Source organism: Neodiprion lecontei, chromosome 1, assembly GCF_021901455.1.
Source record: "Neodiprion lecontei isolate iyNeoLeco1 chromosome 1, iyNeoLeco1.1, whole genome shotgun sequence".
NCBI lineage: Eukaryota > Metazoa > Arthropoda > Insecta > Hymenoptera > Diprionidae > Neodiprion > Neodiprion lecontei.
In genome coordinates this window covers 19310131-19382219 of record NC_060260.1, presented here as the reverse complement: position 1 = coordinate 19382219, position 72089 = coordinate 19310131, and the positions used below count along the sequence as shown (strand labels likewise).

The 72089-nt window shown below is 36.9% G+C and overlaps 2 protein-coding genes across 4 annotated transcripts; one reads left to right on the top strand and one right to left on the bottom strand.

Annotated features, from left to right (window-relative positions):
- Positions 1 to 40112: 40112 nt before the first annotated feature.
- LOC124296590 (odorant receptor 4-like) lies at positions 40113 to 61238 on the bottom strand. The gene is made up of 3 exons (XM_046746624.1): positions 61116 to 61238; positions 56635 to 56790; positions 40113 to 40196 (listed from the first exon to the last, which is right to left on the bottom strand). The coding sequence occupies exons 1-3, from the start codon at positions 61236 to 61238 to the stop codon at positions 40113 to 40115; spliced, it is 363 nt and encodes a 120-aa protein (XP_046602580.1).
- On the top strand, positions 44516 to 52068 carry LOC124293646. 3 transcript variants are annotated; one of them, XM_046735301.1, is made up of 6 exons: positions 44516 to 45131; positions 46627 to 46698; positions 49389 to 49605; positions 49787 to 50607; positions 51295 to 51451; positions 51665 to 52068. In XM_046735301.1, the coding sequence occupies exons 3-6, from the start codon at positions 49404 to 49406 to the stop codon at positions 51793 to 51795; spliced, it is 1311 nt and encodes a 436-aa protein (XP_046591257.1). In that variant the 5' UTR covers positions 44516 to 45131; positions 46627 to 46698; positions 49389 to 49403; the 3' UTR covers positions 51796 to 52068. The 3 variants fall into 3 exon arrangements, with proteins under 3 accessions (XP_046591257.1, XP_046591263.1, XP_046591274.1); XM_046735307.1 differs by lacking the exon at positions 46627 to 46698 and having other exon boundaries at positions 44517 to 45131; XM_046735318.1 differs by lacking the exons at positions 46627 to 46698; positions 49389 to 49605 and having other exon boundaries at positions 44519 to 45131.
- Positions 61239 to 72089: the final 10851 nt, after the last annotated feature.

Sequence of the window (72089 nt, the reverse complement as noted above, 5' to 3'; positions counted from 1 at the left end):
TGTAAAAAATGAACTTTGTATATACAAGTTAATCCCTAAAATAAAGAGTTCTTGATAATATTCGAAGTGTGTTTTTCATCACTTTTGACAAGGTATTTATTATTGTCATTATTAGTTATCAAAATCTCCTCCTTTCATGTAAAACAGAAAAATCATCTTGGGAGGTGGTCAACTTTGGAGGGGTGTTTCACCTCTTTAAAATGAGTTTGGGCCGATAAAAAAAAAATACGTATGTCATCGATTTTTACCCTCTATAACATACCAGAGTTTCATCGAAATCGGAGGGGGACACCTGAAAACGTTTCCTTGTAAGACAGAATATTATTTACGTGATAGCATGGTAGTCGGAAGGACTTAAATAATAGTTCGGTTTACCTACGGCAAGACTGAATATTATTCGCGCGATAGCGTGGTCGTCAGAGGGACGGTATTCGACAATGCGGAATCGTCGCTGACAGTTTGTTTCAATATTGATAATTATTCGTTTAGTTAGTACTAAGACAGAATATTATTTACATGATAGCATAGTAGTCAGAAGGACTTGGATAGTAGTTCGGCTTACGTATGGCAAGACTGAATATTATTTGCGTGGTAGTCAAATGAAAGGGAATTCTACGCAAACATACCGTCACCTGTATCAAGACATCCAGTCGCAATGACAGAGACTCTCTACAGGTTCAAGTGCCCTACCTATGGGTCAGAGGATTGTGAGACGATCACCGTATCTGAGCTATGAGGTCAGACGCAATGCTGTTTTTCACTCAGACGCGGCTCCCTAATACCTAAGGACTTTTATTGAAAACAAATAAAATGTTTAATACGTTGAATGCCCTCCTTTGATGGGGAGTGGTGTTTGAGGAGTCCTGGAAGGACGACTCCACGTCTCCTGATCGTGGGTCGTGTCGTATCTGGCTCCTCGTAGACGTGGGATGCTCCGTCAATATATGCACGGATAGGTCCTCGCGTTGGACGATTCGTTGATCTACCTTGGTGTATGATACAATAGATGATAGATCTCGAGCCACATTTGCGCTCGTATTTTATACTTTCTTATTGTCTAGTTTCGCAGTTTTCGGGGATAGAGATTGGCCGTGTCCCATGAAGAAGGGGCACGGTAAATCGTGTGATTTGGTTAGTTTACCGGTATGTGGTAGGTTTATCGAGTGTGCAGTGAAATTTGGGCTTGTCACCACCAAGCACAATATTTGGGGGCACGCGTTGAACTTCAGGTGCCGGTACGGTAGCCAGGCGTCCCGTCACAATATACATATATATATATATATATCCTATATTCCCTATATATATTGTAACGTGGCATTTTTGATGCCCGTTACAAGGGGCTCCTTGAACCCTGGGCGGAACCAAAAATTTAGGAATTTCCGAAATTGAGTCGCGAAGTTTTTGGAAAAGAGCGCCAGGACTAGAGTCACGCATCCGAAACTACGAGAGGGGACACTTTAGCGACCAGCGTAAGACATTTCAGTTTTTTTTTGTTTTTTTATTTTTCGAGCTACAACGGCATCAGGCAAGAAGTCGACACCGAATTCGAGGAAAGTGCGAAATGGCGGACTAGCGACAATTGCGAAGGAAGGATGTCGAGGCTGCGGAGGGGGAGCCGACGCAGATCCCCGCATCGCGGGAATCCAAGGTGGACGCGATTCCCGCTGGCGGCCGGCGCGCCGCAGCCTCTTCCCCTTCACCCCGCCAACAATTGACCAGCGAACTTGCGACGGACCGACTAGCGACGAGGGAGCACCACGCTCACCGCCAAGACGTCATGGAGCTGCGCGGAGGACGAGATTGCGAGCTAGCTTCAAGTTCTGCGCAGCGATGCTATCGAAGGTGCGCGTCGAGTTGCGCGATCGACGAAATCGATGACGGATCGATTATTGCGTATTCTTGGGGGTATGACGTCACGTGTGGGATGGCGTATCGAGATCCGTGTTGCGGCAGGTGGTAGGTTTTTGAAACCACTCTAGTTCTGGCGGTCGTGATTAGTAGTCGCGTGTTGGGGAAGTTTCGCGAAGCAATGGAGTCGCCCAAAAATCGCGAAGGGAATGGAAAGGGGTTGCAAGGATGTAGAAGGTAAGCGCTGCTTCTATCCCCGCGATTGAATTTCGAGCATAATTGTGAAAAGGCTTGCCGAGTAACGGATAGCCGTTTTGGATTTGCGTTGTAGAAAAGTACTCGAAATTCTTTTGCCGATTCTATTGCTTGATGACCGTAGCCTGAGTACGCGGGTTAGAGTAAAGTAAATTTTGAGTTTCTGAAAAAGTTGAGTAGAGTCACGGGTTTTAGTTGAATCTTTCTCGTTAGTGAAACCAAGTATAGCCGAATTTCGCCGTACCGGGTCGAGCCGCGTTATCGTTCTTTTTTTTGTGTCACCTCTCGAGTAGGTCGGGAAGTACCGAATTGGAGTGCTCGGATTAGCGGGTAACGTTTTGGGGAATTTTGAAAAGAATTAAGTTCGGATGCGTTGCGATTGCGTATAGTTTAGGTTACGTTTAGTTGCGCCTGCATTGAGTTCCGTACCCGTTAGTTAAGATAATGTAGGTTGAGTTGAGTTACTTTGAGCTTGTGTATAGTTGAAGTTAAATGTAGTGATGCTTGCGCTTAGTTAAGTTTACGTCTAGTTAAGATAGTGTTTAGTCGAGGTTAGGCGATGTATAGTCGAAATTGCCGTTGCGTTGCGCAGCAGTCGAGACGAGAAGTTTGAGCATGGTGTTTTAAGTTGCGAGACCTGACGGCGCACCGTCGAATAATTAGTTTTAGTTTCGTTTCGAGCAATCATCGCCATGGAGAACAAATGGCGAATTTGCGAATTGAGAATTGCGTATGAGGATGTTGCGATCGTCGAGTGACGTTTTGAGAATTGCATATGAGGATGTTGCGAACGTCGAGTGACGTTTTGAGAATTGCGTATGAGGATTTTGTGATCGTCGAGTGACGTTTTAGTTAGGGAGCCGCGAGCTCATTAGAGTAAGAAATAGAGTAGGTTAGGTGTAATTTTCTGTTTAGTTTTAGACTCGCGATGAGCGATTTTTGAATTATATTTTTTTTTGTTTTGTATCACCGCTATTATGAAATATAAGATTTTATTTTACTTTTGTTAAATAGCGTGTGTATTTCGAGTGTCTCTCTCTCTCTCCAAAAATTACCCCTCCCCTCTCCGCGGTACTGAGCTATCGAGCATATGCCCGAGGAATAGCGTATTAATGATTTCGAGGCGTGTTAATCACGCCAGGCGCCCAACAAAAACTTTGCGATATTGTTTTAGATCCAGGGTACATCGTGGACGCCAAATTATTGTGCACGCGGTAAGTTCTCGGTCATTTTCTCCGAGTGACCGAGGAGCAGGAAAAATCCACGTCACAATATATATATAGGAAAATATCAGCGAAAATGGGTGAGATGAAATTGCACTTTTGCAAATTGCATCTTTTCCCCTCGAAAAAACCGAGAATAACAACGAGTTCTATATTCACGCCCAATCATCTTGAGTCTTTCGTCTAATTCTTTCGATCAGTCGAATTTTTAAGTTCGAGATTATCTCTCTATCTAATAAAAAAGTCCTGAACAAAGAAAAAGAAGCCTGAAGCCTTTAATAGCAACAGGTAAAAAAGATTGTAATAACAATAGTATACGCATGAAGTTGGCGGTGGGGTGAGATGCCGAAAACAAAACAAAAAGCGTCTAGCAAACAAAACTTCCTTTGACAGCTGTCATCGGCTGTTTATAACAGTCTTTGACAAATATTTTTATAGGTATCTGGTTCTGACACGCAAAAAATAAACCTGCAATCGAGAATTATCAGATGATTACCGACGGGAATTGTCTTTTTCGCGCGTTGGCGTATTGTGTATACGGCACTCAAGATCGACACGCAGAGATGAGACTGAGTACCGTTTCAAATATAGTTGATAATTGATCTACATTTGCGGGTTTTATTACAGGTAATGAGTCAAACGGTGCCGTAATTAGGTCACTTGGTGATTACAAATCACATATGAGTAAAATGAAATTTACGGGGGAGAAGCAGAATTAGCTGCAGCTGCGGACATGTTTAAGATATGTTTAATCGTGTATCGCGGAGAACAAATTCATCCACACCAAATCGGATCCCAAGATGAAAGACAATTCTCGCTACTCGGGAAACTCGCAAATAAACAAATCTACTCTGAGCTCAGACGAGCAAAGGAGAAGATCAAAATTTTTCATCAATAAATGAGATTCGAAGTCAACTTCGAACTGAGTTTAAAGTGAAAAATGTAAAATAAATTTGTTTGAAAAAAAAAGGATTGATATCAATTATTTGTACTCATAAACCAGACACAGTAGACTCTATATCTCTATATGTAGATATACGTAAATAAATCTGAAAATAATAACTATAGCAAAATAAATCGCCAAATGCAATTGGGGATGCATGGCATCGGGAGTTTTGTACATGTGAGTGGATTCTTTTACGAAAACAATCTGAGCAGACCTGCATAGGGAGCCAATACCAATGTCGGGTTGATCGGAAGCAACCGATCAACAGTTGCGGACCTGTCATCAAATCAGCATAAATGAATTCACTTGTCTAATAGACAATGTCTAAGGAAATAATGAGGCGCGTGGCGCGCAGGGGCGAAGCCCTTAGTGTATAGGAAAAAAAACCTTAACATAGAATTATGGAAAATAAACAGGGTGATTATATATTTATTGGCAGAATTAATGATTACAGAACAAAATTAAAAATTACATAATGTCAATATTCTTACGTAATAAAGAAAATGTCACCATCCCATTAATTTTTTTAGAGCTAGATTACGTACTTTATCGAGGACGATTAAATCGCTCGACGTACACTCAGGTTGTGTCTCGAACCATGTGTACGCTGCTATAATACCCGTTAGGGCACCCTGTGCTGTATCTGGTAGAAATTCTTGCTCAAATTGCATCCCTCCCAATATCTTCGCGCCCTTAAAATATTGATTACTATAACAATTCTCGATTTCGTCCCAATTCTCGTTTTTGTCTGAATGCTCGTTTTCGTCCCAATTCTCGTTTTCGTCCCAATTCTCCTTTTCGTCCCAATTCTCGTTTTCGTTCCAATTCTCGTTTTCGTCCCACTTCTCGTTTTCGTCCCACTTCTCGTTTTTATCCGAATGCTCGTTTTCGTCCAAATGCTCGTTTTCGTCCCAATTCTCGTTTTCGTCCAAATTCTTATCGTGGCGAGAATCCTCGTCATTCCTGCTAGTAACAAACGCCACGATCTGATCATCGTTGAGTACTTCCGATGTTTCGTTATCATCGTCTTTGCGTTACCATTCTGCGATGTCAAGATTTGATAGATTGACATCTGGAATCAAGTTAACAGTTGCCTGCAGAGATTCATTTGTAACATCAACAATATCTTGTCCCATAGGTGTTACGAGACAAATTAAGTTATTCCACGCTTTTTGAAGACTCGATGACGTCACTTCTTCCCACGCAGCTGCGACCATCTCGCAGCAGTCTTTGAGAGACAACTGTTTTATAAATTGTACCATCGGTATATTATCGCTAAGCAGAAGGCGTCGAACGAGAGATGGTTTATATATTCTTTTGGCTGTCTCTATCACGCCCTGATCCATAGGCTGTATTATGGAAGTTACGTTTGGAGGAAAATACATAATTGCAAAGTCTTTATCAACAGCGTTTAGCTCATCAGCAGCGGGGTGCGATGGAGCGTTATCGAGTAGGAGCAACACTTTTCCACGTTGATCTGAATTTTCTTGTTTTTCTTTCACTGATGGAATGTAAGATTCGTTGTACCTGTAAAAGTAATCAAAGATCCGTGCGTTAAATTACTTTCAAAAATCAGTGTGTGAACATTTTTCTAATATATTTTTTAATCATTATTTGATGTGTTTAGAATTTTTTTTTTTTTAGTATAAAGGACAAAAACCTTGATTTTTATTTCAGGAAAAATATAAAAAAACGTAAAAGATGAAGTGATTGAGCAACGTAAAGACTTTTTTAAATATCTTCTAAAATAGAAATCAAAGTTTTTGCACTTTATTCAACAAAATGCAGAACCATGGGGCACGGATTAAAACATTTCGAGCACAAAAAAATTATTATTGAAAATAATGTTTAAATTTTGGAGCAGTATTTAAGGACGTTGCCTACCGAGCTCGCGCGGGAACTTTGGCTTCCCGCGCGACTCGAGCCAGGCGGCCAAGGGGAAGAGTGGGCGGGACTTAAGTCTATGCCCCTCGCGTGCTATGGCCCCCCCACTCTGCACTCCGTTGGGACCAGGCCGCTTGCACTTGAACGTTCTGAAGTTCTGACGTGCGAGGAATATAACTGGAAGCCCGTATGAGTTTCGCGTGGCTGATGAGATTAGGATACGTTTATCCAAGGAGAGGTTCGCACGTATATATGTATTATTTCAAATATTTATTGCTTATGCAAATAATAATAAGTTACAGAAATCATTGAATAATCTTCGAGTTTTTAAGAGATCTATTGCATAACTCGTTGCAGTAAAGTGAAAAATATTACAAGAGAAATTACCCGAAACAGCAGTTAGCTAATTCATGACTAAATACTAGGATGGGCGATTTCAAGCAAAAGATCGATTCTTAGAATCGATTCGAATTAATTTTGGAAAAATCGATTCATCCAAAAAATCGGATACAAAAGATTGATTTTCAGAAGATTGATCGTTATTTTTACTTTTTAGTTTAACTGGAAACCGGTAGCTATATTGGAGATTCAAAATCGTGTCACAGAAACGTAGTACTTATTCAACAGTTTTGATATTTAACAATAGTTTGCTTTGTGTCGTATTTGTTTATCACAGCAATAGTTCTCATATACATATTACACAAATCCAGCCGAATAGGTGGGAAGCTTTTTTTATTAATTGTGATATTAGATTTATTCAGCGCTAGAAATTGGTCGATTCTTTTGTATTCTCAAACCTATATTATTCATAAAATACAGAACACCAAAATAGACTTGCAAAACTTTTTTTAATTGAAGAACCTAATCCGATCCTTGCAGTCTTGGAATCGATTCTAGAAAAAATCGATTAGTAAAGTATCAATACAAAAGATCTATTTTCTCGACCCAAAAGTTCGATTCTTGAGTGAGTCGATCTAGAATCGCGCATCCCTACTAAATACATTGCTATCAATGACCCAGGTCTCACCACGTGGGGGTCGTTGCGATGAAGAGACCAACCCTATGCCGTTCCAACCTCTCAACCATTCCAGGAAAAATTAGAAGTGTTACATACATCAATAGATATTCAAAAGAAAATTATTAAATCAAAAAAATTGAGTTACACATGCAGGAGTATATTAGAAATTGATAGATAAGGCGTATTGAAAAATCAGCAAAATCTATGGTACAAAACATAATCAAAAGTAATGGCGCGTCAATAAATAAAATATATAAATTCGATCGCGTGGAATACCATACTGTTGGGATTTTTTATTATTCAGGATAATAAAGGTGCACTTCTATTGTTTTTAATTAGATAAACACAAATAACAGTATTTTTATTGATTAAATGAAATAATTTGTATAGTGGTTAGAGGAGAGGTTTTGGTTATGATGATGTTCGTTACACGGCATTGAGAGTACTGCCTCTCAAGAGCCTACAAAAGAAAAATAAACAAAAACATGAAAAAAAAAAGGGAAAGGTCGCAACAGTGGACCATACCTCATGCCACTGGTGGCACCACTTCCTTAACTACAACAGACCCCTGCCTTCTCTTAATACCCAATATTCCAACACATACTTTTCGCTTTCTGTTATGACGTTTCTTTGGAATAACAAGTAATTATTATAGAAATAAAACGAATCTTTAAAATAAACTGTTTCAATGAATATTATGGAATGAAAGATGCAAACACTCAGCAAGCGAATATGAAAGATCATTATTCAGAAATTCATTAATTTCTGAACTTGAAAACATAATGTGAAAGCACGTTGTATCCGTGCCAAATTTCGAATAGGCTTTAACTGAAAAATGAAAATTTAACAAGCAGGATAGATATGCGAGGCTTGATTCGTAATACAACAAATAAAAAAATGGCCTACACACAAAGAAAACAATCCTTGAATCAAGAATTAAAATATTCTTGAATCAAGTGCTGAGTATTCTTCATTCAAGAATATGTGATATTTTTATTAAGAAAATAGCATACTCTTAATCTAACAAATAAAATATTCTTGAATCAAGAATAGTTTTCTGTGTGAGAGATTATTGTGAAATAGTTATGTATAAATGAAAGGAAAAATATACAAATATGTAAAAAAGTCTGTATAGTTACTCGTTAGTATTGTCGGTTGTCATTTTCTTTTTCTTACGGATGGAAACATCAGTCGTTGAGCTTTTTGATTTGACCGCAGAATTTCTAGCTTCAATTATTTGAGGAGGGTCGCGAATCGGAAGTTGTTGAGCACGTCTGGAGTCTACTATTGCTGGCAAAAGGCAGAAATGAAAAGAGTCAGCTAATTTATTTTCCATTTGTAATTTCCAAAAATTGTCGTCGCGAATAATTACGAAGTAGCACCACTTCGTTTTCGTAATGTGGAAAAGACCGGAACATAACTGATAAAGCTGAATCAGTGCTGGAATTAAGTCTCAGGTTTCATGGAGCTGAATAATTGGCTCATTTCGAAACGTGAATGTAGCGTACCGGACGTTGCTGGTATTAAAACTTTACTGTTGAAAATAAATGATAAGTACTAGTTGGGTGGACATGCCACCAAAGCGCGCATCTCTCAGACACCAAAGAATAACTCTACAGTAATCACGTGACACACGCCGACTTCGATGTACGTGTGCGCGTTTCTAATCTTAAGGTTTAGTTGTATACTCTATGTCGTCCTTCTTCCGGTTCGTTGTAGTCACACGAGTAGGCTTGTGTATTGTTAGAGAGAAAAATAATCCGCAGTAATAAATGTAATCACGAATATATTTTTGAATAAAACCACTTATAACAACAGTTACGCTGCGCTGCAACAATGTCTTCGATAGCACGTCATGTTTTCAATTCATTAGTGTATTGTGCATTGACCTTGGCCAGGAGATGTCAAATATCACAATCAAATAGTCAGTTAGGTAGATTAGTGTGCGGTAAAAGTCATCGGTAAGTTTGTAATCGTGAGTGAACGAAAGATGGAAAATGATTTTTGGAAGAATAGGTTGACACAACATACATTGAGAAAGGGACGGTAAATAATAATTCGAAGAGATTGTTAGGAAAATACGGTGTTCTGAATTAATAAATCGTGCATGTTAGTTAGTCAGTCTGAAAATGAAAACTATCAAGTCTACGTAAGCAAACTTGATGCCATTCTATTTACTTCAACCTCTCCCGCTGATAAGCCGCGAAATTTTTCCAACCTTGACCCTTTTTCTTACTTTTCCATAACACTTTCCTTATCTCAGTCATAGCGAATGACCGATGAACACTTATCGAGGAGTTTTAGATACTTTACTAATATTTATTGACGAAGAACATACCGAATAACGCTCACGGCTCGCAGTGTGAATTACGGGTTTGCACGTGTTAAATGCAGACTGCTGCTACGGCTGTTAGTTCGTACGACGGGCGGGCTAAGCCAGAGATGTGGTTAGCAAGCAATCGCTTTTCGCGGCGAAAATCCGCTGTTTCATGCTTCAGCTCGTGCAAGTTTTCTCGCAACTCTTGAGTTCGATTTTATTGCTCTTAGTCCTAAATTAAAAGTGAAGGATGTATCTGTGCCGTGTATTTCGTAGTATTGTGAAAAAAAAAATTATTTCTTGTTTTATTACAACGGGAAATTTGCTCACTTTCAGTGCTGTTTTTTAGGATTCTGAAAAAAAAATTTGAAATTCGGAAAAATACAGGGCACAGATTACTCCTTCGCCTTCAAAATGCTTCTAATAGAAGTTCGATATCTTTATAAATGACGGAGAAAACTTGCATCGCGTGAAAGTCTGCAAGCAGCAGTTCCGCCGGGAGTAGGCAACGTCCAAGGTGCCGCTGACCTGGCATGTCCTATATATATTTCGTGACGTCAGAAGCGGGGAAATCGCCCGCACAAATCCTGATAAAACGGGGGTATGAATCTGACTGGGAAAATTTTTAAAAGATAGCTTGAATAAAATTGTACGTCTGTATCTCAGTCACTACTATCGCAGATCATTGATAACGTCTAATAAAAATAATGATGAACTCAATAAAATCACGTCGCGTCAAACATGGCCGATCGGGCTAGCGACTTGTTGAATATTCACCGTTTGTACGATATCAGAATTTCTTTCACTTTTGCCAGGGAGATACCGACATAAAAAAACACACACGTAATCCGGGAAAACCTATAGCACCAGTCAGTTTTCTGTAAATATGTCACGATTTGTGCGGGCGATTTTCAGGTGACAGGAGCCCGTTCTGATGCAAGAGAAGTCTGTAATATAGTTCAACGTTGAACCTCCAGAAGCGCTGTAGTCGACCGAAGCGGTACCAGATGGTAAAACGACATGGTAATACGCACACGCCCTATGTTTCTGCTAAAGCAACAATCTGCAGTGCCGACGAGAGCATAGGCTTTTAGGTGGATACGAAAAAATGTACAATTCACTCAGAATAACCGCTAGATTTTGAAACTCGTGCATATCATAAGGCATCGTTTGGAAATTGTAACATCAGTTCACAATCGCGGTAACTATTCGTAATCGCACGTAGCCCGACTGTATGTGAACGAGGCATTCCATGCAAAACCGACCAACCCGTGACCCCGACCAACTTCGATTCTATCGAAAATTTTACACTTTCTTGTACCTGCCAAAAGCAGTCTTTCTGAAATATTTTAGATGTTTGTCTCAACCCATCCAAACACCTTAAATTTATCAAAATCTCGCACAATTTTTTTTTTAAATGCTCATGGCTTTTCCAAAACCCGATATTGAAATAAAATACTGTTTCTTTTCTCGTTTCGAGTCGTAGTTCCGCAAAAAAAATTATTCTATTTCATTTTATTGAAGGGTTTTGGGGCATTCTACATCGAGTACGCACCACTTAAATCTGCCTTTTTTCATCGATTTGATAGAAAATCATTAACAAAAACGAAAATACCTATCCCTTAATTCCTGTTCGTCGAAAAGGCAGATATAAATGGAGAATAATTGACATAGAATGCCCCATATACGCTCCGGATATCCTCATCTAATAGTAGCATCGATGTCCGCAAAATTGTCATACTTACAGATTATTGACCGAAAGATTAGATGCGGCAGTAAAATAAATACCGAAATTGCAGGAAACACGCAAGTATAGGCGTGAGGGTTTAGGGTTGAGATAAAAAATTGTGCTCTTGAACAGACCATTATTTATTTATTTACAGCAAATTTGGGGGGGGGGGGGTGGGCCGGTTGATAATCGTCCGAGCCTGTTTTAAAGATTACCCTAACACATACGCGAAATTGTTTCTGAACCGGATGTGTTTAACAATACTAGAAATACATCCCGCAAAAAATCTATGTCATTGTACATACATACAATTACTGCATACAACGGTTCAAGATTCGTGGCAAATATTTCACAGGGCCGATCCTTGTTAAAATTCTGATGAAGATTTGCTTGCCAATTTTTTCTGTTTTTAATTCTCAACAAATAAGGATTTCATACTTTATTTACTTCGTTTCATTTGTCAATTACGCCTAGTTCTGAATGATGCTACGAAAATTTTTTTTTACATCAGACGAACTACCTGAAAGTTACTCATTAGGTGGAAATCGTTATAAAACTACATACCGTGACTTCTCGTAGATGGTATACGCTACGGATAAGCTAGCGAGTTTTGGGTTGGTTTCTGCATCGTATACGGCCTACGAAAAGTCGGGGTATGTGTTACTGCTGTACATCAAAGTCCAGCACAATCCTATAATATTTCACAGAAATTTGGAACTCTCGAAGGAATCAACTTCTTCGGATTCCAAGTACTATCCCTCACACGCCACTGTCCCCACTAGCCGCGTGGCCGTCGCTTCTGCGTTTCCTCGCGTACCGTCCACATCCACTTTTCGCGGCGAACGAAGTAAACGCGAGTGTTTTGGTAATTTGCCGTGTCACAAGTTCTAATCACGTGCAAATTTTCACGCGGCCAGTGTGTATACATATATTTGTTACAAACAAAAATAATCTTGTGAGTGCAACAATGGATAAGTTACGTCCCACGGCTGAACCGAAAAAAGGTTTAATTTGACGCGCCGACGAACGAATCGTTTGTTGCGATGGTAAGTGTTTTATACTGCAAATTTCTGTTATGCAATTATAGATATCATTTACAAGAATCCTGCCAAATTTGCACTTGCTATGCAGGGTGATTCGTAATTCACAGCAAATACTTGACAGGGCGAATCCTTGTCAAAATTAGAGTCGAAAATTCCTAAGAAATTTTTCGGGAAAACGCCTTTTTTCATTCAAAGAAAAGGAAATTTAATTTTTTCGGATTTCTGTTTCGATCAACCTTTTAATTTCTTGGATCATCGTCAGAATTGATATCGAAATTCCCCGGTTAATTTGTAAATAATTTTGTACGAAAATTTTTTTCTCACAGCTGTCTCGCAGGGGTCACTGGAAGTGTAAATTCAAAATGGCGACCAAATCAGGCTTATGCGTATATTCGAAAAATGGTTTTTTAGGTTAAAATGGTTTTTCATGAATAACTCGGCCGGTTTTGATTTTACAGAAAAACCGTAGCAACAAAAGTTGTATAAATTTTGATTCCCTACAAGTTTAGTTCTTACAGTTTTTCTTCTAGGATCAAGATTTTTGGAATTAAACCTGAAAAAGGCGACAAATTCGACATATTTCCATTATCTCGTTTATTTTCAACTTAATGGCATAAATGAATAGCAACAAACTTGTTGAGAATGAAATTCTGAACAACTTCGGTTGCCATCTTTTTTTCCAAAAATCGATATTTTAGGAATTCAACCCGAAAAGGAAGGATTCTCCGTCAACTCGGCCACTTTTTTTTCGACCATCTCAGATCCGCCCCATAATTGGTTACATCAAAGTACTACTAGAAGGTACTCTGCGTGAATTTTTTCAGATTTTTCAATTCATTATTTGAGAAATTGCCGTTTTTTTTTCAAATGAATATACACTACCGTTCATAAGTATGGAAAAACTCGCCCCAGAGTGTTCTCACCGTACCCATGATGCTCATTGTATTTCTACGAAAATGTGTACCGTTGAGGAGTGAGGAGGGACTTCCAGCATTTTCACAGTATAGAAAAAAAATGTAGAAAACAAATCGTCTTGTTTACGTTTGCTTCGAAAGAGTGGCGTTCGAAAGATCGTCGTTTTGTTGACATTTGTTTCGATCGTCGTTTTGTTATACATTTTTCAAAATATTGAGTAACCAAATTGTATACGTGTTTCAAATTTTCTTTTCTCTGTTCTCTTCATATATAATCATTTTGATTTTTCGTTAGGAGTGTGCAGAACATAAGAATTGCTGAATGCTTCGTTGCGAATACCACAATTTTATCGGAGCCTAGATTCGAATGCTCGGAGAGTTCAATTATTATAATCGTACGGTAATTTTCTTTTCCGATAATTGAAGAAATTTACCCGTGTTAACATATACCCTAAGTACGATGCAAATATGCGAGAAATTTCAAATCCTAAGGAAAATAAATATTACGACTGTTACTATTTCATCATGTAAACTATAAAAAGTCAGTTGGGACGAAATTTAGGTTCTTGAGTCAGAAATATCATTCTGACAAAATGTGACCGCGTATTTTCCAAAACAATGAAAGCTTTTTCGAAGTGATATGTGAGCATAAAAAGTCAAAACCTATTTCTACGATTTTTTTTTCCGGAAGCACCGAGTCATTCAATTTTGTTGCAAAATGAGCACGCAGCAAACTTGAAGAATCAATATCTCATCTCCTGTTCTACTTGACGTAGAAAAATTATTCACAGCACATTCGCGAGCAGAGAGGATAAGCTTTCGTAGAAAACTTTTGTTTATCCGGAAACATTGAACATTGTAATTGTTATTAACGAACGAATTGTTTAATGGTACCATTTTTTGGCGAGGCTTCTACCACATTTTATACATTCTGTAAAAAATCTTTCCGATTACAAATAATCCGTCGGGTTTGACGAGGAATTTTCCATTCATATTCATTCCGAATGACCATAAATTAGATATCTGCTATCGGTAGTAAAATATTGAACACGGTGAAATTGAGAGTGATTCGTAAAAAATGAATATCTTAATTTCAAAAGAATTATCTCAACTTTTCGGATTATTCAAGATGATCAAAATTTTTAATCACACTATTCCATTTCGTCAGCTTCGACCATTCAGTTTTAACATTTTTGGGTATAGTGAGATGGCGCCGACACATGGCTGTAAGAGAACAGAAGAGGACCCATGTATTTGTATGTGTCCTTATAAGATAAGGAGGGGAAGGCACGAATTCTCTGCCAAAGTATATTTTTATCGACAAGTACTAATCATGTTATGGATTCTGCATTGAAAATGCGAAACAACCAAATGAACACGCTTATATTTTACAGGATAATCCGTCGTAACCGTTGGACGGACGCAATGTCACATGCCGCGAGGATATCTTCATGGAGTGGTGAACTATGTTCAAATTACATTACTTCGCAATGGATGTTAGAAACTCCCATCAACCGGGAGAAGGAACTGTTTCGCACAACCCTCAGCTTCACAGTTACCTCGAATCTCAGATACTATTCCCTTGCATTTAATATTTCAGAGGGTATAAAAGTAATCCTCAACGTCGATGTCAACGATTGTTTTATAAATCCATAGTAACATGAATAAAGTGTTCCAATATTATATATAATCATTTTTTTAAACCCTTTTCACTAGTAAAATAGCTTCGAACATAAAATTATTTCATTATTGTCAGTAGAGTTGTGTGTAACAAGCGATGTACAATTTCAGAATGATTCCGATGCAGTAATACCCCGAAGTTACGCTATGGGTCGTTCCGGCATTGACGGCGTACGTCGAAAAAAACGTAAGTCGTGGTGCACGTTTTATACAACTGTATAATGTACATATATATATATATTTATAAATACTCACCAGAGATAATCATGTATGTACCTCATAGAAAACCTCTGAAGAAGAATGAGAAATACTCTTTATTTTGGAAATACAAAATGTTCGAGCACAGTCGTCTGCCGACACAAAGATTTTTTTTTCTCGCGCACAGTCACTATCCGTAGACTGAGCGAATAATCGAATACAATGTAATGCACGGACGGAAAATAAACATGACCATTCAAGTTTGCGACAAGGAGAAGCGGAGTTGGGCGGGGGGGGGGGGGGGGGACGACCGATGGCGCAACTTCATAAAACGAGACCACAACGATTCGTACCCGTTTTGTTTCAATCGTATTTTTCGAACATGTTTCCAAATATTTACAAATGGTGAATGGTGATATTTATGAAATCATTTTGACAATACTTCGTGCTGTATAAAATTAATATTGCGCGATATGTTTTAATGTATATGGGACATTCTTTTGCAACCAAACACCTTTGTGACCGACACATTTTTGATTCAGCTGAAATTTTTTTTGACGAGTTCTATACCGAAAAAATAGGGATACGTATTCGAGGATTTTTTATTTCACATATTTCGTAAAATAGAGGGGATCGAAAATTTGATAATTTGGTGTTTTTTGGCTTGGAAGACTCACTTTCAAAAATTCATAAGGCCGGTTCTATTTGAGCTGGAAAGTTCGTTTTTTCCATTTCAAAGCTAATGAAATGAATTTTATTACAACAATTCTTTCATTAACGATTATTCCGAAGTTTATACTGTTATAAACAATTAATATGTTTCGATCGATTTTTAAAAATTGCCTCAACCTCGTAGCGAGTTCTTAGCACAACCATCGTATTCTACGTCAAATTTTTTATCCATAACGTATTTTGAATTGATGGAGAATACGATGGTCATGCTGAGAACTCGCTACGAGGTGAAGGCAATTGCTAAAAATCGATTTAAACATATTAATTATTTATAATAATATGAATTTCGGTTGATCGTAAATGAAACAATTGTTGCATTAAAATTCATTTTATTAGCTTTGGGTTGAAAAAACGAACTTTTCAGCTCAAACAGAACCGGCGTTATGAATTTTTGAAAATGAGTTCTCCGTGCCAGAAAACACCAAATTATCAAATTTTCGATCCCCTCTATGTTACGAAATATGTAAAATAAAAAAATCCTCGAATACGCATCCCTATGTTTTCGATATAGAACCCGTGAAAAAATTTTAAGCTACATCAAAATTGTGTCGGTCGATTTTTATCTATATCTCTCCGATTCGTCAAAGAATGTCCCACATTGAAGGGTGTTTCACGGAACAATAAATTGAATTTGCTATATTCACCGTAAAACCATCAAAATAATCAGTTCGGTCGTGATGCAATCGCTACACACATGACGTCATCATTTGCATGCAAAATTCGGGTCAATCCTGTTGGTATGGTTACCGACTCAGATTCAGGCCTCTTACCGACCGCGTTTTGTCTAATATTGTGTTGCGCTACACCCCGGTGGAGAGTACCACCTTCGAATGGTTTGAAACCGAGGAAACTTACGCAGAGGGCGCTTCGATCGATTACAACTTTTAGATCCAGGTCAGCGGCACCTTAAGGGGTTAGGTGGGTTTCAAAAGCTCAAAATAGGTACATTTTTATGAATTTTTTTTGACTTAATCAACAGAATATTTCATTTCATCAATTTAACGCATAAAAGATACATATTTTATAAGTAGTTTGTGAAATTTTCATTGAAAAATATTGAAAATTAAGGCGTGGACACGTCGTCTGCTATGACCCCTCAAAAAAAAGTTCTCTCGGCGTAGTCAGGATAACTCATGACAGATTCATCTGAAATGCAAAAACCAAAAATTTTCTGTTAGTAGATGTTTAAAACTCGTACTTGGACGAAGGAAAAAAAAAAAAAAAAAAAAATTACATTTTTGGCGGCATTGAAAACAAAAAACCCTTATTTTGAGTAAAATTTGCACCCTTCATGGCCTTGAAAAATTACTTGGTATAGAAAAAAAAAAATTCCTTCGTTCAAGTACGAGATAATGTTATTTTGAAGAAGTGTGCAAAATTTGAAAGAGATCGGTTCATAAGTTTTCGAGAAATCGTGACTACCGATTTCAAAAATGTAGTTTCGAGAAAAACGCGATTGAAGATTTACATTCAAATAACATGTAAATAATCGTACTTACACCGTATAATGATGCAAACCCATGTTTTTTCCACGTGCCATCACCTGACACGGTAACATCTGTCGTATCTTCAACATTATTTTCATCACACGTTAATTTTTTTTCTTGATTTGCAGCAGACAACAAAATTGATTCGGCAACAGTTATGACGCACTCATGTATTTTATCAACATAAAAATTGTACGTTGATGCATTCAAGAATGAGGAACTTATATCCATCAAACCACAGAATTTTTTACATCCGGCAAGTCCTAAGCCTAGTATTCGCATCACAAAAATAAACGAATAATAGCTAAGCAGCTGCCTCGATATATCTGCCTCCATATACCTGCGTCACGCTCGAGGCTATATCTCTTAGAATATGACTCGGATCGTTTTAAAATTTTAAAGGAATATTCTCAACATATTCAATTATAAGATAAGCAAAAAAAAAAATATTCGATTTTTTGAAATTTTGAAACCCACCTAACCCCTTAAATTGTACGAGTGGTGTCAATGCCGAAATCACGTGCAGCACATTACGCTACATCTAGCGGTAATCTTCGAAAACGCATGACCACGCCGTAACCAATATTCGCCACAGGGGGGTGGTCTATTTGCGGTGGGGGTCAACCAACCAATCAAAGGGAAGAAGAATCACCTCACGACAACTGCGAGATCGGCGAGCCGAACTCCGACCTCCTTCTATTCTACGCTTGACCTGCTGAGCGACAGTTGTCTTTATTCGTGTTCTCCCGATTATTCTCCCGTTTTGAGCTACTGATCCTTTTTCCTCTCGTTCTATCGTTACTTTATCTACCGTTTCTCCACACCCTCTATCGTTGCACTACCGTTAACTTCTACGTATAAATTCAAGTTCTTTCCTTCCTTCTTATTTTCTTTTGATTATTCTAAGTTTTATTTTAAATTAACCTCAGTGTTGTGTGCCTGAGATCATCCGTTAAGGTAATGCTTCTGCCTTTGTATTGTATCATTACGAAGTTGCTCATAATTTCTATTCTTTCTTATGGTATTCATGGATTTTGTGTGAATCATGGTCCACGGCTCAGAGTTGCAGTAAGCCGCCGTGTGACTGCATGATTTCGGTCGTTAATATTGTAATTATCGTTTCTTGGTTGCATCGTACGATGCCAGTTTTGTGTGAATCATGGTCCACGGCTTAGAGTTACAGTAAGCCGCCGTGCGACTGTATGATTTCAGTAATTAATTATTTTCGTGTCTGAGCGACCTCGTAACTGCCGAATAATTATTTCTTTTGTATTTATGACTTTTCTGATTATTTGTGAATTCCTATTAGCCTGCTTCTGTATTTTCTATCGTATTTTGAGCCCTATTGGCTTTACGTTTCATTCCATACTTTTTTGTAATAGTAGTGTGCCTTATATTTTATTTCTGTTATTGCTTATTATATTTTTATTTATTTTTGTGCTTATTGTATCGTATATCGAGTTCCTTGGAGTACAACCGAGCGAATCAGTAGAATCAGCCTCTAAATATTACCGCACCTTTTTTTCTATTGCTATTGGCAATTTTATATTATTTTTGCTTGTTATTCTTTTCTCTGTATCTTGTTAAGTTAAGCTCTGCGAATTTTCCTTGATTCTTTTGTACTGCGGTGTATTTAGTGTATTTCTTTATTTTGTGAACTCTCCGAAATTCTCACTCTCTCATAATTTTGTATTATGTATTCTCTCGAAAGTTAGGTTTAGGAGTTTATTGTTTAATTCCTCAGGTCCGTAATCATTACAAATTATCGATTCTATCGTTTATGAATAATTCTACCGAAAGTTATCTAGTCGATCCTTTACGCTACAGATTTTGTAAATTGTTAATGAATGTCAATCTCTCGTACTGGTTATAATCTATGGTAAATTCGTCGTGTTATCTACCGAGCTTTCGTTACCTTGTTTTCTACCGATTGCAGTAAAGTTATCTCGTTTCTAATTGACAGAATAATAATTTTCGTAGCGTTATTTGCACCTTGGGTAAGATCACGTCGCCCAGTGACGTGTAGTTTTAAGTAAATTCTTGCATTGTATCGCATCTTCCGACCTACGTTCATTTTTCTCTGTTAACTGCCGTCTCTCGTTTCAAAGCTACCGTTTAATTCTATTCTACCGAAATTATTGTGAACAACGATTGCTATTTTATTAACTACCGATGTCGATACCATTTCATTTGCCTGTCTCAACCATGTAACCTTCTCGACAAGATATGATCGATTGACCTGTTCATTTTCCTTCTGACTTGAGTTTATTTTTTATTTCATTATTTGCTTTAATTCTGTAATTATTGTTAGCTGCCTTGAATACCGCCACTCTACCAGTTCGTAACTGTGAGTACCTGAGCCTAGCCAGCCATACAATGGGTTCTCTATTAATTTTTCGTACGGTTTCGTGTTATTTTTATTGATTCGTATTATTGTTTGAAAATCGACGCTAACGCGTCTGGCGCCCAACATAATTTATTTCGTTATAGTTTAATATTTTGAATAAGTGGAGAATTGCGCCAAAGTGTCAACGGTAAGTCCTCCTCCGAGGGTAACAGAATTTAGCGTTACACTACATAAAATAATTCTACATTTGCAATGGAAATAATCATCTATGATTTATTCCAGAGGATATGGAGAAGTGTTGTGGAGAATGTTTTTATACAAAACATTTTTTTGAGAAATATTTTTCCACAAATTATGTTTTTCACAACCCACATTGAGAGCAATCATCGATACTAAAAATTATACGTTCAATCGTCATTTTCGTACATTTTTATTCAATTCAACTTTATTTGATCTAAATTGATCGAACTAATTTGCGTTAAATTTATGTGTGTGTTGAATATGTGTTGTGTCAAACAGGTTATGCGTTGCTTGTGTGAAATATACTGTAGAAAAATTTCATTACACAAATATTTTATGGAAAAATATTCTATCGAGCTTTTCTCTTCTGGAATCGTTCATGAAGGATTATTTCTGATGCGAATCTTAAATCTTTTCTGTAGAAAAAAGTTCCGTAGAAGTGTATTACTGTAAGCTAGTTTAAAGAACACATTTTTTAGGAAAATTCCACTGTAGAATGGATTTCCGTAAAACAGAACCGCATTCATCGAAGGGATGCAATTCTCTGATCAAAAGACTCTATAAACGGTCAACTTGACTATGTCGTGCCCCGTCGCCGAATCTAGTGCTTTAGCCACATCCTGCACGACAACTTTTCTGAATTGTTTAATTTTTTTGACCAGGGGCGCCCGGCATTTCAACAATTTGGAGCAAAGTTACTGGTTTTACAGCACCTTTGTTGACAGCGTCTTAAAACTTTCGCATCCGTACGACGTCTGAACAGAAAACGTATCGCCTGTTCACGAGCCGCTACCGCAGCAACGTTGTTACACGCACCCACAGCAGACCTGGTTAGTTTCCTGATTTACTGGTACATCATTCGCTTGCTGAACTGATAAGAGAAGACCGACTGAACAAACCTAGATTATTTAGGAATAATTTATTGAGTGTAACTTTTTGGACGGACAAAAATCTAGCAGGAACATGATTTACCGTGAATTCAAATGATCAGTATTTACTGATTATTTAGATCATCAATTGATGATTTCAAGAAATGTGTCATTCAATACCGCTGAAATAAGTTCAAAGTATTCCGTATTTCATCAAACTCGTATTTATTCCACACCCTTTGTGTACAAAATCTCATGCGACTGCATAGCGACTCGGAAGTCAGTTGTTATAAACAACGCGCTTCCAACTACAAAATTGGGTCATATTGTTATCAGCCTCGCTTGCGTATACAAGTAACAATAAACTCTTGAAAACCGGCACTTTTCAGAGCCAATAACTTCATTGTTAAACGATGGAGTATTCTAATCGTGAAATGTATGTTATGGTGCTGATGATGGGAGCGTGCAACAACGTTGTGGGGGCAGCAGCTCGTGAGTACCTACGCAGTTTGTTTTCCAGTAAGACGACATCCGGATGCGAAAACTTTCAGGCGATTGGAACAGAGTCTGTTAGAAACTGGCACCTTTGTCCCCAACCGATCAAACGCAGGACGTCCGAGATCAAGACGGACGGTTCAGTTCGAGGAACGAATTCTGAAGGATGTGGTAAGGACGCCCGATAAAAGTACACGCGGTTTGGCAGCGGAGTACGAAACGGACAACTCGACCGTCCGCCGAGTTTTACCACACCCAGAAGGTGCAAGCGATGCACGGGCTCGACCGTGCCGCGAGACGAATGTTTTGCACACGGGTTTTGCAACAAACCGAAGCGGACTCGTTGTTCGTATTCAATATTTTGTTTACGGACGAGTCAAATTTTGATCGCGATGGAGTATTCAACTGCCACAACATCCATCATTGGGCCGAAGAAAACCCACACGATATTCGGAAGTCGAGAAACCAGGATCGTTGGAGCCTCAACGTGCGGGATGGCATGATCGACGACGAGTTGGTGAGCTTACTCGATAATGCTTGAATACAGATATTACAAATTTCTATCGTCTCGTTGGCTTGATTTTAGAAAATTCAGTGAAAATCCGTTTTACTGATGTTGAGACAAACAACCTCGGTAAATCAGTAAAATCAAGACATATGTATGATTCATATTAAATATTAGTCAAAACTAATCAATGATTCGACGAGCATTATGGATTTATTATGCAACAATTTACTAGAGGGTAATTCTTGCTACAGATCAGTTTCTGCGTTTTACCAGCAAGGCAAGACGGTGAAACGTATCGGCAGTTTCTTGAAGATCGGATTCCAGATCTTCTCAAAGACCGTCCCCTTGAACGCCGAGCGGTAATGTTGTTTCAGCATGACGGCGCTCCGGCACATTTCAGTGCCCGCCCGCACTCGTCAATTTCTGAACGAACGATTTCCGGATAGGTGGATGGACCGTGGGGGTCCGATCGCTTGGCCGCCGAGATCACTCGATCTGAATCCTCTAGATTATTGCCTTTGGGGTCTGATCAAAGAATTCGTCTACAAAGATCCACCGAATACTTTGGAAGCCCTGAAGGTAAAAATCGTAGCGGCAACGGCGACGGTGACGCTGGAAATCGTTCACGCAGCAATTGGCCAGCTGGTCCAACGTTGCAGGCTTTGCCTGCGAGAAAACGGCGGACACTTTGAACAATTTCTGCACCGGTGAGGAGTCATCAAAATCGGCACTTTTTAGAGCCGAATACAAAACGGCACTTTTCAGTGCCACAAAATAATTTTGCAAAGACCGATTGGTCATCATCAGTAACGAAGACGAACGAGAATGCCATCCGATGTTTCTCATTTCGTAACTGTAATATCATCGATTCATCGAACTTAATAGAACTTACGTTTCCAGAATTAAGGTGCAGCGTTTTTTCGTGATTAGGAGTGGGAAAAAAATGAGATTTGTTCATCGAATATCGTGTTTGATTGTCACATCGAGTTACGTTTCTTTTCCCATTCATAATTTATCATCAAAGACGTACTCTGCAGTTGAAAAAAATGTTATGAAGGTTTTCGTGGGTTATCTAATATAAATTCCTAACGCGTTGTCCGATGAAAAATACGTGTTAAGTAAATGAATTATGAATAATCTGCCAAAAATTTCGTGATGTTTCTCTTTCCGACTGTGGGGTACTACTTTGACGATATTTTTAATGAAAATTAAAAATTAATTGTAAGTCATCCAACAGAAATTTTGAAATTTTTTATTTTTTTTGTTCGCTTTTACTGCGGCACCCGTTTTTCATGCGAAATTATGTATGAAAAAGCACAGCTCGGTACGACCACGAAAATGATCTTTTCAGTGAAAAATCGAAACACCGTGGCCGGTCATTATTTCCCAGGGCTCTTGATTTCATGACGCACATGAAAAATGAATATCTGAGGGTTTGATGATATCTTAATTCGCTTAAAAGATAGAATTTGTGAAACGGTAATGGGCTATTCCGCGTCAACCGGATCAGTCATCTCTCAGATATTTTTTTAATTTGGCATGTGGATTGTGTAGGGGGAGTTAGATTTTTGTGCCAAGGCGCGAATCTCATAATGCAAAATTCGATTTTTTATTAACAATAACAAATTAGACTCCCATTTTTTTCAAAAATTCATAACTGGCAAAAAATTAGATACAATATATTTTTTTTTTCAAATTACGCGGAAAGCTCCATAGAATTTAAAAAAAAATACGAAGTGGTAAAAAAAAGTTGTTATCAATTGTTTATTTAACAATTAATTTTTCAAAGATTTTTAAAACAGTGACTGACACCATCAAAAAATTTTTTTTAAATTCTGACATGTTCCTTGAACCTTACTGCAACCTGTGAATCAATTCCAGATGAGTGTTTTTCTTCGTTTTCGAGTAAAAAATCATTAAAGGTGTCGATACGCATGAAATTGCGGCGCGCCGCAATGTGTTTTTCACCGTTTTTTTATTACAGAGATTCAAAATAACGGTTACACACCATGAGAGGGCACATAAATGATAGTAATTACATAACTTGCTACTTATTTTAAAATAAAAACACATTCTTGAAACTTCACTTATCGCTTTGAGCAGGCCTTGTGAAGGTACAGTATTTTTTTCAGATTCTTCAATCATGTCCTACATCGTGAAAATGACTCTAAAATAACGCTGCGACGCCACCGCGGGGTAGCGGTGGACGGCAACCGGCCGTTCGCCATTACGTAGAGACTCGGCGCGCCGCAATTTCATGCGCATCGACACCTTTAATGATTTTTTACTCGAAAACGAAGAAAAACGCCCCTCTGGAATTAATTCACAGGTTGTAGTAAGGTTCAAGGAACATGTCAGAATTTTAAAAAAATTTTTTGATGGTGTCAGTCACTGTTTTAAAAATCTTTGAAAAATTAATTGTTAAATAAACAATTGATAACAACTTTTTTTTACCACTTCGTATTTTTTTTTAAATTCTATGGAGCTTTCCGCGTAATTTGAAAAAAAAAATATATTGTATCTAATTTTTTGCCAAAGTTATGAATTTTTGAAAAAAATGGGAGTCTAATTTGTTATTGTTAATAAAAAATCGAATTTTGCATTATGAGATTCGCGCTTTGGCACAAAAATCTAACTCCCCCTACGCAATCCACATGCCAAATTAAAAAAATATCTGAGAGTTGACTGATCCGGTTGACGCGGAATAGCCCTAATAGGTTTTTTTAAATTTTTTTCTCAATTCTTGAACTACAATAACACAATAGTAGCTGTTTCGGAGAGAAGCAATAGCCCGTTTTTTGTACATCACGTCATCGGCGGACGAGAATTCAACACCTAAAAAATAATCATTATGTGACTCTGACACAGAATCAAGTTTCTCTTTTACCTGAGGATGACTCTTACGAATCCCGATGTTTTGGGATGGCAATTGTTTTTACAGTTTCAGTCTATGGTCATTTATCGACGACCAGTGGAGCCAGGCAGCCGACGATCTTACCTTCAATAGTATTTTTAGAGGCATGCCCGTAAAGTAGGTGCTTTTAGGGCTGGGACGAAGATTTCCGTACGCGCCAGAACGAGTTAAACGGCTCGCACCTTCAGTTCGTATTGAAATCATCGTACGAGTCAAAAACATTTCACGGACGGGCCACGTACAGTATTTTCTTCTAAATTGTACAGTGAAATTAATAGAGATAAATACCGATTACTTTTGCCACAGCAGATTTTTTATTTTAACGGACTGTAATCGAATTCCTTTGTAAACTTGTCCGGTAAATTCAGCAGTATGTTCAGTGAATTTCAAATACAGTATAACAAATGCCTACCGAATTTTATACAATACTACATAATTTAATGAACTCGAAAAATGCTTTTCGTTCTTCCAACCAAGTTGAGAAGAGTGAAGAGATATGAAATTTGATTGCAAAAAAAAAAAAAATGCTGAAATATTCTGTTAGGACTAACAAACTTTTTATTCGGCCACACTTTCGCGTGGGAAATGTATTGTGAGGGGCATAGTTGATTAAGCGTGCGGGAGTGCACTCTCTCGAAACGAATTCTGCGAATTTGTGGTGCATTGAAAGAAATGTAATTTGTTATAGTAACTAGAAGAAATCAGTAAAACGGGTATCGTTAAAAAAAAACTGTTTGAATATTGTTGGAATTACGAAGAACGAGGTACGCGTAATCATTTTGCGCTATTGTCGATCCTTTTTTTGGTAATTGCAACGCAAAATCAATTTGTTCGGTTCACTGTACTTTTTTAGTTGAACAAGGCTTTAGAGTTAATTTATTGTTGCACAAAGCATTAAATTTTGACAACAGTTACAAGAAAATGTAGTAACAGTGATCGTAATGAACAAGAATAGTAAGGGATACTAGACTTTCTGGTAACAGCTAGAAAAGTAGTTTTCATTTTCTACCTAGAACTATAATATTTTTCGATTGGGGTAAAAAATGAAAACAGTTAAGAACTGAACGGTAATCGGAGCTAAAAATTTCTCTCAGTGTGGTAAGTGACTGACCCTTACCAAATTTTAGCCTGCCAGCTCCATTTGGCTCGAAATCAGCGCATAAAACGTGATTTTCAGTTTTTTCACGATGACTCCGATATTGCTACTCAGAAGATTTGAAATAAAAACACAGACCCAGCAGCCATGTGTACATATCGAGAATTTCATTTGGATTTTCCTTTAAGAAATTCCACCTTCTAAAAATTTTTGAACATTCAGATCGCTGGTTTCCGATGGATTTTAGAAAGGCATCAGTTTCTTCTTTTTACCGTATAAATATTTGCTGTGATGTGATCTTCCGTAATTTTTTTCGATTTTTCGCAATGGTGTGTCAGTAGTAAAAAAAATTGGTAACTGTCATTTTTCAGTATTTTATTGGCATGACCGCAAGATAAGGGTATAGTCGAACGAGTGGGTTGAACGTGCACTTACACGTAATGATTTGCGTACTGCGTTACGTTCTGGAATAAAAAATAAGCTGGAATTAAAAAAAAAGCGTTTAACAAATATGCAATAACAAACTAGATTGTAAAGAACAAACGCTCATTATACCATTCTTATTTTCTCGTTGCTACCTACATTAAAACATCGAATCAGAACTAGAATATCAAGAAAAGATTGTTCTACACGTCGGATGAGTTTCAGAACATGGCATTGAAAATTCACTGAATTTATGACAGCAATTAAACAACACGCTCGATGTCTGTGCCTAGCGGCAATTCACAAGTAAGCTAACAATGCTTTGTGATTTTCGTATATGTCTAATTTGAGGGCAATACGATGGACAACTTTTGTGGGAACCGTTTTCCTCTAAAATGAGCAAAAAAAAAACCACGCCGAATTACGCAATTTTGAAATATCTAGAAAATATTGTCGGCATGTCTGGAATCATTTTTTAGGGCAAACTTACAGATCTTGTTACTTGGCATCTAATTAACCAGTCAAAGAATTGCCGAGCCTCAGTTCCTTGTCGAATGAAGTCATGTACGTTCCGACTGGACTACTCGAATGATGCGGACCGATCTAACGAGTTCGGTGCCTTATTTTATGGCATTATTTATACCCTGGAGCCCCGGCTAATCAAGGGCCGGACCAACGACATTCTATCGTGCTTAGGATAAAATTATTTAGATTTGATAAAACCACCGTGAGAAAAACGAAAAACAAAAAACAGATAAATACTATACAAAATCGTTGAAATAATAATTTCACATCACTGAGTTTGTGTGAATTTTTCTTACGATACGAAAGCTCACGTTCACGAAGTAGCTTGAAAAATTAACAAAGGACAGTTGAATTGGGCTGATAAATTATTTAATGAAAATCAGCCTTTCTTTCATGTGACGATTGTCACATCAATTCAACTGATGAAATGTAAAATGGTCAGGCTCGTAGAGTCTGTAATTTGGTGGGTATACGGAATACCTGCTATACGTACGTAATCCTCGCATACTTAATCATTGCATCTAAATAAGAAATCAATCGTCACCCGAAGTTTAGCTGATTTGTCGTTCGTATCGATACGGTGATTTCATAAGATCTTTTATCGACAGTCAACAATCCACGAATAAGGTCAGGCAAGGTATAAGTCAAGGGGGAAATAACTTAACATTTGATTGCCACATTAATTCCGCAGGTTGAAATAAATCAGAATAATTCATTTGATGCAACATAATTCTGTTATTTTAGATTAATTCAACTAAATTTAACTTTATTCAAGTGAATTCTTTTAATTCAATTAATTCAGTACTTTTACCATCAATTCTCGATAATACACTTTGATTCTAGTGAATATCTGAATAATTTCAATTAATTCCTTTTTGTTTCTTCTGTTAGTTCAAATCAATTCATTCAATTCGATTGAATTAGTTTTTTTCGCAAGAATTCTCGATAACTTACCCCAAATTCACGTCAATACCTAAAAATTTCGTCAATTTTTTACCGATTTTTCTGTGAATCTAAATTAAATAATTCAATTCAACTTAATTTCTTCATTTCGGAATATTTTTGGTCTCGTCAACTTAATTTCTCCTTATCCCTCACGCTAGTTCAAGTTTATTTCAAGTTTCCCATAATATCACTATTATTGCGATACATTCCGTACTACAATATGCAGTTACTATTAATATTCTTATCATTGTAGTTACTATGATTACTATGATAGAGACATGGGGAGACCCGAGATTTTTCGCGTCTCTGGAAATTTCGAAAAAAGAGCTCGTGAATAAACGGGCACAATTATTGCACGCTGAAAAGATCATTCCGGCACAAATCGAAATTAGTTGAATTTAATTCTCTGTTAATCCCGATCAGTTCCAGAAATCGACTATTAAGTCTCCGTTAATTCCGTTAATTTTCATTAATTCAGGTGATTCTCTGTTGGTTCAGGTGACTCCCATGAATTCAAGTAATTCTCATGGATTCAAGTAATTCTCATTTATTCAAGTGAACTATGAAATAATTCATAGACTATTGACACGTTAATCCGACAAGTTACTTCTCCCTCCGTATAAGTCTACGTCTGGTCGTTCGCGTAGTCACTAATAGGTAGGATAATTCTTGCACAAAGATGGAACGAGTTACTTTGAATACGCTCAAGCGGCCTGAAGTTGTTGAATATTTGCTTGTCTGTTGTCATTATTGTATTATCGTACCGTTAAAGGAATCTTCTTTCTACGCTGATTGTTAGGGATGTACCTTACGTGTAACGCATGCTTGATTGCATAAAGTCAGAATTTAGAATTCCGAATTCCAAATTCGCTTCCGAAGGTTCGTTGAAGTAAATTATAATTCCAGGTACAATGAAATAATAATCAATGTAGAATTTTGAATGTATAAGAGGTAAAAATGACTACGAAACGTTCCAATAAGGTTATGTCTATGGTCAACGTTAAAGTATTCGCCTTTATTCGTATTTTTCGCCAGAATATCCCGGTTTTGATACAAGAATATCAATAAATTATCATTTTCCGATAATAAGTTATTACCGGAATGGTCGGTTAATGATTATTCACAGCTGATTCATTGGATTTGGATGGTGAAATTTATCGAGTACCAACCGATCGAGCGAGCTATAATTTTACACCAGATTAACCGGCCAAATCGCTTAACCACATTAACCAGCCAAATCTGTTGATCAAATCAACCGGCTCAGTCGGTTAACGGGTTGAACCGAGAGCACATTATCCAGGTCCACTAATTCAACCGGTTAAATCGACCAAATTGTGCAACAATGATCTCGATAATTTCAACATGTGTTGCTACTCTGGATCCGCATTACTAATAAATCGGATGTGTAGATTAATTTAAAACTAGTGAAAAATTTTTCTTGCAAGTATCCCAGAAATAAACAGGAAGCATTATTTTGACGATTTTGAGCCGGCTTGATTGGGTGAGTAATTATGGAAGATGTGACGAGCGCGTCAATTCGTTGACAGTGATATTCACGTGCCTCCGTTATCACGGTACGACGATTCGGCGTATCTTATAACATGGAATCTTAAATTTTCCGATTCATTTTGTGATTTATCCTGATTTTCATTCGTAGATGTGTGTTTCGTAGCATTGTCAAGCTGAGGATGCGCTTCTGTTTGCACAAACAAGTGTGCGCCCATGGATGTGCGGCCGGCAGCGTGTGCCGCGGCAACAATACCGAGGTCAGCGCCCGAGAAGCGGTACAGCAGCGACAGAGGGGAGGTGCCGATATTTAATTCGTAAACGAATAATAATAATTCACCCAGCGAACAAAACAGCAATTTCCGTGGCGGCAAATCTAGATGAAATGGTGCACTCTGATTGGCCTAGCGCTATCGCTTGTAATTCAAAAATTATGTGTCGGACGAGCTTCCGGAAAAGAAATTCTCGGTTGGATGTTAACGAGGTATCATGCTGGCTAGTCCGTGGGAGGCAATTTAGGGACACCCTGTATATAATTATTTTTTGAAACCCTTTGCACTAGTAAAATAGCTTTGAACATAAAATTATTTCATTATTGTCAGTAGAGTTGTGTGTAACAACCGATGTACAATTTCAGAATGATTCCGATATGTCGAGGAATAGTCATGCAAGGTCGTAGCGATGCTTCAAAAAACAAGACCACAACGATTCGTACCCGTTTTGTTTCAATCGTATTTTTCGAACATATTTCAAAATATCTACAATTAGTGAATGGCGATATTTATGAAATCATTTTGAAAATACTTCGTGCTGTGTAAAACTAATATTGCGCGATATCTTCTAATGTATATGGGACATTCTTTTAGAACCGAACACCTTTGTGACCGGCACATTATTGATTTAGCTGAAATTTTTTTTGACGGGTTCTATATCGAAAAAATAAGGATACGTATTCTAGGATTTTTTATTTCACATATTTCGTAAAATAGAGCCGATTGAAAATTTGATAATTTGGTGTTTTTTGGCTTGGAAGACTCACTTTCAAAAATTCATCACGCCGGTTCCATTTGAGCTGCAAAGTATGTTTTTTTCATCTCAAAGCTAATAAAATTAACTTTATGACAACAATTCTTTCATTAACGATTTTTCCGATGTTTATACTTTTATAAACAATTAATATGTTTCAATCGATTTTTAACAATTGCCTTCACCTCGTAGCGAGTTCTCAGGACGAACATCGTATTCTACGTCAAATTATCTATGAATAACACATTTTTATTTGATGGAGAAATTATTATTACTGTAGGAAAAAATTAATTTATCCAACGCGGCACGTCACATCGGCGCGCGAGTCCATTGCACGCCTCATCATCTTGCCTCGTATCGATTCCCTCTGTCATATAAATGATTACTCTATATTTTTAATTGAATAATATTCTTTATTAGCATATAAGACTTTATAAAATATTTAACAAAAAAAATAATAAAATAAAAAATATTATTGTGGCAAATGAAAAATTGATTTACCAAGATTTTAATACATTATTATTAGTTAATAAACACCTCGTTCCGCGTTACGTCTCACAATATTTACATTCACTTTTAATACGTATAGTATTTGTCGTTTCAAAATTTGTACAACCGTTTTTTTTTGACACAATGAGAATTGCTTTCCTTCCAAATCTTCAGGAGAGGTTGGAATTATACAAATTTTCAAGAATAAATCCAAATATTCTACGACGTACTGCAGGATGAGGTACTTATTAACTAAAAATAATTTATTGAAATCTCAATAAATTGATTTTTTATTTGACACAATAATATTTTGTATTTGATAATTTTTTTCTGACATTTTTTACAAAGTCTTATTTGCTATTAAATATTATTATTCAATTGAGAATATACAGTCATCATCTATATTACAGATGAAAACGACACGAGGCAAGATAATGAGGCGTGCAATGGAACCCGCGCGCCGATGTGACGTGCCGCGCTGGATAAATTAATTTTTTCCTACAGTAATAATAATTTCTCCATCAAATAAAAATGTATTATTGATAGATAATTTGACGTAGAATACGATATTTGTGCTGAGAACTCGCTACGAGGTGAAGGCAATTGTTAAAAATCGATTTAATCATATCAATTATTTATAACAACAGAAATTTCGGAATAATTGTGAATCAAAGAATTGTTGTATTAAAATTCATTTTATTAGCTTCGGGTTGAAAAAACGAACTTTTCAGCTCAAATAGAACCGGCGTTATGAGTTTTTGAAAATGAGTCTCCATGACAAAAAGCACCAAATTATCAAAGTTTCGATCCCCTCTATGTTACGAAATATGTAAAATAAAAAAACCCTCGAATACGTATCCCAATTTTTTCGGTATAGAACCCGTGAAAAAATTTTAAGCTGCATCAAAATTGTGTCGGTCGATTTTTATCTAAATCTGGCTGATTCGTCAAAGAATGTCCCATATTCACGGGTGTTTCACGGAACACGAAATTGAATTTGCTATATTCACCGTAAAACTATCAAAATAATCAGTTCGGTCGTGATGCAGTTGCTACACGCATGACGTCATCATTTGCATGCAAAATTCGACTTGGTCCTGTTGGTATGGTTACCGACTCAGATTCAGGCCTCTTACCGACCGCGTTTTGTCTAATATTGTGTTGCGCTAGTCCCCGGTGGAGAGTACCACCTTCGAATGATTTGGAACCGAAGAAAAATACGCAGAGGAAAAAAAATATTCATTTGGATGTATTCAAATAAATATTAATTAATTCAACGAATTTTTTTTCTCAGTGTAGATGAATAAAATTAAAAAATTATAGATTAACATTTGAAAAATAGGGTACGATTCATCCACGCACTACTCTGAGCCTTGCATACCACTGGTAAAGATACGACGTTTTTAAAGTACCTGGGCTTCCGGTATTTACCGATTACTAGTGCACGGATTTTATGCGTCCCAATTCGTTCGAGCAAAACATAACGGTTACTCGCTCTTTGTTAATTTTTCGCCCCGGAGCATCGTTTTCATTCCCTGCAGCGAAAGTTTTACGCGGTAAAGAACGCCAATTCCACCCAGTTTCGTCTGCGTTGTAGACATTTTCAAGAGCATATCCATTTGTAGCTATGTATTCTCCAAATTTTCCCTTAAAATCATTTGCGGCTTCAGTATCGGCGGATAATTTCTCTCCTTCAATGCAAAGTTGTGGAATACCTTGCCGCTGTTTGAGTTTGGCCAACCATCCAAGGCCGGCCTTTACAAACAAAGAACCGTGAAAATATTTTACCAACTATTCGCAAAATTTATCCCAGAGTACTGCACGGAGAAAAATAAACCGTAGAGGTTACTTCTGCGCAGTAATGGTTACTGCGTCACCGTAATGGTTACAGTGAACGCAAAAATCGTTCAGGCCCAAACAGTAACTATTACGGTGACGCAGTCACCATTACTGCGTAGAAGTAACCTCTACGGTTTATTTTTCTCCGTGTTATTATCAGAGTTCAAAATATTGCAAATGTATAATACCCAAACTATTTTTTCCATTTTATGTATAAAGAAACCGTCAACTACTTAATATGTACATTACAATCATGACAAATATGTATAAGCATTTTTTTAAATGCATTCGGTAATATGTAATTTTACAATTGAAAACTTGCGAAATAAAAAAAAATCACCGTAACCGACTGTTAAAAAAAAAAAACATTTCATTCGCTTTCATTAAATACTTTAAAAAGACAAAATTAAAATCTGCCATGCAGTACATAAACTAAAAAAAAATAAACATTTTTAACAGCCGCAAGTTAAAAAAAAACACCTTGAATGCTTAATAAGAATTTGTTTGTCTTGCATTACATACATTGTATTTGTATTATGACATACATACATTAACGGTCGTAATTATCCTTTTAGGCCCAAAGAACACATTGTTAAAAAACAAATTGTTTTATCAATAAGGATGATACATCCTATATCCCATTGTCGATGAACAATTGACATTGATAGAAAAAAATTAGATTAAATATACATACCTTGAATGTCTTCGGGCCACTCAACTTTTCATTGCATATTAAAATTTTTTCACGAAATATAGGACCACTTAGGTTCTCCAAATTTACGTTTCTGTTGAAACCATGAATAAAGAGCTTTTTCGAGATCAGGAAAACTTGTCGTTTTCAACGATTTTTCTTTCTTCATCACCTTCGAGATCTCGCTTAGAGTGAGAGTTAGTTGACAAATTCTTTGAAGAACATTATTCATTATTTTGCTTTCGATTTGAGATGGAATGTTTTTGTCAGACTTACTGTCAAATGTCGGGGATAAATATTTTAGCTCCAATATTACGAAAAGAAAGTTTGAATCATGAAATATGTCACCTAGTGGAAGAAAAACTGGTAAAAGGTACTGCAGTTACAGTTTATAATTCTGGTCAGAAGTTTGAATTTTATTAACATAAATAATCGGTTTAACATTTGTGAAGTAGTAATCCAAAGAAGGCAAAGAAAAAATTGTGCCAGTATTGACTGAGCTAGAATTGTATGACAGGATCTTTGAAGCGATTACACAACTTGGTTGACGTGCCGAGAGTTTGCTGTACAATGTCACCAGTAACACTGTCGAAAACTACAATGCTATCGTCAGCAAGTTCATCGGAGGCAAGCGTATTCATTGCCGAAGAGGAAATTCTTACAGTGCTCGATGCGCTGGGGCTGTTGTGCAATTCAACACCCCAGAGTCGTACTCAAAGTTGAGTGCTGCGATGGAAAAGAATCCGAATACCAAATTTCAACTACTAACAATTTTTTTAATTATTCCAGTTATGATATAAATTGAAGTAACGTAATAAATCTAAAAAACCTTAGATTATAGTTTATTTGCATACATTATATGTTACGACTACAAAATGTTATACGCTACGTAATTTCACACTATAGCGCATAACAGCCGTGCTTCCTCGAAAGCGTTATGAAGATTTGTTTTAAATTTCTAGACAAGGTACCTTCAACTTCAGAAGACTCTGCTGTACCAGGTATAGACTAAACATGATTGAGATCTGCAGCTTTTTCGCTTGATGGCTTGAACACAGCTTAGAAGTTCAAAAGGCACAAAATGAATTCAGCAAGGGCTCCATGAAAGCACTGAGTTGAAAATGTACAAAATTGTACGAAGCGAATACAGTAAGACAACCTTGAGGGAGTCAGAATGTGTATGGTAACAGCTCAAAAATGGTGTGATGTGTGTGATGTGGTGTGATGTGGGAAGACTACAACCCTAAAGGTGATACTCTGCAGATGTGGAAATGCGATGCAGATGATATGGAGTGAGTGTACAGATCTTCGTGATCATTTTGGTTGATGAGTAGACATAGCTCAACATACCACATAACTTGCACATGATTTTCTGAATTTCATTGATCAGCATTGTTCAGTATGATTATTAGAGTGATCCTGAAAAAGGTCATTTTTGTATTTGAACCGGTGCAGCACCTTCTAGATCTAGAACTAGAAAGGGTGCCTGTGAGCATAAATTCATTTTAAGTTTCGAATTTGCGTAGGAACCGCTAATAATCACTAACGATGAAAAATCTATGTGAAAAATGACCTATTACACCAGTTACTTGAACAGTATTTCTATTCAAACGGGGAAATGAGGAAAAAGCATAGCTTTGTACATTGACACTCCTGAAACAATTCAAACCTTGACAGAAAAATTCTTTGCATATTGAAGATAAAAAAAAAGACGAATCATTTATAATTTATTCACAGATCAATCAGTCATTATTCCCAATTCGCACTCATTATTCATTTATTCTATTATAGAATCTTGGTGATCGGTCAATTAAGTAAACGTATTTTTAGTTAACGTTTCGACCCGGATATGGGCCCTCTTCAGAACGAATTATTTATTTAACTGTCAAGAACAATAAAAATTTTTTTATAAATAATAATACTAGAAGTAATCAGACATTAAATATTGTAGATGTAATACTCTTAGGGCTATTATATATTATTGGTTAGTAAGAACATTTTGATTAATTGAAAAAAGAATGGCTTTAAGTGTTATTTACCTTTTTTTATAAGTAAGTGGACTAAGATGTAGTCGAATTCACAATTTACAATTAGTGGAGACAATGTTCTTTGAGTGACGGTAGTCAATGTCAATCTTCTAGTTATTTTACATGGAGGAGTTAATAGTTGGAAGTCATTAATTAAAATTCATTTATTGAAGTTGGCGATCGACCATTGTCGTCGAGTGTTTTTTTTTTATCTCCAATATTCACAGAATTTTTCTCATTTTTTTTTCGAGCTGATCTGGAGATCTTTTCCACATAATCTTTCTAAGGACCACTCTCATGATGCATAATATTTTTGTTGAACTATTTTTGAAAACATTTGTTGCAAATTTTTGTAACTAATGTAAGTGGAATAAAAAAAATTGACAAGTAATTATCCTGCATACTAACATAAATGCGTACTTCTATTCTATTCAAAAATATTGATGGATCTATTTGGTAATCCTATTCTTTTCAAAGACCATTATAAGGCTACGATATTATAATAACGACATATCTCTGTGTAAGCAAATATTACTATGAATGCATGGTCAACAAGTTTGTTATTGACATATTCTTTTAAATTGATCATGCTGTTACGTGCGTTGATTAGATGTGAAGTAGTTTTCTGTTCCGGAATACAACATAGATATAAAAGGAAAAAACTGCATATTGTTACAAGTGAATCAGTCTTTGATACCAAAGAATTAATGTTATGCACATGTTGTCCTCAAAAAAAGTTTTAGAAATTTCGGACCCCGAAGACACCATAAATGTTTTTGTATATATGTACGCTCCTGACCGAGGAAGTTCCTACGTTGACCACCAGTCAACTCTGCCGTCGACTACAAAGATAGTGGCCACGGTGGTTCACTCTTAAGTCAAGAGTTATATAATTTAACAGCCATGTTTAACAGCAGATGTACATTTGGGGACAATAGATCTGAGATGGCTAAGTTTTTACACTAGGCAGTTATGTTGGTAACACAGAGAAACCTACAGTGCCATAGTGGGCTGAGCGCGAAACAAACTCAATCTCAATGAACATAATATAACCCATGACCGTGTCAATCCAACAAGCACGGTCGTATACACAGGTCTGGGCACTCCGGCTGTGAAACCGTGCTCGAAAATGAAGCCAATGTTGTGAATTTTCGCCGTTAGCGCTAGTGAGGGTGAGGCCTACTTAGTACGCATGCGCGGCAACTGTCTCTTTAGTTACAATCCGTTAACCTCTTTCCTCTAATATTCCTCTCTTTGTTGCACATCGGCCTCGGAGATTGCAGCGCTCCGGTCTTTGGTGTAGAAATTGAGAAACACAGGCTTCAAGATGGACACGCTGCGTTATATAGGAAGTCTATAAGACCGTGCCAACAAGTCATCATCCCCGCGGTATTCTAAGGTTAGATTCGACGGTCATGGGTTATTTTATGTTTATTGAGATTGAGTTTGTTTCGCGCTCGGCCCACTATGGCGCTGTAGGTTTTTCTGTGGTGCCAACATAACTGTCTAGTGTAAAAAATGAGCCGTCTCAGATTCATTGTTCCCAAGTGTACAGTTGCCCAAGTGAGTGGGGGAAGAAATGTGTTTGCCAAGCATCTACTACTATCTGAAATAACTGTGACGATGTCGAGTAATTTTTATTCACTCAATGTTAAAATACAGACGGTGATTTCATACCATTATTTAATTAATTTTCCAATTACACGTGAGTATTCTTTCTTGTCTTATGTTGTAGATAAACGTTGAGATCTTACTTTTGTGTACTTATTGTTAGTGGTGTACTTTTCAACAGCAACGATGTTTTTACCGCTTATACAAAATTAGTACTACAAGCAAGCTGTGATTTTTTACAATGATTCGGTTTTTCTTGAAGGCTCTTCGTGCAGTTGTCATCTTTTACTATATAGCAGATCTTCTGTAGAATTTCATTTTTGCTGAACGGTTTGCATAAAAAAAGTAGGTGAGGTTTTTACGTCAATTTGGGAAATGCTCGAGGGTGATAAATTTCATTATTGCTATCGATTTTTTAGTACAAAAATATAACCTTGAAAACCTTAAAAAAATCGATGAATTTATAATCACTGGTTTCTAGCTTACAAAAATTGAAAACTACTTATTAGATATTAGAATTCATTTTTAAAAATTGCACATGAAAATGTTCAGATTTCGACAAAATTCTGATGGAACGGATTCCGCAAAATCCTTATGGAAACGGCTAGAGTTTTAGTATGTTATAGTACACATCCTCCCGAACAAAAGTTTTCGTGGACACAAGTCTCAAAAATCAGTAGATTCCGAGATATAGGCTCCAGAAAGGGGGTGTATGGATTTCTTGATATCTATGGATTGCGTGCTTTATATGAATTACAAAGCTTCAAGGGGGACTTGAAATCAAATATATCACTCAAAAACTGCACAACCGATTCGTAGCGACTCCGCTCATGCGTGAAAAAGAGAACAAGTCGATTATTGCAAGAGTCGGAGGGTCTCGTTCTTTACGCGAAATCTGACGTTGCACCTCCTTCCAGTAAACCAGCGAGTTCATGGATGAAACCAATGCATTGATGGAATCAATGACAGCTTCCTGCTTATGTAGAGTATCGACCGTGCAGTTCTTTGAATGAGTTGATACCCTCTCTGTATCGTAACCTACCGACGTGCAATTACCACGAGAGAGCACACATGTTTATACCATAGCCTTTAAGATCCATATCGATCTAGATTCAGTTAACATTTTGGTGTGCAATGATCTCGCATCGACAATCTGCATACAACATACCATTCGTTATTTCGCAAACGAACTTACATTCATGTAATGCCACGCAGTATATATATTATCTTAATTTCTTGACTTTATATCTTCAATTCCAACTCCCACATAGATCATGTGGGTGTACAACCGAAATTCACGGAACTCAGGCTCATAAGCCTTCACTGACCAAACGCAAAGAACGTGAGAAAAGAAAAGATGAGCTGTTCACGAAGTATCATTTTCAGAATTCAAATATGTACTCTTGCAACTATCTTGTCAGCACTGCACCAATTGGCCTTTTCAAGATCAATCGTCTTGCATTGACGTAGGTAAAGACCAATCAGGAGTCTCTTCCAGACCTTCCACTATTGAAGACCCTTTTCGAACTAGACGGAGGCAACAGAGATTCACTTTAGACATCAGAAAGAGAATAGAACTAAATTAATTGCAGAATCAATTTAGACTTCAAACCATTCAGAATACTTCGGAATTTAGAATGTTATAGATCATTCTGAATCGTAGAACACTCATATTCAGAACATTCGAACTTCAGTATAACTAAATAAGTGAATAACAACATTGTAAAACCAAATCTCGGGAAATCTATTTAAAGAACATCTCATTGTTAATAAATGTGTATTTTAAATTGAAGTGTTGTCTAAAACGAATTATTTCAATCACGCATAGCGATAGTTGGCACGACCCACAACATAGTTCCAGATCGAGAGAAGCTGCACGGGAAATCATAACGAGACCTAAACACCACAAGGTTTGTAAATCGAACTCAAGTCGAAAATCCCGCAGTAAAGAAAAGATTTCTCGCGACGTTCTTCCCTAAACGTAATAGCGGTGACAAATGCTATTTATATTCGCGATAATGGCGGTGCCGAATGCGACTTGTATTGAAGATGGCGGTGTTAACATATGTGAATTGCATTCAAAATGGAGGTGGTGACGCATGCAATTCGTATGTATCAATTTATTAGTAAAAACTTTCATTTGAATAAACAACAAGTTGCCAAAAACAGGGAAATTCCATTTCCAATGGTCCTCCATGATGCAAATCCTGCAAATCATACCTACAAGTTTTTCTAGCTGCAATTGCTATTGTGATTTTTTTCAGTTTTTTAGGGACTTACAGTCTTCGGAGTCTTCTTTTATAGAGTGCAAAAAGACCTCAGATGTGAGAGAGTTCATTTTTTAGGGTGGTTATTCAGATCGAGTTTAGCATTGAGTATTTATATAGTTCCAAGATTAGGTATGCACTTCAATAACAGATTCCGCGTCTTGACCCGTATAGCATCAGTATGAACATGAAAGAAATAGCTTGCACTGTGATGTTTGTGAGAAATTTTAAAATCGAGAAATGTACATTTTCATTTTGGTTTTCGAGAGCTGATCGTGACATTTTCGTGATAGAAAATAAGTTCTTCTGCAGGGTTATGCGAGTACTGAAAAAATGCTTGGTGAAAATAAGAAATGTGTTATCAATTATATCCTGTGTGGCACAAAATACATAATACCCCATACCTTATGTGGCACCCGGATCGGCAGTACCGACTGTCACCGCAAGGGAGCACGTCAGTGCTCAAGGCGGTGGCGACAACCAGCAGCAGCGGAGTCGGCGGAAACAGACGTTGACCGCAAAAACGGATCCCATCGACGCCATTATATATACACAGGCTACAGCTGTAGCATGCCGTTAAAGTTTATACTAAAAGAGATCATTGGGTTGTAATAGTTTTAGGACATTGAATGAATATATAATATTTATACGTAACTAGGTATTAGTCGTTTGTGTGTGAGAAACCCCGCTAAACATCGATTCCTACACTTATATATACCACTACTATCATATCGTTACTATATCGTTTGATCCTATTTAGTAATTAGTTATACTGTAGGATTAATTTCGGCAACGATTAGATTTCAAAATCGTATGAAAACTAATGTTTTTGTTATGGTCTATTGAAAAGATCTTATTTTTCGGTTTTGATAATTTTATTTTTTTTATATCGATCTGCTCTTTACCAGATATGGAAAAATAATAAGAGTTCATTGTAATTTTGATAATTTAACGTTTTTTTTGCAATTGTTCATTAGCTTATCTGCTAAAGGCTTTCCGTACAATAGTACTGATGGTTTTTCAGTGTTCCAATTCACGTTTCGATTCGTGTGCAGGATCGGCCGCTCGTAAAACGGAGAGATACGTTGCAGATGTCTTCAAGATCTATACAAAAGGAAACGACCGTAAATTAATACGTTCAAAAGTTATTGTTTATTGCGTGTATGCAAGTAAATTCTATATCGCTGCTTACGTGTGTTCGGCATTAATCAGTGAACCTGTGAGTCTTAAAATACCTTAATATTTCATTCAATTAAGTACTTAAATAATTATAATCAGAAGTATTTTCCAGGCACGTCATTTATATTTCACAATTATTTCGACAAATTCAAACGAAATTATACTGTTCATGATGTACAGGAAGATAGAATTATAAGCTATAGAAAAAAAGGAAAACAGTTCCTACCTCGCTCCGCTTTTTGGTTCAGTCTAACAGTATGGGAGCCCACCATCGGAAAGTCCACATCATCAAACATCCGGTTAATTCATGCTGTATTTAAAAGGATACATACTAAACAATATTGACCCGTCGGTCTACCTAAGCATATCCTGGCGGGATATCCTTAATGGAGGTAATTTACTTGGCATAAACAGGTATGTCACATACTTCACGAAACATCCAGCTAAAATTTGTACAGAAATATCAGTTATTTGAAACTATCTTGGTCTGCCTTGCTTCGCCTTGGCGGAAGTGCTCGACTGACCACGCTAAAGGGGTGTATTTTCAGTATCTCACCTACATTATCGAACATCCGATTTTTTAATTTTATTTTCAAGTCCTAACCGTTTTGTATACACATATCTTGGTCTGCTTAAATAAAACTTGGCACAAATGCGTGGCAGACCAGATTTATAGGACTAATTGCCTTATAAAGAATTTCCATTGAAATACTGTTCAACGTGCAAAATTAATATGTAATATAAGTGCAATATGATTATGGAATTTGAGTAATGGAAGAATACCATGTTTTGTGTGAAATTTACTACACACAATACTAACAGATTAGCGTAAAATAATAATAGATATCAGAAAATATACAATAATTTATACAATATTAAAATTAAAATTACAGTATTATAAAATATGCAATGTGTACAAAACAACAGAAGATGTAAAGATACAGTATTATGCAATTATAATTTGAAACTAATTTTTCGCACTTGTTCGTTAGTATCGGAATCGTAAATGTCTACCGTAGATTGTGAATCTTCATCTTCGTCTAATTTACCTTCACTGCATTCTTTATCATCTATAATTACATCATCAACACGTGATGGCTCTGTTTTCTAACACAATGGTGTAAGCTTATTATTTGTTAAACATCAAACATGATCTTCTGGCGAAAGAAAAAAATTCGAATGTTCGATGACGTTGGTGAGATACTGAAAATGCACCCTTTTAGGGTGGCCAGCCAAGCATTTCCACCAGGGTAAAGCAAGGAAGACCAAGATAGTTTCAAATAACTGATATTTCTGTATATTCTGTATGAATTTCAGTCGAACTTTCGTGAAGTATGTGACATACTCGTACCTGTTTATGCCAAGTAAATTACCTCCATTAAAGATATCCCGCCAGGATATGCTTAGGCAGACCGATGGTTTAATATTCTTTAGTCTGTATCCTTTCAAATAAAGTATGCCTTAACCGGATCTTTGATGACGTAACTTTCCGAAGATGGACTCCCGTGGAGACACGCCAAAGTTGTCAGTCGCTAATCGACACATCAATATAGAGCGAACCTGATGTTCTCTTGTACCTTACGGTATATATGTATGTACCTACTCACGGTCCGTTATACTAAAGGACAGTTATTCCCGTAAAACGGTAATCTGCATAAAATAAACAATTAGTTGTATTACAATAAAGTGGAACGTGCTTACTACTATATCCTCGCCTTATCCTGAAAACCATCCAAAATACTGGTAATTAGCCGAGAAAATAATCTGAAAATTATTTTTCTATACGCAAACATATACGAAAAAACCGATATTTCCACAAGAACCTGGGATCTTTCTATTATTATACGGATCCTATATGTAGCCGATATGCCGTGAGTTTGGTGAAAGTGCTGATTTCGAATCAGGCGGTCACCACCGGTGCCACATACGCACAACTTTTACGTAAGCCGAGCGTATCGGACACGGTCTTACATACAGGTATTGCAGCGAACTGAAATTTGAGTGGTGGGGGTAGCCGGGTTATTGTCCAAATTTTTTTTGCCACTACTGGCCACTACGCGGCGCTGTCAGTTATTCATAGACATATGAGTGACATTACAACGTAAGGTTCCCAATAAACACACACCAGTATAAATTTCGTATATGAAACGTCGAAGTCGTTTAATAATGGTATAAGTATAAAATTCAACCGTATCACATATACTGTAATATTTCGGATGGATATTATTCGTATGATTACTCTGTTTATTATGCGTATTTCATTATACAGAAGTTTAAAATACGTATTATTATAGCAAAAGCAACGTATAGTATATTTGTTCATTATTCGTACGAAAATCGTTTAAAACTTATATGTTTAACGATGTTGGTACTCCATCTTTCAACGTTTTATCAGAATCGTTTCATTTGAATTTACAAATTACGAGCTATTAACGTTCACGAAATTCGTTTATGATTTTGGTAATCACAACATATAATATTCATTCATGACACAACTGCCAGCAACTTTAATTAGACGTTTATCATACTTCCTATTCACCATTGCACAGCAGTATATTGATTGTTTTATGAACGTATATCTTCGACTATTATAATGTACGTTTTATTGGTATTTCTGATCTACGCGTGATAGACGTTTATGAAATTCATTTTCAATCTTGGTGTCTACAACATCTATATATATATATATTAGGGTGTGTCGAAAATGAACTTTTTTTTTTTCTTCGCTCCTACCACTCAAAACTTTAGGTTTTGACATTAAAGAGGTCCTCGTTCAAGGAGGGCGCTGTAGCTTGAAGTTTAGAAGTCGCTCAACGAGGATTTAGGTTTCCCATCTAATTAACACGTAAAAAATATTGTTTTTCGTTCAAAATGATGTCAGGCAACCATAAAATTGGCGATGTCTGTATTTCTTGGCTTATTTGAAAGCATGACTCATCCCCTAAACGATGATAGGTCGTTTTTCGACTTACCTTGTTCCAATTTTTTTTTACGCCACTTTTCGACCACAATAGTCACTTTTTCAAGTTTACAAAGTCTCCAAGGTATCAATGAGTCCAAAATGAATTGCTACAAGTATTGATTCTTGATTCGAATATAAATAACCAATTCTAAAAATTGGTAAATTCCGTATCTTCAATTTTATTCAAAAAACCATGTTTATTTTGAGAAATTTTGTATGTTTCACTAATTTTTGGAATTGGTTATTTATATTCGAATCAAGAATCAATACTTGTAGCAATTCATTTTGAACTCATTGATACATTGGAGACTTTGTAAACTTGAAAAAGTGACTATTGTGGTCGAAAAGTGGCGTAAAAAAAATTGGTACAAGGTAAGTCGAAAAACGACCTATCATCGTTTAGGGGATGAGTCATGCTTTCAAATAAGCCAAGAAGCACAGAAATCGCCAATTTTTTGGATGCCTGACATCATTTTGAACGAAAAACAATATTTTTTACGTGTTAATTAGATGGGAAACCTAAATCCTCGTTGAGCGACTTCTAAACTTCAAGCTACAGCGCCCTCCTTGAACGAGGACCTCTTTAATGTCAAAACCTAAAGTTTTGAGTGGTAGGAGCGAAGAAAAAAAAAAGTTCATTTTCGACACACCCTAATATATATATATATATATATATATATATATATATATATATATTGTACATTCATCATACAACTACCAGCAACCCCAATTAAGCGCTTAATTATTGCGGTTTTCCACTATTGCACAGAAATATATTCATCGTTTGATGAACGTATTTTTTCAACGATTATTGTTCACGTTTTACTGCTACTTGTGATCTACGTTCAATAACCGTTTATGAAATTTATTCAATATCGGACTATTTTCAAGATACATTGAATTGTATAATATGTATATTTGATCAAATGGGTTCATACTTGTTTTACTTCAACACGATTGAGGAAAATTCAACGTTGAGTACAATATTCAGATTATGAACGCACTTTTAGTATTCATGTATGCGGAACCGCCTGATGCCAAGCGGTGGCCAAATCAGTTGATTATCTTATAATTAGTTTCCGAAAAATGGACTTTAATTACCCGTTATTTTGATGCCAATATTATGTGGTAACTAAAGCTGAACACTGATCTTGTATTCATTTACCGGTGCATGGAACATAGATATAACCAATAAAAGGAAGAGAATAAAGAAGTGTCCGAAACGTGAATAATTTCGTACCAAGAATAATAATTTATTGTACATTTTTATAATTATTTCACAATATTGGTTATCATATTATAATATATTAAATCTCATTATTTGGCACGAATTACGTCAAGACTTCAATATCTTGTATGAGTACTTGCTAAAACAAGCGTTCATCATATCCTGTCGCATTTTTAACGTCGTTTGTACGTTTATTTTTCGCGCTATTTTATCGGAGTTCTGTGCGTTATACATTGTGTCACTACTGATATATTATTCTCCTGCTCTGGTGCGTCAGCGTCGGTAACGCTGCAAGCTAGAGTAAGAGCGCAATAATTATATGTAGAGACAGAACTTATCCCATGGACCGCGCATTCATACAGTAAGTGTAAGTATAGCGAGTGGTAAGACAAGGACAGCTCGGAATAACACGGGCATATATGGCAAAGTTGATTCCCTTTTGGGCACGATCTCTCTGTCGCTCTTGCGTCTCCTCTATCTTTGTCTTTGTCTGGGAGCCTATATTCATCCCCACCCTTGCAACTGGCCTCAGGCGCTGGTTATGGCGTTATTCGTCAACCGAATGCGGAGGTGCTCGGATCGATCGGTGATCGTGTAGCAAAAAAGGTGAGAAGCTATTGTTAATCTGCGGCCTAGACGGAAGAAGCAAATTCGTCATTAAATAACGCTGGTAAGTACAACTACATATTTTTCCAAATATGGTGGTATTTTGTCTTAATACATCGAGCATTCTTGGTTGAAAAAATAATGTGTTTTGCAACTCAAATTCTGTCTCTTCTGTATTTTTTTCTTTCCTTTCTTTTCTTTCTTCAAAAGAAACTATGTGTAATGTTCTGCGTCTTTTTCTCTAAACCAAACGATGTACCATAAAAATATGGAATAGTTTATTGTTTATTATATAACGTTCATGAATATTTTTGAACTGTTTTTAAACGTTATTTATATGTGTTAAGTTTACTATGATACGTATATTATAGGTTAATTATATTAGTTCTTGTCGAATTTGAGGAAAACTTCATGTTAATAATCATCCCATGTGATCATGCGGTTATTAGTAACTTTTGCTCTGTATTGTTTGAAATCGGTTTCGTGTTTATTATTTTTTTAGATACCGTTTCAACATATCTATAACATACATATGAACTCGTAGCATCTTCCAAAGTAACAAAGTATAGTAATACAGCCACGTAAATATTTCTGTGCCATCGAAATCACAGAAATATTATTTTGACAATATTTTTTATTTTCTTTTCCCTTCAATTGAAAATAACAATTATTATCCATCAGAAGAAGACGGTCATGTTAGACAATAGAGACAATAGAGAAGATCCGTAGCAATAAAGCTTTTTCACCAGTTAGTGCAACAACTTATATAGAGGTTTATTAAAAATTATGTATTTTGATCCAAAATTCTGTTTTGTGTATATTTTCTTGGATTTGGGCTGAATAAATATTAAAAAGGGATTTGCACCTGAATAATTTTGTAAACACTGGTAAAAATAGTGGTCATCTACCCATCAAACGTATATAATACGCAGGAAATTCGTAACAAGTAATTTTATTCCATTGGATTTGACTTTGATCTTTACCGATAAACGTATAGTATACTCATGATTTACGTTCAGTAGTAGGCGTCATGATATACTATTCGAAAAGTATTAGAATATAAGCAGGACATCGGCCCAGAATTGGTTCAACGTTAAACTACGATCTTGTTTAATTTGTAGTAACAATAAATAGCGATACATAGAACTATAAGTACTATAGAATAATAATATTAGTAACAGTACTATCTAGTCCTGAAATATATCACGATTCCTACTACTGAACGTAAATCATGAGTATACTATGCGTTTATCGGTAAATGTCAGAGTCAAATCCAATAGAATGAAACTACTCATTACCTGCGTATTATATACGTTCGATGGGTAGCTGACCACGTTTTTTATTCGTGTTTACAAAATTGTTCGGCTACAAATGCCTTTTTAATATTTATTTAGCCCAAATCCAAGAAAATATACACGAAACAGCATTTTTGATCAAATTACTTAATTTTCAATAAAATTTTATATAAATTGTTGCGCTAACTCGTGTAAAAGCTTTATTGCTATGAATCTTCTGTATTGACTCACGTACTACGTTCATTAGGTTCATTTAACTTTTAGTTTTCAGAGTGGTGTGCGGATATTTACGACAAATAAGGCAAGCACGTTAAAGCGTACATCATTTCTTGTCTGGTGTGTATTATTATTTAGTTTTATAACATGCCTCATGATTTAAAAGTTCTGAGTAAACGACATTTGCGTCGCAAAACAGCTATAAATACTCGTAAAGTATTACTGAGTATTGCAGGCAATAATTGTGCACTCGAGCACCTTACGAAATCACAATTAAAAGATGCTAGTCATGAACATGTGTCTTGTATCGGAGAATATGTGCACTCTATAGATAGCGATTATGATGTTGATCATATCCATCAAAGTAATGAACAGAATGAAGAAAACTCTAATTCGAACCGCGATAATAAAGATTTCAAAGACATCGAAAGTGACATAGATAGCATCAAAGCTACGTTGTACAGTTCTGAAGATAATTCAAGTTCCGTCAGCGATGAAGTGCATTTAGATGATGAAACGAACTTTGTTGAAAATTTGCGCGACTGGGCATCTTCAAATAACATCACACATAACGCGATCGATCAATTGCTAGCATTATTGAAACCAGCACATCCTATCTTACCCTTAAGTGCTAGGACTCTACTTCACACGTCACGACGTATTGAAACGTTAAATTTAGACAACGGAGAAATGTGTTATTTCGGTTTGGAGAAATGCTTGAGACAAAAACTCGAGTCAGGTCTCAAAAAAGGACTGTCACCTGAACATACGTTGCGAGTTGATTTTAATATTGATGGGATTCCCGTTTATAAAAGTAGCGGAACATCATTTTGGCCAATTTTGGGACGCAGTATTTCAATGATCGATGATAGCCCATTTGTAATTGGTGTTTATTATGGTACGGGTAAACCGATGCCACTATCTTCATATTTACGAGATTTAATTAAAGAAACGTCACGTTTAAGCACCAATGGTTTTGAGTTTAATGGCACCAAATACTTTGTCAGAGTTGGTTTATTCGCGTGTGACGCGCCCGCGAGATCTATGTTGAAAATGTGTTTAGGACATTCGGGTAAGGATGCTTGCGAGAGGTGTAAGATTCGCGCAGTTCATCTCAACCGTAAACTGTGTTATCCATGTGACACCGAATTCCAGAAGCGAAAAGATAGTGATTTTGTTGCACCTAGTGAAAACGATCGTCACGTTAAAGGACGTTCGCCTCTTTTAGATCTTTACGTGGGACTAGTCTCCCAATTTCCTTTAGATCCCATGCATTTAATCTACCTGGGAATTTTGAAGAGGTTGCTCCTTAAATACTGGGTCGAGGGTTCACGTGATTGCAAATTGTCTAAGGATATTTTGTTAGAAATTGAACGTATAATGAAACTATTGGCGCGATATGTTCCGGCAGAGTTTCCTCGAAAGCCCCGTGGATTTTTGGATTTGCATCGATGGAAAGCGACAGAATTTAGATTTTTCTTGTTATATTCCGGCCCTGTTGTAATGCGGGATGTGCTAGATCGAAAAAAGTACAAACATTTTTTATTATTGTCTGCCGCCGTGTATATTCTATCGAATACAGCCTTGTTCTCGCGTTTTCGAAACATCGCGCAAGATATGATCGAAAAATTCGTTACTCAAGGTGCTAAGATATACGGACAAAACTTTGTCGTATATAATGTACATTCGCTGCTGCATGTCATAGACGACGTAGAACGATTTGGCCCATTAGAAGAATACAGTTGCTTTGTGTATGAAAATCATTTGGGCCATTTGAAACGACTTATTCGATCGAAACGCTTGCCGCTGCAGCAGCTGAGTAATCGACTTGAAGAACTAAGTTCTATTCGTAAAACTAATTGTCAGGAAAAATTTATTCCTAAACCCAAATTTATTGGAAATTCTCGTGAATGTCAGGCTCTGGAAACGAAAAAATTCAAAATATCAATAAAAAGGCCGGATAATGTAGTAGCTTGTGGGACAGAAATATTAGTGATCAAATCAATCCTTTTCATTGCCGGAGAATATAGAATTATAGGTACTCCGTTCAAGTACAAGCGAGACCTTTATCAGAAACCTATTAAATCTTCCAAACTAGGGATTTTTTTCGTAAGAAGTTTCAACGTAGCGAAATCTTATCGCGTCGATGATATATTACATAAATTCGTCTGTCTTCCATTTAAAGATGGTTTCGCAGTAACTCCGATACTACACGAAATGAAATAAAATTTTTATTTTTTGTTAAACATCTCAACGAAACGAGCTCTCGACAAAAAACAGATGATGAACCTACGATTCTCGGCAATGTGTACGAGGAAGAGGGATTCGTTCAAGACATGTATAGTATGTCTATGTCTACCTCGCACACATTCCCGAGAATCGTAGGTTCATTATCTCTTTTATATTAAAAGTTTGCTTCAATTGAGATGTTTAGCAAAAAATAACATTATCGTATACCTATTACCATATACCGTATATGCCGAGTCTAATTTACCTAGTAGTCCAATATACCCAACTCTACCATATGTTCATAACATCACTTTTGAGCTGATTTATTATAGTTTTGTACGTCACATTGACGTTCAAGTATTGGTTAGACATGCGTTCCCAAAATCTTCATAATGTTTCATGATCGATTCATCTTTTAACTTATATACTACCTTGCATATTCCTATGTTGATGTCCTAATTAAAAACTTTTAAACTGGCACTTTTTGCTCAGAGTGGAATAAAAGTGCTTGAATTTTGATCAAATATAAATTTATACACCAGACTAGAGAATATGATACATTTAACGATGTTTTTACTCAGTCGTGCTGCAGAACTATGTATGCGGTGATTGAATTCTTGGTTGGCGAAGATAGAGAATGCGCATTGGTACCAGTTCTTTGGCTGGTCGAAAACAACACCCAATGTTACTGGCCACGGACAAAAACTGAAGATCATTTTACAAAACTTGTAAAATCAAAGGCTGCCTATGAAAAAACATGGCCAAAGTTTGCCATTCACAAAGTACTGCATACCGGAGGTGATTATTGGAACGTAGAACTTTTTTTTACAATTGTATACGGATTGAATGTTTCAATCATATTAATTTTCACTTGGATAAGAGTTACGACGATATATTTTGATCATATTGTACATTTGTGATTAATTTTGCTAATCAATGAGCATTCGGTATTGATTGATATTCCTTGATTAACTAACAGATGACTACCACGACACCGAAGCAACGATGGCGCGCCTACTGGAGCTGGGCACGTCCGATGAATCCGGAATAATTCGCAACATCGCTAAAAAATCCACTGTAATACCTCAGCAAGATATTACCAATGACGTGGACGAGAATGAAGCTACGAACAGTGATGATGTCGAACCTGAGCCGCAAAAGAAAAAACGTAAACACAAAACCGACAAGAAGAAGGCTAAAAATCGACACGTTAGTAACAAAAAAAAAAAAACGAAGCGTTCTCGTGAAAGTTCAAGTAGTTTAGGTTACACCTCTTCAGCTGACGAGAATTTGCCACCGTCCGAAGTCGATGAATCGACTTCTAACCGTAATAAGAATACTCGCTACATTAACTCAGCCAAAGGATCTACCAAAAATCAGACACCAAAGAAAAACTTGGCCCACAAGATCGTACAGCACCAGTATAATGATAATTCCCATGAGTCACCGAATCAGTTGTCTGGATATGAAACATCAAATAGAAACATTTCTAGTAGGATCATCAGGTCTACCACGCAATATGACTTATCAAGATCCTTTTCACAACTTGAACCTTCAACCCCGACCACATCACGCGAACAGAATACCTTTGAAGAAAAAACTCTGCAGTATTTAGAACACATTAAATCCTACACTGAACAAAACCATCTGCTACTACGTAAAATCTTCTCAAAACAGAAGGAAGTCAGCATCGACGTAACAAAGAAACCAGCCGAATTCCCAAAACTTCCTCTTAACTCCATGGAAGACTTCTCCAACCTCGAAAATATCCTGAAATCCGAAGAGCATCGAACTTATTTAGTGAGTAGACCTTGCAATCATATTCAAAATATGTATGTCATGACATACGGATAGGTACTAATACCGAGCGTATTCTTCAATGAGGGCCAACCCCCTCCCTAGCGCAAACCAACACAGGCACATGAGGCTCGGCCGGGAGGGGATAGAATGCCAGTGGCCATGTTAGTCTCCACTCGACCGAACTTCACGTACGCGTCATGTGCCTGAGTTGGCTTAGCACTAGGGAGGGGGTTGTCTCTCATTGAAGAATACGCTCGGTATGTGTTGACTGCAAAGGAATAATGAAAATTACTACAGGCATACAGAATTGCGGTTCGTAACGTTTTAACCCTCTCGGACCGTATGTTGCTTCTACGCAACACGCACTTTGAGGCTTCATAAAACTGTATCGGTCGCAAGGTCAGGGTTCTAACTGCATAGTTCCATTAAGCAAGGTCAGATGGCCTTATAGATACTCCTAAACCCTGAGGTAAACTGCTTTCACCCATCGAAATATCAATATGGTGAGAGATTTTCATTCAACATGAAATCGGTCTCGGTCTGATCGAGAGGGTTAACGTTAAAAAATGCTGAAAAAATATTAGGAATCGACAATCTCCAACTAGTCAAAATTGTTATCGATGTTGATAACAGTAAGAATATTTTGAATTCAATTCGACATTCATTCATTTTAGTATTTTGTTGCAGACCGGGAAACTGGCTTCTGTTGGAGGGACAAGCGGTCGCCAATGTGTGTTGGCTATAATGAGGTCACTACTCACAAACGAATTAGCGATGCAATTCAATTGGGCAGGGAGGGACAAAGTCCCATTTCAAAAGACATTGACAATGGAAACTGTTTACGGTAATGAATAATTCATGAAATTTTCGAGAAACAGTTATTACTTGGATTTATCGTGTGAAAACAATATTATTCACACATTATTATTCAAATTATGCAAACTGTTAACTTTTTTCCCAATATATTCGAGATTCATCACAATTTACATTGAAATTATTCCTTATCAGTTATCAATATCGTGATATTGTACCTTCCTTTTGATGTATTTTTTCTCAGAGGCTGTGAAACAAACCTTTCTTGGCAAGAAGGAAATTGGTGATGCAACCGAAACCAGTGTTTCGTGTGCCGTGAAAGACTGGTTAAAACTAGCTCGATCACGGCATACCTATGTACGAAAGAAGGGCTAAGAAACTGTGGTAAACGTCAACTAATTTTAAAAACAGTCATATAAAAGTACAAATCATACAGGCATATAAATATTTCTGATATAAGTGTAATATTCTTAGCGTTTTCTGTTAGTTGTAACTACCGTGAAGACGAAAGTATAGTGTAGGTTGAGCTGTGTCTATGAGCTACAAGATGTACCTTTTTTTTTGATAAATGAGTATTTATAGATATAAGATATTTGTGTAACGTTCTAACAAAGATATAATAAAATCGATTCACATATATAAACTAAATTCGTACGCTTTCTAACTCAACCCAGACTTGTTTCTAGCTAACGTGAAATGATCTTCCTCTATAGCAGTGTACTATATACGCTTTCAATTACACATCCAAGATACGTTATGTATTCAAGTCTAGAGGTCCAATTAAAAACGTTTTTTAACACTGTATAATATTCGTTTAGACATAAATAATGAAAGATTAAAGCGTCATTAACAGAAAACATTTTGTCACGTTAGTTAAACGGACATTGTCAACACATTTTAATAGAAAAAATTTCCTTCATAATTTGAGTTTTAAAACGTACTTGCGAAACGTCTCTTAGTAGTCATCAATATCCAAATATTAGACGATTACCATAAATATTAAAATAACGGATTTTCGATACGTTTTATCAACAAATTGAGATACGATTTATAAATGTTTGGTTTCAAACGTATAAAATTTGCATATGAACAACTATCGTAAGACGTCCACCAAAAACGTTTAATAAACCGAAATCACGGCGGACATTCTTCGCAATAAAATACGTAGGTGCTGCACGTTTATTCTACAGAATAAAACGTTCTTTTTTGACGAATTTCATACGCTTTATATACTGGCATTGTTTATTGGGTTACTGTGTATGAGTATCAAAAAGATTGGTTAGGGCTCCGCCAAAAAATAATAATAAGCTTATGAATAACTCGTAGCGTCGCTCTTGTGGCCATAAGTTGTACTTTTGTTTCGGACGTGAACTGACCACCCCCCACTACGTTCGTTGCAAGACCTGTATGTAAGACCGTAGTAGCGGACAAGTGCTGCGAATGAAAACTTGTGCATATGTGGCGCTGGCGGCTGCGAGCTGCGCGCATTCTTTTCTACGACTAAGGAAGCTTCGACGGCATCTATCCCATTAAATTTGTACTGATGAAAAGCAGCAGATTGAATCAATACCTGCTGCGATTCATCACCCGGGATGTAACCATCATATTCTCGCCAATTTTGTGTAACGTGCAGAACAATACTTTCCCTTATCTGCGCGTGTTTCTCTTGCATATTAAACAATCAATACAATACTATCCTAAATAGACAGTTCCCAATAAACACACGATATTTTATGATACGTCAAATATACGTAAGGGTGGTTTAATTCGAGTATAGGTAGAAATTATAAACGTTCAGAAATCTACGTTGTATGACTGGTAAGTATTATACGACAGCGATAAACGTTTAGACCACGTTTTGAGAACTTCATCTGTTCATTATACGTTTACAAATTAACAACTTGATGACGTATAAAAATAAATTCCAACATCCGTATATCTCACTGACGAAAAATCGTTGAATAATCGCATATGTAGCAGTTGTATCGACTTGCAGCCTCCTACCGTTAACTTTCGACGATGATCATCATTTTATTAATTCTAATGATCAACGTTTAGAGTAGTGGCTACAACCACGTATATCAGTAGTCGATAATACGTATTTTGTATACCTGATATCTACGACTATTAAACAACAGTGTTGAAACGTTTACCAATCTACGTCTTATAAATTAGTGTATAATCAGGACAGCAAAGAACGTTGTTAAAACGGTTAAGGGTACCACCGTTTCAACAAATGTTTAAAAATTAGCAACCTCATTTGATATAAATGAAAGTTTTAACATCCGCATATCTCACTGACGAAAAAGCGTTGAATAACCATATATGTAGAAGTTGTATCGACCTACAGCCTCCAACCTTTAATTTCGATCATGATTATTGTCTTATCAACTCTACTGATCAAAGTTCAGAGTGGTGGTTCCAAAAAAGTATAATACTAGTTGATAATACGTACTTTGTATACCTGACACATATATGACTTTCAAACATTAATTCACATCCTACCATCACGTAAGTAGGTATGTCCGTTTCTATGAGGTATAGGATCATAACATATAGTTGCTCTGAAAATGATGTACTAACTTCCACTTTAACGATTTAGTGAAATGTACGCTTCTTTATCTTACAATAGTCAATGTGGACTTTACTCCATGCCTTAAGGGGGGGGTCAGGTTTTGCACTTTCGAAAAATCGAATTTCTTTTGTCTTATCTTATTGTTAAATATTTCAAAAATATATTCCCAAAATTTTAAGTCGATCTGAACAAAACTCTTGAAGTTATTGTCTAGTTAGTCTTCTGCCCTTTAACACTATAGCTCTGACAGCTGGTATACAGCTTATTCACTTCTATCGTTCTGGTCCATTATCCTGTTTCGAGAATATTTTATTTAGTAAAGACAGGTAAGTAAAGCCATAAAGACATATTTTATATTTGTCTGTATATAATAATATGCACTCTACAATATTTTAAAACGAGAAACGATCGTCAGTTTGACGTTATACGTTCGATCGTGCGTTTGTGATTTTTTCTCAAAACTACTTTTTCAAAGTCCGTGTTCACTGCCATTTAAAAACTACTTGACCGATTCATTTCAAACTTGATACACATTTTCTACATACAAAATACCTCCCCGCAACTTTTAGTTGAAATTTTTTTCAACATTAAGGAGGTTTCCCACCCACAAAATGGCGGGATTTTTCGTGGAAAATAGTAGATTATACTTTAGATGGCCCCCAAAAATTTTGAAATGAAAAAAAAAAAATAATCAAAGAACGTTGAGGGGAGGATTTGACGATACTTTGACTAAATTCTAATGGTTTTTGATATCAGATAATTTCCGACCGAGATATAGTGAACACCGCAAATTGTTTTTTTTCTGAGACGTTCTGGGGCAAGCTCTGTCACCGGCTTGTTTTTCAATATTTCCGCATGAAAAATTTACAGAATATTGTTAAAAGTATACTTAATAATGTACAAATTGTTTGACTAAATTTGCTCAAGCCATACTTCTAAAAAAAATTCACCAAATAAGTGTTTTTTTTTACGCTGAAACCCTTACCCCCCCCCCTTAAGTTAACTTATGAATCTGCTCAAATTGTGTGTATCTGAACTTTATACAAAATACTTAATAGTATTAGATTTCAGCAATGCCCAGAGAATTACCATGTTAAGTCTCAAATAAGTAATCAAATTTTCAATTTCAGACAATTATACTGTAAATTTACTGAAGATCCAACAATTTACTAAATTTGGAAAGTAAATAATGCTCTTGCAAATTTATTTAAAATTGTATTGTGAGTGCGAATTATGGAATTATAATCTTATTGATGAGTTTTTAATGACTGTGTTATTTGTCATGCCTGTGTGGCGTATCGTACATTGTATTGCGAATCAAATAAAGTCATGGTTTCCCACAAAGTAGTTTGGCGCAGTAGGTAGGGTGTCCGACCAGTAACCCGAACATTGCGAGCGAACGGGGTTCGAGCCCAGGCTAGGACAAAATGATGCGTTAGGTTTTCTAATCTATCTAAAATGCATCTTGATCGACTGTAAGTACCATTAAGTTGTCAAAGTAGTGTTCGCGCTCACGAAAAATCATTGACATCAATTCTCCACGGATTTCTGATCTATTTTTTTTCATGTCACAGTTTTAACATACATTTGCTATGAAAAACCTTGCTGTAATACGTATTAAAATAGGTTTACAAAGGTAAAAAATAATTTTCAATTACCATCATCCAGTGATAGTCTTGACCAGCCCCCTGACACTCACCACTGCTCGTATACTAAAAAATTGTATGCGTCTTGTCCGCGTTTTTTAGTTCCTTTACGTGGCGCTAGTAGACTCCTGGTAGACTTCTGACACGCTCGCTGCCCTCGCTGACCGCGCGCAAGCTCGTCAGGTAACTACTAGCGCCCCTAGTGGTGGAAATTGGCAGCAGAATCGAGAGACATTTTGCGAACCACTTTTAGCAGCATGTGTCAGGGGGCTGGTCTTGACGTTCATGTGATGCGTATGAGACACGTATTTCATATATATTAACAACCGAGTTTCTATTATACGTGAATCGGAGTGACATACTTAAAACGTATAAATATGACTGATATTATACTCATACAAATATCCGTCTCAAAAGCCTTCCGACAATACCTATTAGAATCGGCTAATAAACATCAAAAATAACGGTTATGTGGCGGACATTCTGAAGAGTGTTATCCGTGCTTGATGAACGTTTTCTAAACTTATGGTTTATACTCTTTCAACGTTTATCATACTATCGTGTGTTTATTGGGTTACTATCCGGAATAATTTTGATTGTTCATCCTTACATTTCACCGATTTTAATCACTTAATCACTTTGGATATAAATTTTTCTCAAATTGAGATATAAATTTATCATAAAAGCAGACGAAAACTTAAAGAGAAGATCTTTAAAAAGATAATTTCTTACTTATCCTAAAAATATTTGAATAATGTAAAGAAAGGGTTTTTAAAAAGCCAACTTCGTACAATCGTCGTCGCGTCTGAAAATCCCATACTTCGTTACGTCGTCGGTGCGTCTTGAAACCGCTAACTTCACGAGTTTTTCCTGATCTTTTTATACAAACATAAAGATTTGTATGCAACTGGTATGTATTACTGCCTTCCATTAAGTGGCGCTGACACATTGCACGTCAAAGTAATATACTTATACTATACGTATAATACTTACATCTGTGTAATTTTCTAAACACAGGACGAAAAATTTTCCAGCAGTTATTTGCAAAGGTGTTTTAGCTCGGGCCATCAGCATTATCAACGGCTTAGAATCTGCTGCTCGAAGATTGTACCACGTTGCTTTGTACGCGGAGCAGCTTATCGCTGTACTCTGCAAATTATTTGACGTCAATACAAATTTATTATATTGAGCTGATATAAAACATTAATCTAAGTTATATAGCTATTTCCCTTATATACCCAGTAACCTTTTGACTATAGGTCTGCTGAATTGCATTCCAATTATTATGCAGTCGAAACTGTTCGGTGTAACAAGTCATTCCCTTCAAGATTTACCAGGCTTACAGATAGCAGATCGGTAATCAAAGTTGCAATCTAGATCTATACTGATACTTCCTACAAAGCATCACTATCTGATTTAGCAGCCAATTTGAACTCGATAAACAGAGCTTAGCACTAAACTAACTCATGGTTGCTTGTCTGCTGGTGAAGCGTCGGGGACTTGTAAGGAAATCGCCCGGTAAATATATATATATATATATATATATATATATTTTTTAACCTGCCTGGAAAGTTTAGTTTTCTAAACCTATGGAGTGTGTGGAAAGTACTTCATTTCCGAACAGTTGGCAATACTACGTTACCGCATCTGCATATTTGAAATACTATGTCTTACACGCTAGGGTTTCTTCATAGCATATCTACTTTTGAATAACTGAATTTTATGCATTGTGTCGAAGGGTTGGGAAGGGGTGCAGAAAGTGATAGTGACAGGATTGCAGGCGAAGAAAGGCAAGGGGGTGATATAGCGTCGCAGGCGGGGGCGGGGGGGGGGATGGATAATGGAGTGGGGCGGAAGCCGCGGGCGGGGGAGAGGAAGAGGGGAAAGAGGAGGGTAAGTGAAACAACAAGTGAAGGCTGGAAAGTAGGATTCTGGAATGTAGCAGGGCTAGCGAACAAGGACGAGGATTTCTGGAGGGGTCTAAGAGAGTGGGACGTCATATTTTTAATGGAAACGTGGATAGAGAAGAAGGGATGGGAAAGGATTAATAATAAGCTACCGGTAGGATATGAATGGGAAGTGCAGCATGCGGTGAGAAGAAATAGGAAAGGAAGAGCAATGGGGAGAATGCTGTCAGGAGTAAGAAAGAAATTTGTAAGAGAGGAGGGAGGGCAGGCAGAGGTAAAGGAGGGGATGACGAGGAGAAAAATAAGTGTAGATAGGGAAAAGTGGATAGTAATAGGGATATAAATGAACGGGGATTTAAAAACTAAATAAGGAGAACTGAGGGAACGGGTAGAAGAGGCAGAAGGAGGGACAAAAGTGCTAGTTGGGGGTGGCTTCAATGTCAGGACGGGGCAAGAGGAGGGAGGATGTTGGGGAGAAAGAGAGGAGGAAAGTAAGAATAGGAAGTCAAAGGACAGGAAAATAAACCCGGAAGGTAGGGAGCTGTTGCAATTTTTAGAAGAGATGGGCTGATCAGTAATGAATGGGGATATGGAGGGAGATGATGAGGGGGAATTTACGTATCTGGGAGGGGCGGGGGAGATGGTGGTAGATTATGCTATCGGAGGCAATGAGGTTAGGGAAAGGGTAAAATGGCTGGAGATTGGGGATAGAGTTGATTCAGACCACCACCCAGTGATAGTGTGGATGAGGGGGGCAGTGTCTAGGAAAAGAAAGGAAAAAAGGGACAGAGGAGTTGGTAGAGGGGTCTGGACAAAGGAGAACTGGCAGAGGTTTAGAAGAGAGGTAAAATGGGAGGGGGTAGGGGAAGCGGACGTAGGCAAAGAGATAGAGGAAAGGCTAAGGGAGTTTACGCGAGCAGTAGAAGCAGGAGGTAGGGCAAATGAGTAAAGCAAAAAAGGGTTGGTGGGATGAGGAATGTAGGCAAACGAAAGCAGACGCTAGGCGAAGTCTAAGAAATTAGAGAAAGAGGGAGGGGCAGGGAGAAAAATGTAGAAAGGAAACAAGGGAATATAATAGATTATGTGAGGAAAAGAAAAGGAAGAAAATGAGAGTTTCATAAAAGAAGGTGTGGGAGATAGTAAAAATGGGATAGAGGAGGGTAGTATGAGGCGGGGGGATAGCAGGCAGGGAGGGAGACGGGGAAGGGGACCTACAGAGGGAAGAGATCAGAAAGGCAATAGGAAAGTTGAGGGATGGAAAGGCACCGGGAGGGGATGGATTAGTTAGCTAGGTATAGAGATATGAGGGAGAGGATATGGAGCAGTGGGTATGAAAAACATGTAATAGAGTATAGATGGGAGAGGGTTGGCCGGAAGAATGGAGGGAGGGATGGATAGCGACGATAGTAAAGAAGGGGGAGAGAAAAAGAGTAGAAGAGTACAGGGGAGTAACTCTAATGACGACTTTTTAGAAGGTTTATGCAATGGTATAGAGGGCAGGTTAGAAAGGGAAGTGGAGGAGAAGCGGGTGGTATCGCACAACCAATCGGGTTTTAGGAAGGGAATGGGGATGATAGATAATGTGTATGTACTTAATTATCTAATCAACAGCCAGGTGGGGGAGGACAAGGGGAAGATGGTCGCGTTTTTTGTTGACTTGAAGGCGGCGTTTGATTCGGTACAGAGAAAGGTCCTATGGGAGGCTATGGAAAGAAGAGGGGTGAGGGTAGGGTTAAGGGCAAGAGTAGAGAAGATTTACAAGGAGACAAAGAGTAGGGTGGGAGGAGGAAACGTGGGAGCATGTTTAGGAAAGGTGTGTAGGTTGGGATAGAAGGGGGGAAAGCTGGCAGGAGGTAGTAAGGGAATATTAGGAGAGGAGGGGGACGGAGAAGGGTGGATGAGAGAACTAGAAAGGGTCAGGAATGTGAGAGAGAAGGAAAGAATGAGTGATGAATGGGAAATGGAAGTAGAGTAGGATAAGGATAGTTAGGATATAGAATAAGATGAAATAAGATGAAGTTAAGTAAAGATAGGGGATAAGGTAAAAATAAGAATAGTGTAAAGGAATGGCAAGGAAAGACAAGGTGCAGGGCTAAGGCAGGTACATAATAAGTAGGGATAAGGTAGGAAGTAAGATTAGGTTAAGAATAGAATAAGAAAATATGTAAAACGATTCTAGAAGGTGGGAGAAACGGGAGTCGTTGTAACCCCAAGGGGATCAATAAATATTACATACATACATACATGCATTGTGTTATTAAGTGTAAATTACTTGGCCCCTTTTCTACACAGTATTTACTGTAACGTCCTGGCAGTATTGGACATACCCATACAGCGACGAAGCATAAACGAATGACGACGGATAGACTAACTTCAGTTCATCAGAGGACTGCCTTGTCTACGGCGTACACGCGGGGCGTCAATTAGTCAACAGAATCCGGTTATAACCGGATCCTTCCCATAAAATGGCGTGCTACCCGAACACAGGTAGTAGTGTCTTGGCAAAGAGCAGACCTAACTCACAACGTCGACAGTAGGGAACAAACGTGGAAAAGCGGTTGTTTGACTCAAGGGAAATAGAAAATTTCATTGATTCAAAATTAGTTTGACTAAATTAAATTCAATAGAAGCAGGTAGATGGACGAGACAGGAGATGGGAAAAATTTGAGTTATAGAAACCAATTTATTTCGAGTATAAAGTTCAAGGAACGCAATTTTGACAGAGTTTTGAGAAAGTTAAGTGATAATTTATTTTCAAAAACAAACTTTAAGTGGCAGCTAGATCGAATCTAGAATCACTGCAAAGAAATAGTTTAGAATTTGGAAGAGCATTGTATTTTTTTATTTTACCCTATTTTTGTAATAACCATTTTTTTTTTATTTTTCATTTGTTGTAATTCTCACAGTGCATTCTTATTTCATTGTAAAATATAATAGCGAATGCACTGCGTCTATTCATTTATGTGGCAAGGGTTGTTTCCTTATCTGATCAGGCAGGTAATTCTCGTTAGCATGGTTATCAACTACGGTGAAACGAACTGGGTGTACGGCACTGTATTATTCCCTGTCCGATGATCGACATTTGTGGTTCCTGAGTCTGATGGGCAGTCAGGGCTAATATCCCTAATCTGCAGTGAGGGAACGATTCGAATATCAAAAGAATAGTAGGCACGGCAGACTCGGTGTTTTATCCCAGCTCTGCAGGAGGGACACTGCAAGGGTATTAATACCCGAGTCCGTGAAAATCAATTAGATAAAGCAGCTCAGGTTGTTTTGTACTAGGCATTACCTAAATCCTCTTGTGCCTATCCCGGAGGTGCCCTATTTATTTATTAAAATATACTGACAATTACTTATCACAAGCAGTGAACCCACACAATATTATCACTTTCACCAGCTGCCGATCTCGAGAAAGCGGTAAACGCTACAGTATTATATAGGTACTTATTACATTCTCTTACTGTATAATAACCAAGTCGGGTGTAGAGTGTAAATCAAATAGATTTTGCTCAATCAATCAGTTTGAAATTTTCGATCTGATATGTCGTAACGCTAACTGTGACTTACCTTTTCCATAATTTGCTCCCCGACGTAAGAGTACAGAAACAAATGAAACATCATTGTCAACATAAATGTGATAAAAGTGGTGATGCCTAGAGCTTCACTGTCTTCATAATTCTGTAACGACATTTTAAAATACAAATATTTATCAATTGAAAAAATTTTGTTACAAAAGATTATTGCTGAGGCAATCAAAGATTCAAAATAATTTGTGTTCGTTAAATGAGTCTAACTACTGACCGTGATAATCTGATATCCCAAGAAACAGAATAAAGTGGAATTTCCGAATAACTGAAGCAACAGCATGAGGTGGAAAGAATTCTCCAACATTTCTGAAAATCTGGTGTATAACCAACAAAGTTATATATATATAGGACTCTTCAAGTAATAATTTGTTATACATGTGTGTGTGTGTGTGTATGTATGTGTGGGGGGGGGGAGGGGCGAGCGTCTACCGTAAAGTTGAAGAATTACGGGCAACGTGGGTCCCTTTGAAAATCTATGGTTTTTTTTTCAAAATTGACAACATTGCTAACTTATTTATTTACTTGCACCAGGGTAGTTTTAACATTAAATTAACTATAATTTCCAGGAAAATTTAGTTCCAGGAATATATATATATATATATAATCTTCAAAGTATCCTGATGCAAGCAAATAAATAAATTTGTAATGTTTGTTAATTTTGAAAAAGTTCGCCAAATCTTCAGGAGGGCCTACTTTGCCCAGCTATATCAAGCTGGAACCGCCACATTCGAAAACAGATGAATCTCCTATTGAATGATTAAGGGCTAATTAAAGGCTGATTGAATGCTCTATTTCGAATTGAATGCTCTGCGTTTAAAAAAAAAACCTGTGGCGGTGCCAGCTTGAGATAAAACTAGAACCACCACAACAAAAACAACGGAAGAAGGGAAAAATATCAAAACAGTGTTGAGGGCCGAATTAAAGGGTAATGAAAGGCTCCTTAAACGCCCTATTTTCGAATTAATTGCTCCACGTTTAAAAAAAAAAACCTGTGGTGGTGCTACCTCGAGATTAATCTGGAACCGCCACGCGAAAACCAATGGGATCAAAAAGAAATTTTGAAAAACTGTTCCCGCCAGATTTAAAGGCTCGTTAAACGATCTTGGAATCCATGTTTAAAAGATGTTTTGAAAGCCATCCCTAGGTAAGAACACCCCGCTCGAATCGAAAAAATCGGTGCAACTCTTTCACGGAACAGCATACAGGATTCCTAGAGGCCTTACATTAATTTCACATTCATAGGCTCTCTGCTGTACAGTTTAAACATCTGTATTCTAGAGAACCTATTCATGTTTTGAAGTGATTCTATGTTAATTTTCAGATTTCGGTCACTCTAAAACAGTAAATTATTGAAGGGTCTCGGATATCAGAAGAATTTCCAACAACACAAGCCCAAGAAAAATCAGTAGAGAAATTTGAGTGAATTTTCGGGAACACAAAATTTTTCAGTTTCAGTTGATCCTACATATTTTCCGTCAACCATAGAGCCGATTATTTTGTTCCGCTAGTACTTCAAAATAATTCAATATTGTCGGGACCGTTCGGTTCGGCAGAATAGTTTACTACTTTGACGGTATCAGCAATCATAAAACCCCTCATGATCTCCGAGACTAATTTACATAGAGTGATTTTTGTCCGTAACTTTATTCTGGTGCATCAATATGGAGTATTATTGAAACAGGTGTCAACTTTATTGAAAATTGTTCATCACTCACAAATTTATTGCAATAATATGTTCTGCTTGTATAAATCAGCTACCGTCAATCAAACCATGCTTCACTTTACGTTAACTTGGTTTAATACCGAAGTACTCCCCCCGATACATTGAAATGAGCCCGCCCATAAAGCAGAATCGTGAACCAATGATAATTAATAATAAAATATCATTTATTGATGATCATAAAAATGCAAGCAAACGAAGGATACTTTGAAAATATGCATAATCATTAGCACAAAGAGTTTGTCAATGCCTAAGCGCTGAGGGCAAATTCATTCCAATGACTTGTGTTAAATTTTACTATATATGAAAAACGCATCAATTTTATTCACCAGTAAATGCTGATAGTACACATTGACAATATAAAATTTCATCAGTAGAAAAAAAATCAATTTTATTCAACAGTTATATTACAAAATCAAAGAGAAATAGCTATTAGTACCTATACACCGCATGGAAGTATTCAGTATACTAAGGATTGTGCGGAGTGGGCATGATTTTGGCCACTATGGCACCGCACACCCCAGGAAATATTGCAACATTTCTTGAAATTATCAAAATTGACCTTTTGAACTTTTCTTCTGTGGTGTGAACATTAATCGTGAGTATATCGATGTATAATCACATCACGTGCTGTATAGCGTTGTAAGCCCTTACTCTGAAACCATACTCTATTTTTTCGTACCTCACCACAGGTAAACATGAGCCGTTTGCATTCGCGGAACATTAAACAACTTATAACTTAATAATACCCAAAATATTACAATAATAATATATTAAAATACTGAAGAAATATCTCCTTGTTTGTTAAAGTCTCAACTATAAGTTAAAGTCATAATAATATCGAACAATCAATTTTACAATTATTTTGAATCTATAGCTATGGTGGATCAAAAAAAAAAAAAATTTTCTTGGAACCAGGTCGAAAAGTTCCACTCAGGTATGAAAATACGTCTTTCAAAATTTGAGCTTTTAATATTAATATTAAGAGGTTGCACATCGCACTTTTCTATTTTCCATAAAAATAACATGGGAAAAATGGTGTTTACTCCATTTGAATTTTACATTATTGATTGAATATAATTGAACGCTCTTAAAAAAAGTTCTCGTATTATTTTCTGATGAACCTACGCGTTGAAAATTTATTCAAGGGCAAAGTTGAATTTATTTAATTGAATAACTTTTGGTACCACCACAGGTTTTTTTTTTTCAACGCGGAGCATTTAATTCGAAAATAGAGCACTGAATTAGACTTTAATTATCCTTTAATTATTCAATAGTAGATTTATCGATTTTCCAATGTGGCGGTTCCAGCTTGATATAGCTACTTTGCCTGTATTTCTCCTATATCTTTTTATGTTATAAAGATATCTCACCACCACCGCCGCCGTCGAAGTAGAAATATGTATATGTAGTTGCGTGTGTATGTGCTTCAACTTACCGTACAATTCTCAGGTGTCTTTTCGAGATGCAACTTAAACACGAACAGGAGCCCAATAACCTTGTTTTAGACTTTTCGTGGCTGATGTTACCGTGATAGAGTTCTATAACCCTACCGAGGATTTCTAATTGTCCACAGAAGTGGAGTACCAATAAAACCAGAAAACTGTCAATACCGAAGTTTGCAGTTGCTCCAACGAATACTCCGAGGCTTTGTGACAGGTAGGTCAGTTCAAAATGCGGTGAGCTGTACGGATTGAAGAAATAAATTGCATGGACCGGAAGTCGACGTTGACCAGATTTTGACAACGTTAAATTGTTCGACAGATGAACGTCATCGTTGCCCCGAAGATTAGAGACAGTATAGGGGAGGCTCAGATAACCTGAAAATTGACATTAAACGCAGTGTTTTATACTCTCAAAGCTGTTAACTTCGAATGGGCAAGACCGTGGCAAAATTTCTCGTAATATATGACGCAAAACAAATTTCATGTATTCTCTATAATGCGTGTGATTGGCATAAATACGGAGGTCACGTGAATCAATTGTGTTAGACTGCAAGATATTACCATGAATCGAAGTAATTTTATTCTAAATATTGAAATTGGAAACACGTGTCCGAGAAATACTCGCCATCCATGTACGTAGCTAATCCATTTGGACGAAATAACAAAAACGTAATCTATTATTTTATCTGACTGTTCCATCCTGTAACTATGTACACGAACAAGTTTACTATATGCGCAATTTTTGTACAAAATAAAATTATTTTTCTAACTTTTGAATTAGCGCATCGTGCACCGAGTGCGAAAACGGGCATTTCCGCTCCGCTATTGAAGAATAGTACATTTTGAAACGAGTATGAGTACGGTTTTTTGACGAGACGTGAGGTTTACGGCATGAGCCGAAGGCTGTAATACGCGAGTTAAGAAACCTTATCCGTACCAGTTTCGGTCCGTAATTTTTATCACGAAAGCTAAGAAATCGCGACGAAGTCTGATTCGCCTCGGGAACCTCAACTTTATACAAGGTGCAAAATTCCGTTTTTTCTCGAGGTTCACATACTATTTTCTCTAACAGCGGAGTGAACGCAAGTTTTTTCGTGGCGGAGTTTAGCAGCTTGCGAAAGGGCTCACAAAGGCGGAAATGGGTCCATGAGGTGAAGCCCCCGGCAAGGATGTAAGGGACCGAGTCCCCCCGACTTGACTATAATAGCCACGATTTAAAAGTTTTACGAAAATTTCATTGAAAATTCTTAAGAATACATATTTAAAATGAGTCTAGTTATCGTATTTTTCCGAATTTTTCAATTTCCACCAAATTTCTTGATTGGAAGGAACTTTATCGAGATAAAGTTTGATTTTTTGAATGTAATTTCTCATATTTAATGTCTTTTTTCTGACACACCAAGACCCATGAGAATGCTCTCCCACATGATTCTGAATTTTTAACTTGTACTCAATCAACAAGAAAATGGAGACAAAGATTGTTTTACTGTTGTTACTGAAAACTTGATTTTACATTGAATTAGAAATATTACTCGTACAACGAATGAGAAATTATGAAACGTTTTCAATCTTTCACGTTTCGCCGACCGAGAATCGTCCTTTTTGATTCTTCTGAGCGGAATTTTTCGCTTCACTGTTGAAGAATAATATATGTAAGTTTTACTTTAGAGTGCTGAAAAATACAACAACGCCAACAACAACATTCGAAAATATACTGGAGAAATTAAGGAGTATAGCAGGGGTATTTGTATTCGCACGAGGGATAAGGGAAACTGCCGAAAACCTTCTCCAGGTGTAGCCAGACCGGAGTCTAAAGCTTCGTCCAGCAACTCGGTGTCTGAAGGACATAATGGTAGAGACTGTAAGATACGAGATGGGATAGGAGGCTTCGCAAAAGTATGCAGAAAGAAGCAGGCTCGGTATGGTCTGAACACGTGATTAATTTTCAAATAAATTGGTTTAGTCAATCTTGAGAAAAAAATTAATTTTCTTTTTTAATAATTTTTTTTTTCCAGATCCAATTGGAATTGAGGTCTGATACTTTGAGGATCTTCATATTTTAATAGTACTCACTCATCCATAAAGTATCATTCGGATATTCGCAAGAATTTTTACTCTGCTTTCCCCCCATGGCCTTCTTAAAACTATCTCAATAATGTAAGATATAGTAATACCAATATTTTGATCATTATTATAATTGATTTTTCATTCAAATAATTAATTAATTGAGTATGAAAAATCATCGGCTGCAATATACTGATCCATAAAAATGTGCCTTCAAAATTGATTTTATAAAATTGTTCATAGTTCAATTTACATTACTTTGAAATACATTCGGGAAATCAATATAAATTTTGAAGTTTCAAAAGTTTTTCGGGATTTCGAAATCGCAACAGTTTATGGTAAGTTAATGGTTTTTAGCAATCTCGCAAAGGTTAATTAACAGTACTGAAGACTGGGCCGTGCCATTACTGTGATTTTAAGGATAAACAAGCATCCGAGAAACTTTAGACCTTGACCAATTTATATGGTTTTAAAAGCCGATTATTTTCACCTTATCTTTTGTTTCTCTAACACACAAGCGTTTCCAAAAATTTTTATTTTGTCATTTCAGAATTCTCGTTTCAATTCATAACCATTAAAAAAACTTGTCAAAAGTACTTTTAGAAATTTTTTAAAGATATATTTATGTTACATAAATGTCATTTGAATGTCAACAGTAAGTAACTTCTACTTGTTATAGTGATTTTTGCAAAAAAATAGGATTGGAGCGGTTTGGTACAATTTTTTTAGATCTAGGCTGTTAGTATTCATTCATCTCATGTGTTAGTCATTGAGAAAGTACTCAGAAACAATTTTTAACAAAGCAAACCTTGATTTGAAGTTGAATGTTAAATTTATTAAAGTAATATCTATGAATTACGGTATTTTTTATAGTCACAAATAGAGTATTTTTTTGATATTTATAGAATTTATTTGGTAATTTTATTTTCGCCCCCTCTTCTGTATCTAACCCCCCTCCCCCCCCCCAAACACTAAAAAAAACAACACAATACGTCCTGATCCCTGCCTGATAGGTTACGTGTCATCGATCATTTGATCAGTCCATCCGCGATCTAACATCGTTCGTAAATCGTCATGTTTTTCTTTCAATCTAAAGAGCTTAAATAACTTTTGAGCAAGTAAATTTATCGCAAAAAGTTAAGAGGAAGTTTTTGTAGAGCGTTCAATTTTCTACAAAAACTCTTGTTTGTAATTGCCATATATGAACTGGCATAGAAACAAAAAAATTAATTGTAAAACGTGCCAATACCCCATGTTATTTAAATGGGAAATGTATCGTCTTTGTGGCACGGTTCAATATCAATATTAAGGGCTTATGTGGGTCTGATATTTTTTTCAGGTCACGAACTAAAAATTGTAGGGGCGCTGAAAAGTCAAAAACCAAATCGGTAAATAACGGACACCCTATTATGGGCATCCTCAGTAGTTGTTTCATAGTTTCGCATACTTTCAGTTGAGATATTTGAATGAAACCAAAATTGGAGAATAATTCCTATGACGAATAATGAAAAATATATTTTGGCCGGTTACGACGGGGTTGAATAGTCGAAAATTATAGGGGTTGAAAGTTAAAAAAATTTTATAACTAAAAAACTATTGTTCGGATTATAATGAAATTAATTGCATTTGAAATAGCAGAAAACAGTAGGGGATATGTGTTTTTGTGTTTTTCGAAATAACGTCACTTAGGGGGCGAACTATCGTTATACACGTGCGCCCGAATTCCCATTAAAATCGCACTATTATGTTTCAATTCGTCTTATTTATCATTAAAAGGCTCTTTCTAAGTCAAAATTCAGGAGCTTCTTCGTATCAATAAATTTCGGTTGCATTTATAACAAACACTACTCCCACAAATTGCCGAACGGTTTCTGGCATAGTCTTTTACGATCGTGAAATCTTCCGGAGCCCGGTATTTTAGCAGTTTGTGAGGTTACTGAAATCTATTGCGAGCTTACAATTTTGAAATCAACCAGGTTATTATTTTTTTCCAAAACATTGAAAGAATCCGGAAAGTTAACATGGAATGGTTTGTATACCATTGAAGAAATTAAAGTTATCTTGTGACGCAGAAGCACCAAAACAATTAGATTTTGTTTCGGCGGAGTTCTAATTTTGTCTGCCTGTTGCAATGTACCATGAGAAAAATATGATAAAAATGAATCGGTTTTTCTAGTTGACTGGCGCGTAAAAAACATTAGAGGTCAAAAAATTAAAATAGCTTGTCCCCAACGCTATCGCGACTGGAAGTTCGGGCGGCCAGTTCAATAGATGCAGTCATTATGTGCAGCCGAGCATCAATCGATATTATTGATTCTGACCTTGCAATCTTGGAATCATTGTATGCTGTCAGCTTTCAGTTCATATTATTAAATCGGCAGTGGTGTGTTTACATAAGTTGTTTGTGGCTTATGTGTAATTGAGAATTTGAAAGTGTATTAATGCTTTTCCATAACAAAGATGAAGATCAATCCTTTCAACGTTATACAGTTACTTGTGACAACATTTCAAGCGATGAATATTACTCAAACGCCTGTAAGTAACGAGAAAATACAGTTGAAAAATCATTTTGAAACTATATTGTTAGGTATGTATGTTTATAATGAACCCCCTCTGATGGGTTAAAAGCAGGATCAGCTTATAAGACCCAAAAACCCTGAATAGTCGAACTATACGGACTTAGGTATCACCAAAGCCGCTTTGATATGTGAACAGGCACCTCTGCCCTTTGCTCCCTTCGGAAAGACAAGGGCTTGTTCGGCCGTTGCTTCCAGCTGGAGACAAGTGAGAGAGGCGTATGTCACCTATTCGGAGATACGGGCTTAAGAGTACTTCCTTTTAATTGCGAACTCGGAATAAACAGAGTCGCCTGCCTATTTCTGTTGTGCTTTACTGACCCCAAACACTTCCAATCCTCCAGACCAGGAATTACCTTGGCTGGCTGTTGGTTTACTCCCCCTCCCTTTTCAAAGAAATATGTTTGACAACGATACAGACGAGTGCATGTTTAGACAGTATATAGTTTTTAATAGCGATAATTCCAAATACAACTGGTATCGTCCGTAGTCGGTGACAAGGTTTATAAAGTTAACCGTAGTGAACAAAAATAAAAATAAAAATAAAGAAATAATAATATTCAGAATTTATCGGTTCTGCTTCTAAATAATGGTTCCTACAGCTCAAACTTTCTAAGTACGCGGCTCCAATCTATTCTTTACCAACTCCCTTTAGAAGTCCCGGGCTATCGTGGACTCTAATTTTACAATACTTTTCTAATTTCGAACTAAGCTCTTTGCTTGAAATTCCTCTCCAAAATCGTGAAGCTAAATTTGAGAATGCACTCTAGACGAGTAACACTTCGTACAATATGACGAAGCTCGGCGCTTTGCCGGAGAACTGGTACCCGCTCTTCGTGGTCCTCCGGTTTTATACTCTTACAGGGCTGTGGTCAGGTTATCTTGTTGACATCATTTCCCTATTCGTGTGTCCTGTTATGGGTCATCGTCCTGGTATGCGTTGGTCATTGTCCGTCGTCTTTGTTTATTATTTTGGGTTTATGTAGGTCACTGTCGATATCGATGGTGGTCACGATCAGCTGTCCGTTACAGTTGTGTCGTGATTTGTGTATGTTACGGGCATTGTTGATATATTGCGTTCTTGAACAGCTGTCCGTTACAATGTTAAGAGACAGCAATCTGATCAATTAGATTTATTACATACTGGGAGTTTCTGATGTATGGAGGGTAGAGGTAAGGAGAAGTATCTCATTCAACTGAAAAAGTGTTTGTCAAATAATTAAGAAATAGTGGTTTAACAAGGTACCAGAATCGCACTCACAAGCAAAAAGGGAAACAATCTGATTAACGCTTAACAATCAGGGTTTAGTCGAGTTCCATTTGATTGGTGCTTGTGGAACTTTTGCTGCAGCAACGACATCTTAGTTTCCCTCTACTTTACGGACACTTTTTACATACGGAGATAGTCCTCCTTACCTTTACCCTCCATATTTTGGTGAAACGGCCGACTCGGAGGCACGCGGTTATGGAGCATACGCAAGGAGACTAAACTCAAATAGGTGAATTATCAAAACTTGTCACAGTAATCGTACATATCAGATTTAGTTTTAGTATCATCAGCGTCGCTAGTTTTCCTTTTGTACTGAAGTGTCATTGGTTGCAGGGATGCCCAACATCGACTTATCGATGATCTTGCAATGAGATTCGTAGAAAGTTTTCACTACTACTTTAAGGTCGACGCGTACTGTACCGCAGCGAACGGCAGCGGACCGTGCCGAACCGCTGCGACTATTTGTGCGCTACTATCCGGCGCCAATACGCAGCGAATTTCGATATTCTCACTATATTTTCGTGCTTTACAAATTTAGTCACATACATTTTCGGTCGATATTTAGCCGTTTTCGCAGCGTCTTGATCAAAAGCTACCCGTGCAGAAACTTTTGCTGATGTTCGACGGTTTTTGAATTAGTTTTAGAAACACGGAAGGGATTTTTTTCAGTAAGATCTGAATTATGACTTTGAAACGTTGATAAATTTTATTTTCCGTGACAGAAATGTCAGTGCAAGCCCCGGTCGAATCCCTTTTAAGGTTGTTCTCACATACTAATCCGGCTAGATCCTTTTGAAATGGCGGGGCTGAAATTTTTTCGAGCGTCGTCCCTACATATCTAGCATGGTTTGTTGATTGTTAAGCGGAGATCGCCGCTGTTCGGCGCGGCGAAGTGCGCGCACAATTTGATAAGTTCGTTGCCATTCGCTGCGGTACAGTGTGCGTCGACCTTAACTCCCTCTACTGTCTTGGGTATATACGGAACACCAGTGCCATCTTATTACAGGCAGCTATTTGTTGACATGGAGTTCAGTCTCCTTGTGTAGTCTCCATGCACACGATCATTTTGAGTGCTATCACATACACAACTTTTACATGAGCTGAGCGTAGCGGACAAATGCTGCGGATGAAAACTTATGCATTTGTTGGCGCTGGCGATGACCGCAGATACTTGATCCTTCTTTGACACACTTCTCTAGAATCAAATACTTGATACTGAAACACTCTGGCCACGTGCACTTTATAAAAAATATTCTTTACCCTGTCAGATGGAGTCTTATGTGCTCGCATGATTTTTTATTGAGTATATATTTTGTAAACTAGAAGGCCCGCGACTTTTTTTCCTTTACGAAAAAGAACTGGGTGGGTACCTGACAACGTGTGGAAGAAAGAGCAATGTATGTGCGACCTTCACCAATTACGAAGCTATTGAAATGTCCAGGAAGCACGAAGGACCCCTAGTGACACTTAACGTTTGTGAAAAGTCAGGTTTGGGATTTTTGTATTTGGTTATTTGTTTTTCACATACTTAACCTTAAACAATTTGTATATGTGTGTGAATTTTTACCCAGGAATGTCTCAAGAGAAGAATTTCTCGCGTCTTTGAAACCCAGGCGGATAGAAGTTAACCTGTTGATTGTTTTGTATAATTGTATAATTGACAAAAAATGAAAAATATGTAATTTTTTATGATTTCCTACAGTAAAATGGATGAAGAAAGACATTGTTTGAATTTGTAATACAAAATACCCATATTTTCCCCATCGCTAAATAGCCCGTTTTGAGGGTGAAAAATTAAGTGTTTAATTTACTTTTCTCAAATCCACATTTTTTTTTTTTTTTATCAAATAATTATTCAATTTTACTTTGCTGTTGACTC

Bases quoted from the DNA above. Each gene is read 5' to 3' on its own strand.
- LOC124293646 (XM_046735301.1), top strand. From the start codon at position 49,404: ATGTATGCGGTGATTGAATTCTTGGTTGGCGAAGATAGAGAATGCGCA. The intron at 50,608-51,294 runs GTGAGTAGACCT...ATTTTGTTGCAG, and splicing joins AAGAGCATCGAACTTATTTA to ACCGGGAAACTGGCTTCTGT. The intron at 51,452-51,664 runs GTAATGAATAAT...ATTTTTTCTCAG, and splicing joins GACAATGGAAACTGTTTACG to AGGCTGTGAAACAAACCTTT.
- LOC124296590 (XM_046746624.1), bottom strand. From the start codon at position 61,238: ATGTCGTTACAGAATTATGAAGACAGTGAAGCTCTAGGCATCACCACT. The intron at 56,791-61,115 runs GTAAGTCACAGT...AATAATTTGCAG, and splicing joins GGGAGCAAATTATGGAAAAG to AGTACAGCGATAAGCTGCTC. The intron at 40,197-56,634 runs GTAAGTATTATA...CCTTTTGTATAG, and splicing joins GTTTAGAAAATTACACAGAT to ATCTTGAAGACATCTGCAAC.